This window comes from Raphanus sativus, chromosome 9 (genome assembly GCF_000801105.2).
Source record: "Raphanus sativus cultivar WK10039 chromosome 9, ASM80110v3, whole genome shotgun sequence".
In the NCBI taxonomy this organism is placed as follows: domain Eukaryota; kingdom Viridiplantae; phylum Streptophyta; class Magnoliopsida; order Brassicales; family Brassicaceae; genus Raphanus; species Raphanus sativus.
In genome coordinates this window covers 24,349,248-24,400,285 of record NC_079519.1, presented here as the reverse complement: position 1 = coordinate 24,400,285, position 51,038 = coordinate 24,349,248, and the positions used below count along the sequence as shown (strand labels likewise).

The 51,038-nt window shown below is 35.0% G+C and overlaps 6 protein-coding genes and 2 non-coding genes across 8 annotated transcripts; 5 read left to right on the top strand and 3 right to left on the bottom strand.

Moving 5' to 3' along the window:
• Positions 1-3,200: 3,200 nt before the first annotated feature.
• Positions 3,201-3,307, top strand: LOC130500505 (small nucleolar RNA R71). The gene has a single exon (XR_008939127.1). It is a non-coding gene; the product is annotated as a small nucleolar RNA R71 (small nucleolar RNA).
• Positions 3,308-8,082: 4,775 nt separating this feature from the next.
• Positions 8,083-10,463, top strand: LOC108826119 (LOB domain-containing protein 30). Its single transcript, XM_018599497.2, has 2 exons — positions 8,083-8,684; positions 9,910-10,463. Exons 1-2 carry the CDS (start codon positions 8,382-8,384, stop codon positions 10,279-10,281), a joined length of 675 nt encoding a protein of 224 aa, XP_018454999.1. The 5' UTR covers positions 8,083-8,381; the 3' UTR covers positions 10,282-10,463.
• Positions 10,464-10,795: 332 nt separating this feature from the next.
• On the bottom strand, positions 10,796-12,480 carry LOC108825075 (high mobility group B protein 3). The gene is made up of 8 exons (XM_018598416.2): positions 12,457-12,480; positions 12,203-12,339; positions 11,853-11,910; positions 11,684-11,728; positions 11,560-11,595; positions 11,334-11,422; positions 10,998-11,177; positions 10,796-10,916 (listed from the first exon to the last, which is right to left on the bottom strand). Exons 1-7 carry the CDS (start codon positions 12,478-12,480, stop codon positions 11,150-11,152), a joined length of 417 nt encoding a protein of 138 aa, XP_018453918.1. The 3' UTR covers positions 10,796-10,916; positions 10,998-11,149.
• A 337-nt stretch (positions 12,481-12,817) lies between these two features.
• LOC108824384 (CRS2-associated factor 1, mitochondrial) lies at positions 12,818-15,102 on the bottom strand. Its single transcript, XM_018597802.2, has 5 exons — positions 14,495-15,102; positions 14,277-14,404; positions 13,979-14,204; positions 13,755-13,882; positions 12,818-13,655 (listed from the first exon to the last, which is right to left on the bottom strand). Exons 1-5 carry the CDS (start codon positions 15,048-15,050, stop codon positions 13,491-13,493), a joined length of 1,203 nt encoding a protein of 400 aa, XP_018453304.1. The 5' UTR covers positions 15,051-15,102; the 3' UTR covers positions 12,818-13,490.
• A 556-nt stretch (positions 15,103-15,658) lies between these two features.
• Positions 15,659-19,338, top strand: LOC108823950 (subtilisin-like protease SBT4.14). Its single transcript, XM_018597267.2, has 11 exons — positions 15,659-15,954; positions 16,057-16,148; positions 16,235-16,332; positions 16,498-16,641; positions 16,785-16,890; positions 17,091-17,604; positions 17,687-17,784; positions 17,896-18,120; positions 18,206-18,314; positions 18,400-18,613; positions 18,692-19,338. Exons 1-11 carry the CDS (start codon positions 15,850-15,852, stop codon positions 19,234-19,236), a joined length of 2,250 nt encoding a protein of 749 aa, XP_018452769.1. The 5' UTR covers positions 15,659-15,849; the 3' UTR covers positions 19,237-19,338.
• Positions 19,339-22,450: 3,112 nt separating this feature from the next.
• Positions 22,451-24,113, top strand: LOC108824069 (uncharacterized). Its single transcript, XM_018597408.2, has 2 exons — positions 22,451-23,075; positions 23,149-24,113. Exons 1-2 carry the CDS (start codon positions 22,487-22,489, stop codon positions 23,982-23,984), a joined length of 1,425 nt encoding a protein of 474 aa, XP_018452910.2. The 5' UTR covers positions 22,451-22,486; the 3' UTR covers positions 23,985-24,113.
• Positions 24,114-32,896: 8,783 nt separating this feature from the next.
• LOC130500477 (small nucleolar RNA R71) lies at positions 32,897-33,003 on the top strand. The gene has a single exon (XR_008939102.1). It is a non-coding gene; the product is annotated as a small nucleolar RNA R71 (small nucleolar RNA).
• Positions 33,004-36,237: 3,234 nt separating this feature from the next.
• LOC108838999 (probable S-adenosylmethionine-dependent methyltransferase At5g38780) lies at positions 36,238-37,639 on the bottom strand. Its single transcript, XM_018611845.2, has 3 exons — positions 37,550-37,639; positions 36,776-37,456; positions 36,238-36,570 (listed from the first exon to the last, which is right to left on the bottom strand). The coding sequence occupies exons 1-3, from the start codon at positions 37,625-37,627 to the stop codon at positions 36,238-36,240; spliced, it is 1,092 nt and encodes a 363-aa protein (XP_018467347.1). The 5' UTR covers positions 37,628-37,639.
• Between the last annotated feature and the right edge of the window lie 13,399 nt (positions 37,640-51,038).

Below are 51,038 nucleotides of genomic sequence, written 5' to 3'. Positions count from 1 at the left end.
TGACTAGAGCTCCCTTGATCGTGTGGAAATGCGGCTAAGCAGTCACTGTCAAAGGGCAAACTGAGCTTCCTTGCAGAGCAGCCGAGTGAGTGGTCCTCGCGATCTTAGAGAAATCTTGGATGAACCTCCTGTAGAACCAGCGTGTCCCAGGAAACTCCTCGGATTCCCTTCACTGAAGTTGGTGGTTGCAGACTCATCATGACCTCGATCTTTGCCTTGTCCACCTCAATGCCTTTCTCGGATATCTTGTGTCCCAGAACAATCCCGTCCTCACCATGAAGTGGCATTTCCTCCCAGTTCAGCACTAAATGCTTCTCCTCGCATCGCTTCAGTACCCTGCACCAAATTGACAAACAGACATGAAAGGAGCTCCATAGACGCTGAAATCGTCCATGAAAACCTCCATTATGTCTTCGAATCAGATCAGTAAAAATCGACATCATGATGCATCGCTGGAAGGTCGGCTGGAGCATTGCACAAGCCGAAAAGGCATCCTCCTGTACGCATATGTTCCATAAGGGCATGTGAAACGTCGTCTTCTCCTGATAATCTTGGGTGGGATGGGGATCTGAAAGAAACCTAAATAACCATCAAAAAGCAATAGTAAGGGGTGGTTAGCCAATCTCTCAAGCATTTGGTCAATAAAAGGCAGTGGGAAGTGATCCTTACGAGTCGCAGCATCTCAATTTACGAAAATCAATGCACATGCGATGACCAGTACTGTTCTAGTGGGGACAATTCATTCTTTTCATTGTTATAACAGTGATCCCACTTTTCTTAGGTACTACATGCACAGGACTAAACCACTTACTATCAGAGATCGCATAGATCACACCTGCTTCTAGAAGTTTCATTATCTCTTCTTTACAACATCTTTTAGATTCGGGTTTAACCTCCCTCTGATGTTCTACAGAAGTCATCTATTCATCTTCCAGGTGTATTCTATGCATGCACAGATCAGGTGAAATGCCAGGTATGTCAGCTAGAGAATAACCTAAAGCCTTACGATATTTCCTCAGCTCACACAAAAGCAGAGCAGTCTCTGCATTGTTCAGGTCAGCGTTACAATGAACAGGATATGTGGAGTTGGGTCCAAGAAATGCATACCTGAGTCCCTTGGGAAGGGATTTGAGTTCTACCTTTGGAGCTTTCAACTCGCTCCATGAGTCATCGGGCTGAGCTGTCGGAACAGACGGGTTCTGGGGCGCGGTTGTTCCAGTCGCTGTGCTAGACTCACTGTTCTCCCCCAGACTTAGATTCGCCACAACCCTCTCCATACTCCTGGCTGAATCCAGGAATTTGGCATAGGCATCAGCATCAACATTCTCTAAGCTCTGCTCGGCTTCAGCTCTGACTAAGGCGAGTTCAAGTGGATCCTCGGTGAAATCTCCTCGATCATTCCTTCATGCGGCTCTAGTGGATCACCATTTTCTTGGACAGTGAAAGTTTGTCCATCCAGCATCGGCTTCTGAGCCTGCATCCATCTCTCAAACTTCATCACAATATCTCCAAGGTGGAGATCAATCTTCCTTGTCGGACATCAATGATAGCTCCAACAGTGCAGAGGAATGGTCTGCCTAGGATCAGGGGATCATTGGAATCTTCCTCAACTTCCAGAACAACGAAATCGGCCAGGAAAACAATTGTATCCCAACCAGAACTTGAAGATCTTCGAGGATTCCAACTGGAGACTTCACAGATCGATCAGCAAAACACTAGTGACATCCTGGTAGGCTTGAAATCCGTGTATCCAGGCGCTTAGCCACAGTATATGGCATGAGATTTATGCTTGACCCTAGATCGACGAGTGACATGAGAAGAGTGTTCTGCCAATCTGAACCGAGAGAACAAATTTCCCCGGATCACCCAACTTCTTAATCCTTCTGTTCTGGAGCACCGCAATGCACTCCTTAGAGACAATCATGAACTCGCTGTCATCAGATATCTTCCCAGAGATCAATCCCTTGACGAAGCTACGCATGGATGGTATCATTTGGATCGTACTCATCAGAGGGAGCTTGATAGTTAGGTCTTCCAGCATCTTCCTGCACTTCATCTCTCCTTATCCTGTGCGTGTAGCCTTAGCTGGAACAGGGTAGGGCACTTTCGGTACATACTGACGAGCAGGAGAAGGTGCTGCAGTCGGTGGAACCAACCCCAGTGGGTCGCTCTGCTTCAGGCGGAACAGTCTCAGTAGGTTGTTTCTGCGTCTTCCTCATCTGTGGGTACAGCTTTAGAAGGCTGATCCGACTCCTTCTGCTTCCCTTCTCAGCCGATGTGAATCTCCTGGGGTCTAGATCAGGCAGTTGCTTTCCACTCCTCAACCTACTGCATTGCACTCCTTGGGGTTTCTTGTCTGTTTTCCCAGGGAGAGTTCCTTGCTGTCTCTTCACGTTCTCAGCAGTCTGAGCAATCTGAATATCCATCTGTCTCATATGGCTTGAGACATTGTCATACTTCACACTCAGGTCATTGAACATATGATCATCCTGGTTGTTGATATCGTTTGTGACCTGGTTCAGTGCTTTCCCTTGGATATGCTGTCCTTGGAGCAGCTGGCTCATCATATTGGCGAGGCTCTTCATGTCATATGCGGAGCAGTCTGAGTCCGGTTGTGCAGCTTGCTGATTAACCGGCTGTTTTCTGGCTGTGGAACTGAGCATTCTGAGCTGGGTTAAGGACAAAAGGTTCTTCCCTGATTGCCATAAGGCCTTTGTATCCACTGTTCTGACCCTGGTTCCCTTGAGCCTTTATCGTCTGGTTTAGGGGCATTGAACAGGTGGGGATTGTTCCTCACGTTAGGGTTCGGGTGATAGTTCTTGAACTGCCATCCTTGCCCATTCACGTAGCTTACTTCATGCTGATCCTCAGCCGACTGATCCGCCTCTGATGTGCCTTCTGCGGTTGCTTTATCCTGTGGGGATTCTTCCATGATGAAGACCTGGTTCTGGTTACTCTTAATCAGCTGGTCGACCTTGGCAGAGAGCTCATCAATCTTGCTGTTGTCGATGCTCTTCACCTTCTGAGTGCGATCAGTCTCGCGGTTATTGTCAGCTGAGCTTGAGGCCATGTTCTCAATCAACTCGAATGCACCTTGAGTGGACTGAGTCATGAAATCTCCTTTACTGGCTGAGTTCAAAGCGTTCCTGTACTCCCAGCCTACTCCATCGTAGAACACTCCCAGCAGATAGTCTTCCTCAAAACCGTGATGTGGGCATTCTCTGCGGTAGACATTGAATCGCTCTCAAGCATCACAGAACGGCTCGTCCACCAATTGTTTGAAGGTCACGATCTTCTGTCTCAGAGCTGCTGTCTTCGATTTCGTGTAGAAGTGGCTTAAGAAAGCTTCTCGGACTTGTTCCCAAGTGGTGAGTGATCCGGTGGGTAGTGAATCAAGCCAGCGAGCAGCTTTCCCATCAAGAGAGAAAGGGAACAGAGTACACTTGATGTAATCGGGTGGTACTCCATTCGCTTTAGTGAAACCACACATCTTCTCAAAGTGCTCGATGTGGTCCATCGGTATCTCAGCAGGAAGCCCATTGAAGATCTTCCTTTGCACTAGACTTATCAAGGCTGGCTTGATCTCGAAGTCTTGCCTTGTGCACGGTGGAGGGGTTATGGCAGATCGCGTAGCGGGCAGATTACGCAGTAAGTTTCTCTGGCCGATCTGGACCACTCCCTCTTGTTGGTTCGCAGCATTCAGAGCAGCTTGCTCGGCAGCAGCTTGCTGCGCTTGGATCGTCTGCTGCATCTGCTGCATCTGCTGTTGCATGAGTGCAAACGCAGCAGTGAGATCATCTGGATGATCACCCATGTCGGTGTTCGTTGATCTCGGCTGTTGACGGTTCTGTCGTTCCAATCTCGCTAGTTCCTCGTTAGAAAGCTGATGCAATGGCCCTTGTGCGTTGCTCCGAGTATGTCTACTGGTCATGCACCTGGATCATCAGCTGAAACAAAGAAAATAACACGAGTTAGATATCTTAGACTAGGTATGAAACCGAAAATTAGAGGTAAAAAATCTGGTCCCCGTGGCAACGGCGCCAAAACTTGATACACTAAAAATGAATCCTTGCTACTGCCAAGTTAACAGTTGCAATTGTAGTACTTGAGATTCAAATCCAGAGGACCAGTCTACACTCTAGTTCTTTAAGTTTCAGAATCAAGCTAAGAAGAAGATATGATTTGGTTGAAATAGGCGATAGTAAACAAGCAAAATAAACACGAGATTAATTCAATTAAACAAGAGCTAGCCTAGGGTATTTCATTGGGTGATGAATTGGAGCCAAACAATTATTCAAGCGCGATGAAGTGCTTTCTAGAACTCGGATCACTCAGCTGGAACACTCCACTGTCGTGGTAGTGATCGCTTTGCAGATCGATCTCACCACCTAACTGTCGTTGGGATGAGAATCGATTGCAAGCTTTAGAGAACAGGTCCGATCAGTTCACTTACCACCCTAATATCTACTTTCGCTGATTAGGGATACTAAGCTCATTCAATACATGTCAAGTTATCATCCTAAGCGGTTAACTAGGTGATGAACTAGTGATCTAACATCAAGTGATCAGTTTAATGAAAGCAGTAAGAACAGTAAATGAATGAAGAACAGTTATGGATCGCTTATCTATGTTTAGCTCATGTCTCAACACCCTAAAAACCCTAGGCGAGCAAGGTCACTACTCGATCATGATGCACATAAACAAAGACATAAATCCTGAATAAAATTGCATAAGAACAGAGTAGAAAACAAAAGGGTTCAGATGATCTTCTCTATGAGAGGATGGATTCTTCTCCCTTACAAGTTGCAGATCGCAATACTCAGTGTTCTCTTCTAAAAAACTAGCGTAAGAAAATAGAAAATAGATAGATGGCGTTTTATATGGAGGCGCCAATCAGAAGAGAAAAAGATTAGGGCAACAAGGCTTTAATTCCCGAAATAGGAGTTTCCATATTCGTCTGGAACAATCTCCGGATCACTCCGTCTGCTTGTTCCGCTTGAGAGGGAACAGTCTCGGGACTGTTCTCTTGAGTGTTCTCCGCAGGAATGCTCCAAAAGGACATCTTTTCATCAGGCACCTTCTCTTCTTTCTTCTGCTAACTCCAGACCTGTAAAAGGTCAAAAGGGACTAGACTGACACGAATTAGTGACTTAAAACAAATGAAAACATATATACAATGATGTGAAAAACACCATATATCAAATACAAATTGCAATCCCGATCTCGCGGATATTTCTATTCCAGCAAATGATGACGCTATAGCTTCAATTCGATTCATTCTTAACAAATTAGTATTCACAATTTGTGAAGGTCGTTCTAGCTATATACAAAATTCTTAATTAATAATAAGATAAATATTTTTTTTGAGGGAGGGGCTCCTTGTATTTCGATTTATAAAATCGGTTACTATTCCTGAATCATACAAAAGAAAAAGAGATAAAAAAACCGGGGATATTGTGTGATTGTTTTAGTTGGTATCTAAAACTAAAATAGAAAATTAAAGTAAATAAGTAAAAAAAGGGGGGGGAGGTCTTGAAGAAAAATATAAAAAATTGGGTATATTTCCATCTTTTATAAACTAAATAAATAAATAAATTAAGTAAGAAAAATATTAATAAAACATCAGGTGTGTTGGTTTCTCTCTCCTTCTAACCTCTCAAGACTCAAGGACGCAATCACTTAGTTCCAGCGTCTGGTGGTGCGTAAACGCGAGACATAACAATTTTTTGGGTTCTCACCGGCAAATGTATTGGCGGTGTATGGTGGTGAGCTCTATCTTCATTTCTGTCATAGTTTCGCATTTGATCATCAACCACATCCCAGTGCCAAAAGACGATCATGTGATCAACTTTGGTAGTGTTTGTGACTATTTTTCTGTGCGGGTAGTAAAAGGGTTGTCTGGATAGAGACCTGTGGTTATTTCGATCCCATCTTGTGCATTTGCTTTTGGTGATAGAAGCGAGTCTTCAAATTCCTGAAACTCTTCATGTTCAAGCGATTTTGACCCTTCTCTCTTCTCATTCGTTGAGAACTTCATTGATGATAAAAAAATTACAAGTTTAAAACGTTCATCGAAAACCAGCGATATTAACATCGGTTCAAGTAGTCTCGGCAACCAAGATAACTATTAATTTTACTGATCACCGTTGTAAGTAAAAAGGATAATCGATTTTCAGAAGTTTTTGCATTGACTAGTAGATTCAGCCGAAGATATTAAAGTAGAAAGCTAACTATGTAATTTTGAATTGAATTATTTTGTTAAAATCAGCTTGTAATCGATACATTATCTCTGTTTTTCGGGTTTTAATAAGATTAAAATCTTTAAAAAAAAACAGAGTAGTTTATGAACTAAATAGATAATTAGATACAAAACAAATTGGAGCGTTACTTTCGTACATTGCATTACTCGCAAAGTGAAACTCACGCGTGATTGCTTGCGTCAACTAAAGTTTGCACAGAGCGGTTACGTTCATAAAAGTCATAATTGACACGCGGCAACGTGCCTGACTGCCTGTCGTCTTCCCTCTTCTTCCAAGTTCCGTTTTTTTTTAATATGGATCAACCGGTTGATCAAAAAAAAAATCAACCGGTTCTCCTTAACCAATTTATATTTGGTTAAGACCAAGACTTTTTCAAAAGAAAATCTCTCGCTTAGTCGGAAATGTGAGGATTTTAGCTGGACTAGCTTGCTACAACTGGTGATTCAACCTTCGTAATCTTCACACATGATATGAAATATACGCGCACAGACTAACTGGTTATTTTGGATGCCACTATATTTGACGTCAGCTTTTATCAACAGTTTCCATAAATTAAATCAAATTCGGTTAATAAAAGATTACTCGAATGAATGAACGATTTTTATTGATTCAGAGTGAATTACATTGAAAAAGATACAGTCCCTTGTTTTAGCAACTGAATCAACATAAACATTAAAGTACGAAAAATATATGCAAAATACCATTCTCAAATTGATTAGTATATTTGATTTAGAAATGATTGGTGAGGATATTCCATAGATCTTGCAAATTTACAAGTTCTTAAAGACACAATTAATGCACTTACGTTAATGGAATTTCCCTATTCTGTATCCTAATCGAATATCGAGTAACAAAAATATAGATTGGGTTTACCACGGATGTGGCAGCTCAGTTGGTTTAAGCGCAGCCATTGGTGGTGTTGTGCTCCTGGGTTCGATTCACCGTGGGAAGAGTGTCCAGGGCTTTAACAAATACAGACGCAGGCTGGCTCCGGGCCTAGGTAGGAGGATTAGGGCCGAAGGTCCGAACCTCCGACCTGGTTAATCAAAAAAAAAAATAATAAAAAAATAAATATAGATTGGGGGCACGCCAAGTTTATCCCGTTCATTGTATCTAATATTTAAGGTTGAGCATATCGGGATCGTATGTATATAAATCTAACTCTTTTGGAAAATACATACTCTCTCTTTCTCTAATTATTTTCACAAGTTTATATGTAATAGATTGGCTTTGTAATACTGGTTTTGGTTTGTAGTAGTATAGAACTCGTATTTATAGTGATGTGCATGTTTGAATGATAAACGATGAAATTAAGTAAATATTTGTATAAAAAAGAACTGTATTTTTCTAAGGATCTGACGAGGGGAAAAGTTGTCAAAACTTTTGAACACGTTGAGAAATATTAATAACATTTAACAACAAAAATCTAACGCGTAGCATCGAGCCGTTACATTTTTAAGATAAAAAATGTCGTATTAATATCATTGGAAAAATGTCATTAATTAGATGAACTTAAGCTTGGCTTTATATATATAATTTTTTTGGTAAAAGCTCGTTTTTATATTAATGCTTTGCAACCAATATCTAATTGTGTTCAATTGGATGTGCATCAATACATATATGTAAAGAATAAAATTAAACCATAAGTAGAAAAGGGAAGGGAATATTATAACAATGAGAGAAGTTGAGAGATATGGAATGTTTTGCTTCACGCAAAGAGCCTAACACGAGACAAGTACGCTACATCGCGTTGCTTTGAAGGATTTTGTTTTATAATCCTCTGTTTTTTTTTGTAATAACAAAACTAATTTGATGAATTTATCTTTTGACAGCATTTATTTTTTTATCTGCTAGATGCTACAATTAATGTATTAATGGGGAAATAATAATATTTCCAATTAGAACCAGCCAAACCCTAGTTTTGTTTACGTCCGACCTCTTCCTTCTCCCCCTTTCTTCTCTCCCAAACGTTTCCCCTTTTCTATTTCTCTGCTAATCACGAACCAAAAACACGTCCTAATCTGGATGAAATATAGCTCCATATATATCTCAAAACCCTAATCACGAATTAACTAGTAAAGAACCACCCTTAAAAACAAAAAGAGGGTAAGTGATTGGAAGATGAGCAGTAGCGGAAGCCCTAGCAGCAGCTGTGGAGGAGGACCGTGCGGTGCGTGCAAGTTCTTGAGACGTAAGTGCGTCGCCGGCTGCATATTCGCCCCCTATTTTGACTCCGAGCAAGGAGCGGCGCACTTCGCGGCGGTTCACAAGGTTTTCGGAGCAAGCAACGTTTCGAAACTCCTCCAGCATGTTCCCGAGCACAAACGAGCAGACGCAGTCGTTTCAATCTGTTTCGAGGCTCAGGCTCGTCTCCGAGATCCTATCTACGGCTGCGTCTCTCACATAGTCTCTCTTCAGCAACAGGTAACTCAATCCATTCATTAATATATACATTAAATTAATTAATACCTTATTATAATATCATGATCACAAGTATGGTGGGAAATCGCAGCAGTTTTAAGTCGATCTACTGTCTTTATGTCGTGGCGTTGATCAATTTCATTTTTAAAAAGTTTTAGTTGACAAAAAATTGTCTTCAAATTACAACATTCAGTCTGTTTTTTGTGGCTTTTTATCTACTTGTCGCTTCTGTTCAAGCCTCATGCAAATTAGTCTCTGTTAAGCATCTATGAACAAGTTGTCTTGTGTTTCAATTAAGAATTTTTCTTATTCTTGGATATGCTTTTTTGTTGTTATAAGGTTTTTCAGATGATCAACACTTCAGAAATAAAAATAAATTTATTTAGTTTTAATGATTTTTTTTAATTGGGCTCATAGAACTTTTACCTTTTGAGTAAAGTTATGTCTTTATTTCAAATGACGTGTCTATGAGTCCATATATGTGTTATATATGTAGATTGAACAAGTTTTTGATCTTTAACTATATATAATTCACAGTTTTAGTAACGGTGGTTTAGTAAGAAAGTATATATTCTTTGCAAAAAAAGTATTATATATATGCGCATAAATGTATCTGTGTGTATTTCACATGATCCAATGCGTTACATAACAGACAAAACCTTCTCTCTTTCCTTACTAAAACGTCTCAAGTCGTAGTAAATTAGCTAGGCCTCAGGAATCAGGAATCAGTGATCCCTGATCATATGTATTAGCTTCATTAATGTCTACAAAACGTTGTTGTACACTTGTGTCTAAGCATCATTTTAATATATATATTTTTTTCCAATTGCAGTAAACGTATAGGGGCTTTGATGCATACTTGCTCGAATAAGAAATATATGTACACGCATGCAATTGCCTTCTATAATTGATGTTAGCGAATGATATTTTCAGTGTCAGAAGCAAGTGCTTGTATATCTAAAAATAATGTGTTTTCCAGTATATTAATATATAGGATTGTTTAATTCCCTGTAATTTATCTAAATCGGTGGTCTTGATTTATCGACTAGCCCTGGGTGTGTTTTGGGCATAGGTGAATCAGCATTTTCTCTAATTCGGAAAATCTTATAATAATTAATTATTGCTGGAAATATCAATATTTAGATTCTTATATCTCTTTACTATTATTTTGTCATTATTATCTCTTTTAAACATATCTACATTTTTATGGAATTCGTTAAAAAAACAGGTGGTGAGTCTGCAAACTGAGCTTTCATATGTACAAGCACACTTAGCAACTCTAGAGCTGCCACAACCACCGCCGGCTCCAGTGACTTCTTCTGGATCTCCGCCGCCTCTTTCCATATCAGACCTCCCCACAATAACACCTTCGTTGTACGAGCTCTCTCCCATATTCGAACCGATGTCCTCCACGTGGACCATGCAGCAACAACCTCGACCGTTTGATCATATCTTCGGCGTCCCTTCATCATCCACTATCGGAGGAAGCGGCGAGCTGCAAGCTCTGGCACGCAATTTTCTTCACGGTGGGCAAATTCCAGCTGATCAGCCACCGCAGGGGACCTGTGGTTCCGCCCCAACTGTGGTAAAACGAGAATGATACTATTTTATATGTGTTGGTTAATGTTGGACCTATACTTAGCTATATGTTTCTCCTTGTTATATGTATTTATACTTGCTCAGAGTCGTATTTCAATAGTTGGCTGGAGTGTTAATATAAGAACAAATACTTGACTTATCTGGAGTTCCTTATTAATATACCAGTAGGTTTTTACAGCGTTAATATTTACTACTAACAATCACTTTTTACGAATTCTTAAAAAAAATCAATCAGTTTTTAAAATAAATATTTTTTAAATATATGATATAAAATATGTAATACGTACGTATAATAAGAGTAGTAGCTCAATATCGATATTATGATAACTCAGACAATAACAATCATAGTTTAATGTTAAAATTGACTAATTCATCTCACAGTAACTTGCAATATTTTGAAAACTTAGAGCATCCACAATGGTGGATTTGGTTAGGGGAATCCTTAGGATTATTAAAGTATTTTGTTTGTTTGTTTTTTTTTTTTAAATAGTTAAGGATTCTAATTAAAAAAAGTGTGTGCAATGGTGTACTTGATTAGGGGAGTCCTTAGGATTATCAAAACAAAGAGTATAAAACATAGGAAACTCAAAAAAATCAAAACACACAGGCCATCCTTAAGCTCTTTTCTCCATCCTCCTGCATTATGGTTCAACCAAACAAAAAGAGTGAGTTAAATACCAAAAAAAAGAGTTGAGAATCTATTCGTGGAAAACTTACAGATATTGTTGAAGGCAACAATGTCACAGCTTTGGACAAACTCATTGATGGGTTCGACGGTGAGCTGCTCTTCAATCCAAACAGGAAACGTTATGTTGGTAAATAAGAGAGAGAGATCCTTGCAGCGGCGTTCATATATAATGCTGCCAACTTCAACTTCTTAGTCTAATCGTCTTTCTCCTACACAAAAAACAGAGCCAGTACATAGGTTTTTAATATGATAGTGATGCTAATAAACCAAGAAGCAACCAAATCATGGTTATGGATATTACACTAACTAAACAGAGTCCAATACACACATATGTAAAACAAATGAAAAGAATGAAAGAAGGGAACCTCATCACTCTGATGTCGGCATCCTCCTCTTCGCTAACCTCAGACACTGACTTGTCATCAGATTCCTCGTCTTCCTTTGGACCTTCCTCCTGAAAACACCAACACACACATCAATGTTGTGTTGTCAATCAGTACTACTCTAGAATAAACAAAGAACATGCTCTGGTGAGATTACAAGACTAGTTTATGTTGTATACTTAAAGAAGAAAACAAAACAAGAGTATACCAGCTTATCAGCCTTAGCTACGTAGGGAGCCTTCTCCTACAATATTGAAAGGGTCAAGAGAAATACTCAAAGCATGTAACATTTTTTAAGATAACAAACAGAGAAATAGATTGAGAGAACGCACAGAGTCAGACAAGGATTTCCACTTCTCGCCACCAGATTTTCCAACCTATTAGCAATTGAAGTTGAGAGTCGTCAGTAGTTAGTAGATAGCTCAACAACCAAGCTCATGGCAACAACACAAAGACATTATATACAAAAGCAAAAAAAAAAAGGAAGAAGAAAACACTGACAGCAGCAACAGATTTGTTATTGGGGTGTTCCTTCTTGTAAGTCTGACGGAAGTCATCCCTTCACATAAACATAAACAAAGGCCAGAAACAACAACAACCTCAATTGATATGATTGTGACTCGATGATAAGAAAATATCGAAACGGAGATTCATTAAGACATTAGCTCAGAACAGGAAGAAGACAAGCACGACGCATTGATCTAGGTTTCGTAATTCAACAAGGTTATGTTTGATAGATAACATCAAATTTTGAATTTTTCAATCAGATACTAATACTTCGAGATCGAACGAATCTAATAATAATCGTGAGAACAACTATACCGATGGAAAACGAGGGAGAGGGAGCATACCTGGGTTGCAAAGGAGATGACTTGAAGAAGATGACGAGTGAGTGAGGCGGACAAGGGTTGCCGGAGAATGAAATTTTTTTTTTCTGCAACACAAAACACAAAACATCCGCCACACCAATCTCACCCTGCCAGCTGTCCTAAGGATCAAATCCTTAAATCCCTTCGCTACGGATTGATCCTTATGTTATTTAGTTTAAATAATATTATTCTAGTCTAATTTACCTAGGTTAAAACGCCAAGGACCCTCAATGTACTCCCGTTGCAGATGGTCTTAGCATATCAACTTGAAGAGGACAACACTTGTTAATTTACCAACTTTTACGATATACACTAGCAATTCTTTTTTTTTTACGATATAGTACTGTTCAAAGCTGATAAAGATATTATCTACTTTCTCAGTTTATCTAGATGAGTGTGAGAGATGTAAAAGAAAAGACTTGACGTATTCGCAATCTCATTTGGTTAAATTAATGGATCAGATATAGAATAAAATTTTGTTAAAAATAGAAAACCCATTCTAAAAAGTACTACGGCCCAAATCACTAATAAATTAATGGGCTGTCGCCGCCGTAGAAGCTCTCTCAATATCTCTCACATATAAATAGGAAAATTGAAAATTTTGTATGTTTAAGAGAGAGATTGTGTGAGTAAATAAAGATGAAACCTGAAAGCAAGAAGAAGAGAATTCCTATCAAGCAAGAGGAGGATGATGATGATTTTACTTTCAATCTAAGCGCTCTCAAGGAAGTTATAGAAGCCTGCACCAACAAAAAGAAGAAGACTAGTTCCACCAAAAATCCGTTGGATATGCCGTCATTGTCGCAGGCTCTGTGCCCGGTGAAGCGTAAGATAATTCGGAAGGAGAGACAGAGAAAAAGAGCAGTCTTAAAACTAGTGACTAAAGCAGACCCGGCCATTGACGCATTGTTACAACTCTTTGATACTGTGAAAATTCAACCCGAAGAAGAACTATTGAAGGACTTGAACTTACATTCAAAAGAACCCACGCGAGCCTGTACGGAGGAACCACAGCTTTGTACTCTTAACAAAGAGATGGATATTCTCGATCTTTTCAATTAGATTTTATTATGTATATCTCATTAGATTTTTGTTTCTTTTTTAAAAAAATCTATGTAGAGATTTTTGTTTTTAATATATCATCGGTCTTTCCTATTAAATATTTAATGAGAAACTAAAAGATGTTTTGATTTGTAGTTCTTTAATTTACCAAAAAACAATACCACAAACAATCTATACTATACCAAGTGGTAGGGGTCAGGAAGAGTGCTTAGATGCCGGCCAGTTTGGAGAATGAGAGTCCCTGTGCCTCAGCATGATGAACGAAGGAAGGAGGAAATTCACCTTCGTCCTCCTCGGCTGGCTTATAGTCTTTACCTCTCCAAATAACGACCTGCTCCTTGTCAAATGTCACCAGGATGCAAGGCACCAAATCCTTTATACAATAACACTTTGAGATGTTAGTGTCTTTTGCTCAATCGAACAGTAGCATGAAACAACAAACAAAGTGACAGAAAGAGAAACATCATCTCACCCTTAGCTTAGCTCCAATTTTCTTGTAATCCTTTTTCTCTAGTCCCAAGCAATCAATCCGTACTAATTCACTAACGAGGAACGCGTCTCTCACCATTGGAACAAGACTACCGTAATACCCATTCTTTGCTGAAACCCAAAAAAAAAACAATGAAGAGTTTCAGGCAAGCCACGCCACCAGCACTTAAAATAAAATAAAAAAAAGGCATGAAAAGGGTAATGGACCGAGTTTTGTGAGGGCAGGAACAGCAAGCCCTTTCTTTCTCATAGCTTTGGTCTCTTTGACGCTTAGACCATCGATAGTTGTTTTAATAAGCCTAGGGTAAACGGGTTCATGAGGTTTCCACAACATCAAAGGAATCTTGGGCCTTTTCTTAGGATCGTAGTTTCGCCCTCTATATAAGACAAGGGTGCCACAGTGCTTAGAAACCACCTGCCCATACGTTTTATCCTGTAACAGAAACCACGTTAAAAGATACATTAGGATAAATCATAAAACCAAATTAAAAAAAAAAAAAATTACCTCAAGGTGGAAGATAACGTTCTTCATATCGAGAGTTGGGACACCAAGACATTTGACACGAACAGCTTCAGCGTGTTTCCAGTGGTTATAGATATCATTCAGCATATTGTGAGTCAAACCATCTCTCCCTAAACCAAACCAAAACCAAACCAAACCAACCTTAAAGAATAATACAGAAGAAGCAATGAAATAAAAGAAGTGTTGAAGAAATTGGATACCGAGATTGATTTGCCTTTTGGTTTTGTTCCTCTGACAAAGCTCAACAAGAAACTTCCTCTCAGCTTCAGTGAGCGGTGGGCCCTGTATCTTCTCCCTCTCTCTCCTCCTCTTCTCCTCCAGCTTCGGATCCTCCACCCCATCCACCGTCTCCACCTTCGGGTCCACCGCCGGGGCACACACACCCGTCCACTCCCGGTTCAACCGATCCGGACCGAACGGAGAGTATTTCGGTTCTCTCAATCCGATCGGCCTCACGCTGGAGCTACTCTCCGTGTAACTGAACCTGAAATCGAACGGAAGGCTGGAGTGCATCTTCTTCACCCCTTCCAGAGACGACGGTGGTCGGTATTGCGGCTTCGGCGGCTTCTTCTTCTTCTTCAGGGGATCTTCAGAGGATGATGGGGACAGAGGCGGTGGTGGCTGGAAGTTGTAATGGTCTCGCAGCCGTGATGAAGAGGAGGAGGAGACTGTTTCGTCGGACGAAGCGCTGTGAAGGCTGCGCCTGAGGAGATTGAAGGATGATGAATTGTGGCGGGAGAGACGAATCAGTGACATTCCTGAAATTTAGGGTTTTTAGTCGGAAGAAGAAGGCTCCGGCGAGGTTTTCAAATGCTACTGGCGACTGATCAAAGTCAGTTTCGCCTTTTACCTTTCACCCCTTTATTTTAATGGGCCGTAAATGGGTACATCATACAGCCCAAGTTTGGATGCCCAAGTTTGGATGCTATAAATGTCTTGTGTATTCAAAAAAAAAACATAAGTTTTCCAACATATTCTTCATGTATTATAACAAAAGGGAACGTCGTTGTTATAATTCAGTGAATGACATAAAGAGTTGTTGAGTTAAGCGATGATGACATAAAATACGACCCAAATGTGAAATAATTTACAAGAGAAATTAGACATTCGAGAGTAGAGAGCCTTAAAAGACACAATATTACCAACATTGGAAAACTTTAAAGCTATCACTAGCTATAAAGAGTTTGTTTTTTCTAGTTAATTTCTTGAATTCGAATTCAAGTAAGCAAGAGGTCATTTTTGTTCTTACGACTATACGGATATAAGCATATACACACATACGTATCAACATACTTTTGAAAATTAGATATCGCAAGTGGCCACTCTTTTCCTTCTAAGTTACCATCAACAACAAAATCTGAAAATAATTTCTTTTTAACAATAATATCTATACAGTTTTGCATGTGTAGTCTAGCTCGGATTTATTTAAATTAAACATTTGTATCAGCTTTCTCATTATATCCACAATGTTTCTTATTGTCTATTAATAGAGGAGAGAACGTGTCATCTTCTCATAATCCAATAACCAAACTTATCATATACACAAATATTACATATGGGAAGGTCAAACCATTCATCCCATCCTCTTCTTGTTGTTATTCTTCTTCATGTTCTTTGGATATCACCAGGATATGCTTCAGCCGCAGACAAACATGCAAAGGTAATATACATAATTGATACTTGTCCTCGTTGTCATTGAGTTGAACAAATTAAAGGTCATGTTGCAAAGGAGAATAATGTATCTAGAAATTTTGTTTTAAAGGATTTCTATATTATTTATCTGGGAGATGGACCAGGAAATGGGGATGAAGCAATCAATACACACGTAAATCTCCTCTCGTCTTTAGATATAAGGTATGACATGCATTTTGCATAAGTTACATGTATAACATAAATCAAACTAAAGCCCGATATATAATCATTCTTGAAACATTAAACAGCCTAGAAGAAGCACAAGAAAGAATGGTATATAGTTACACTAAAGTCTTTAACGCGTTTGCTGCCAAGCTTTCTCCACATGAAGCTAAGAAGATGATGGGTATGTATATTGTATTTGCTTAGTACGTAGCCAGCCATCATAGCTAGTAACATCGTACTTTCCTTATTTCTTTGCTATTCTCAACATATTCAACATGCACCTAGTGAGATGCATAAGTTATCATGATATATCAAGTAACAAACTTAATTAAAAAAACTGGTGCAGAGATGGAAGAGGTTCTTGGGGTGTTCAAAAATCGGTATCGGCAACTTCACACAACAAAATCATGGGATTTCGTTGGACTTCCTCTGACAGCAAAAAGACATCTTAAAGCAGAGAGAGATGTCATTATTGGTGTTCTTGATACAGGTTTAGTCACATGTTACTCATACCTGCATACTAATGTTGGCAATATATAAGCTTGATTTATATTTATATCTAATATGTTATGTTTCTTCTTTATGCTTCTAAATTATAGTATTCTAATGAATATTACATGCAACGATAATCAGGAATAACTCCAGATTCAGAGAGTTTCCAGGACCATGGTCTAGGCCCTTCACCAGCGAAATGGAAAGGATCGTGTGGACCTTATAAAAATTTCACCGGATGCAACAAGTATTTCAATGATCTCATCCTATATAAGCAACAATGAATTCTTGAATCACTGATCAATTTTAAAGGATGTATGCACATCACCAGGGATTAGGAATAAAGACAAGGACTTGACTGATAAATTGAATAGTTTAAGTAGCTTATAAAACTTGTGCCTTAATACAAGGGTCTTTATTGATATTTTAATTTTTGAACTGAAACAGCAAACTAATCGGAGCCAAATTCTTCAAGGCCGACGGTAACCTGCCCAACGGCGAAGACCGGTCACCTCTCGACATCGACGGCCACGGGACGCACACATCTTCCACCGCAGCCGGCGTTTTAGTCGCGAACGCGAGTCTCTACGGCCTAGCAAGCGGAACCGCCCGCGGCGCGGTCCCGTCGGCGAGAGTGGCCATGTACAAGGTGTGCTGGGCGAAAGCCGGTTGCGCTGACATGGACATCCTCGCCGGATTCGAAGCGGCGATCCACGACGGCGTAGACATTATCTCCATCTCGATCGGCGGTCCGATCGCGGATTATTCTTCCGACTCGATATCCGTCGGGTCGTTTCACGCCGTGAGGAAAGGGATCCTCACGGTGGCGTCAGCCGGGAATGATGGACCGTCCTCCGGGAGCGTGACGAATCACGAGCCGTGGATTTTGACGGTTGCGGCGAGCGGCATTGATCGGACTTTCAAGAGCCAGATCGATCTCGGCAACGGCAAATCATTCTCTGTATGCATCTCCTAATTACCTTAAAATCAATTTATTTAGTTAAAAAAATAAATAAATAATAATAAAATTGGATGATCAAAAGGGGATGGGAATAAGCATGTTCAAACCAAAAGCCAAATCTTACCCGCTTGTAAGTGGCGTTGATGCTGCTAAGACCAAAGACGACCAGTACTTGGCCAGGTACTTACTTAACTTTTTTTTTTAATAAATGTTTTATATATATATATATATATTTTTTTTAAGAGTAAGACAGAAACCGAAACTCATGTTTTTACTGATGATGCAAAAAAGGTACTGTTTCTCTGATTACTTGGACCGGAAGAAAGTGAAGGGAAATGTGATGGTTTGTAAAATGGGAGGGGCTGGTGTGGAGTCCACTATTAAACGCTATGGTGGTGCTGGTGCCATCCTTGTTAGTGATCAGTATCTCGATAACGCTCAGATCTTCATGACTCCAGCCACTTCTGTTAATTCCTCCATTGGCGATGTCATTTACCGTTATGTCAACTCTTCAAGGTTCCATTTCTTGGATATAATTACCATACAAAAGAAAGAATGAACCTTTAGAGAACATTTGTCTTTTTGTCTGTGTTTGGTTCAGATCACCATCTGCTGTGATTCAGAAAACCAGAGAAGTGAGAATCCCTGCTCCTTTTGTTGCTTCTTTTTCATCAAGAGGTCCTAACCCTGGATCAATACGCCTTCTCAAGGTATAATATATTTAACTTGTCTCTTCAGTCACTGTCATCTGATTATTATGAGAAATAGCTCATGTTTTTGGGGATTGTAATGTAGCCTGACATTGCTGCACCCGGGATTGATATATTGGCGGCCTTCACTCTCAAGAGATCACTCACTGGTTTAGACGGTGACACCCAATTCTCAAAGTTCACCATTCTCTCTGGTACCTCCATGGCCTGCCCCCATGCTGCTGGTGTTGCTGCTTATGTCAAGTCTTTCCATCCCGATTGGTCTCCCGCCGCAATAAAGTCTGCCATCATAACCTCAGGTAATAGATCAAACCCATGCATGCAGCATAGGAAGTCTTTAACATTTATATACATATATATTTTTTTGGTTTTGGCAGCAAAACCGATAAGTCGAAGAGTAAACAAGGACGCTGAGTTCGCCTATGGAGGAGGCCAAGTAAACCCGAGACGAGCCGCGAGCCCTGGGTTAGTCTACGACATGGAAGACATCTCCTATGTCCAGTTCTTATGCGGGGAAGGCTACAACGCAACCACTCTGGCTCCATTAGTGGGGTCACGCTCCATAAACTGCTCCTCCATTGTCCCTGGAATCGGCCATGATTCTCTAAACTACCCAACCATACAACTGACGTTGAGAACTGCCAAAGCGTCGACCATGGCTGTGTTCAGGCGGAGAGTCACCAACGTGGGACCACCAGCGTCGGTGTATAACGCCACCGTTACAGCACCGAAGGGAGTAGAGATTACGGTGGAGCCAATGAGTTTGTCGTTTACAAAGGCTTCACAGAAGAGGAGCTTCAAAGTGGTGGTGAAGGCCAAGCAAATGACTCCAGGGAAGATTTTGTCTGGATTGCTCGTGTGGAAGAGCCAACGTCACTCTGTTCGAAGCCCCGTTGTAATCTATAGTCCTTCTTCGGATTGAGTTGCTTGTCTTAAAAAGTATTAATTCTTGATTAGCTCTTTCCTGTGTTTGGTCAAATATGTTAATTTCGTACAAGTCAAAAAAATAATATTATGTTTCTTATTAGTTGATGTTATAAGATTGTTTATACAAATTAAAAAACACATTTATTTTGAAAACTTTTCAAACAAATAAAATTATTAGTTATCTAAATACAATTTAACTAATAACAAAGTTACTTAAATATTTTATAGTAATTTTTTTACAAAAAATGATTGTAAGCTCAAGAATGATACACCACCATACTATTGCACATCTTAATAAACTTAAAAAAAATGTATGAAAACTATATGAAATATGTAATTTACATGACAACATACCTAAACTATCATGTGTTATTTTGCTAACCATTTATGTAACTAAAAACTGTTTTGGAATCGAAATCTATTAACATCAAATAGAAGTCTATCAACTAAACTTTTCTAAAAACCGACTATATACCTATTTAAAAATATTCTAAAATAAAATAAAACACATAGATTAAACATACAAATGTAATGTTATACCGTCGAAAACATTTCAAAATATATCAAAAACATTTTTAATCTGGCACACTTTTTACCTTTTAGAATGATACTGATGGTGTTAACAACATAACCATATAGTTCATGGAGGTTATCATATGAACATATAACTTATATAGTTTTTGATACATTATTTTTGTCCATATGTGTAATTATGTAGATATTGTTTGTATAGCTAATAATTATTTTTCTTTTTAAATATTTGATAAATCTCACATAAAATCTATGACTTAAAATCTTACTTTTCGTTCATTTTCTCATTTTTTCTTTCTATTATGTGATATTTATATACAACAAATATATATATGTATATATATATATATATATATATATATATATTACAACAATAAAAATAATATACTTATAAATCCTATTAAAATTTCTTATATCTATAATCCAACTAATTATTCACTAGACAAAATAAAAGAATTAACAACTATTTGAGTGAAACTATTTAATTTGAAACAAAAAATCATAAAATAGTGTATAAAAACGTAGTACCTCGTGATCATATACCTTATGATAAAAAAAATCCAGTAAATCTATGGTGTTTAGTAAATAAATTTCTACCAAAAATGGTATAAAAATATTTAGGAGCTGGCCACACATACACATACGAAGAATTTTAAAGGCGAAATAATTTCAATCTTACTTGTAGCCGTGGTAGTATGCATTAAGCGGTAGACATTTTATCTTTGATGTGAGTTACTCTTCCGGAAACCAGTAACACGTAAACCATGTCAAACTTTTTCATAATCCCATATGATGGAAATTTTATAAATTTCAACTGATTTTATATGCATATGTTAAATTTAATTAAACCAATTATTTTCTTCTTCTCTAGATTATATCATCTATCTTATTAAAACAGAAACATTTTGTTGGACCTAACATTTATTTTGTAAGTTTTTAAATTAAATACATCTTTATACTTTATATTTAGACCTACATTAAATCACTAATGTTCTTTTCTTTATACTACTATCCATGTTTCCAAACATCTATCTTATTTAAACAGAAACATTTTATTGGACCTAACATTTATTTTGTAAGTTTTTAAATTAAATACACATTTATACTTTATAGTTAGACCTACATTAAATCACTAATGTTCCTTTCTTTATATTACTATCCATGTTTCCAAACAATATACTTATTTTTTATACTACTATCAATGTTTCCAAACAATATATTTTTATACTACTATCAATGTTTCCAAACAATACAATAATTAATCTTAGTTATTTTATATATATCATTTTCTCTTTAAAATTTTGTAGAAACGTTATAATTTCATAAACTGCAAAATAATAAACTTTAAAATTTGGATTATAAGATTACAAATTATGAAACTATTACAATTTAAATCCAATTAGATTACATATCGGTCATCCATCAGTTCAATCGGTTAGTCTCGGGTTTTAATGATTTTTTTAATATGTATATTTTAAAAACCTAAATTGAATTGTTAGATCTCCGGATTAACCGGTATAATCACAATCGGGTTGAATTTAAAAACACTGATTTAAATGCAAAAATATTTTAAATACACACTCTTTTAAAATTACCAAAATATTTGTTAAATTATTAGTGAAATTTTTCATCGTAAAATATTCTGCGCTTCCAAAGCGCGGGTCAAAATCTAGTATAGATTAAAGAGGTTAATACAAACAAATATGTAATCGAACGAACGAGAAATAACATTTTTTCTAGTAACAAATCACTAAGATTTCGTACCAATGGACTTTTCTAACTACAAAAAATCTCTTGAAAGAAAATAAAATGTACAAAAAATGTTTACCTTTTCAATTTTTCTTTAATTTTGTTTGAAATCCACTGAGATTCAATCGATTCACACCAGATTCAATTACTATTAGGAGGATTTAGATGATTGAATGTAAAAGAATTGAAATGAATTCACAAGTTTGAGATTTTAAAGCATTTTATGATATTTTAATAAATCCTCTAAAAAAGAGTTAAAAACTTTAGGCGTTCAGAAATTTGCATTTGAATTCTATTAAATTCCATCGAAATTACAATACTATAGAAACTATTGTAAGATTGAATAATATTGGAATTTTGAAATCTGTAAATTAAATAATACTAAAATTTAAATAGAGTATATAAAATTCACAATAGAATAGTAGTGGGATTGTATCGAATTCTCTATTCTTTCAATTTGGATTGATAGTGTTTGTTATACAAATATAAACTATTTATTTTCATCCTTTCTATATATAAAAATTAATAAAAAAATTTCCATCCAAACAGCTGATCTATTACTCAAACTCAACAAAATTATTAGTTATAAATCTAAATGTAATTCAACTAATAATAAAATATAATTGCACAGTATAAAACAATGAACAAATATTTGAGTGAAAACTATCTAGTCTGAAACAAACAACAAAATTATAAACAGTCAAATATTAAAAATAGTGAAAAGAATAAAAAAAAAATGGTTGGTTAAGACATGAAAAAATACTTACTATAGTAGCCCATTAAGCTTTAAGCAAAAAGGTGAAATAAAGTTTCATGAACCCAAACTTTTGGTTTGTCTTTGAATAAGAACTTGATAAGCCTACCAGCCCATATTATAATAATCTACTGGCCCAGCAACCACCCAAACTCTTATTTACCGCATTACCTCCTCCACCTCCCCTGAGCTGTGAGCATAAGCCCTAACAATGGAAGCTTCTATACCCGAACAAGTGCTCCAGCCCCTGCTCCTTGCATCGAATTCATCATCATCACACTCTCTAGAAGAATGTTTGCAGTTTCTTATCGAAGCTTCAAAGACCGATTCCGGCCGCTCCGATCTCGCTTCCAAGTCCATCATCCCATCGATCCTCGCTCTCCCCCGCCTCCTCCCCTATCCGTCTTCCCGCCATCATCTGAACCTCTCTCTGAAAGTCCTCCGAAACCTATGCGCCGGAGAGACGAGTAACCAGGAGGCTTTCGTGGATCACGGCGGCTCTCTCGTCGTCTCCGAGCTCCTGGATTCGGCGATCGGAGATGCCGAGACCGTTAGGTTCGGGTTGCAGGTTCTGGCGAACGTCGTGGTGATGGGAGAGAAGAATCGCCAGAGAGATGTTTGGCTTCGGTTTTTCCCGGAGAGGTTCTTGGCGGTTTCTCGGGTAAGGAGGCGGGAAACTTGTGATCCTCTGTGTATGGTTTTGTATGTTTGCTTTGATGGAACTGGAAGCATAGCTTCACAACTTTGCAGCGATGAAGGACTCTACATCATTGCTGAGACTGTACGGACTTCATCTTCAGGTGAGTAACTCGCGGATACAGTTTGATTAGATTAGTTTAGGAACCAACTAAGTTGTTGTGATTTTGTATGTAGTTGGATCTGTAGAGGATTACTGGCTGAAGCTTCTGGTTTCGAGGCTCTGTGTTGAAGGAGATTGCTTCCCTGCCCTCTTCTCCAAGTTAGGCCACAAGGACTCCACGTTTACATTAGAACACGCTTTTCTTTTGAGGATGGTGTCTGACATTGCTAACGAGCGGTTGAAAGAAGTGTCTATCCCCGAGGATACAGCTGGTTTCGTTCTAGGGTTACTCAAGCAATCAGTTGAAGTTTTTGATTTTGTTTCGGGGGAGAGATCCGAGCTTCCAACTGGTTCTACCGTTGTCGACGTAATGGGCTACTCTCTTGTTATAATAAGGGACGCTTGCGCTGGAGGAACCCTTGAAGAACTTAAAAACGCCAACAGTGATGGTGGTAATGTCGAGATGCTCTTGTCAACTGGACTAATAGAGCTCCTTCTTGATTTGCTTAGGAGACTTGACCCTCCAACAACAATAAAGAAGGCTCTAAATCAGAGTCCTTCTTCTGGAAAGCCTTGTCCTTACAGAGGCTTCAGGAGAGATATTGTGGCTGTGATTGGGAACTGCGCGTACAGAAGGAAGGAGGTACAAGATGAGATAAGGGTGAGAGGTGGGCTGTTCGTGATGCTGCAGCAGTGCGTGACAGACGATGAAAACCCTTTCTTGAGAGAGTGGGGCTTGTGGTGCGTGAGAAACCTTCTGGAAGGGAACGAAGAGAACCAGAAAGTGGTGGCAGAGTTGGAGATGCAGGGTTCTGTCGATGTGCCTCAGCTTCGAGAAATTGGTCTCAGAGTTGAGATTGATCCTGTAACATCCAGGCCAAAGCTTGTCAATGATACCACCGGCACCTGATGTTTTAAGTTTAGTGTTTTTTTTGCCCACCAATGTATCATGATGCTCTGTTAAAGTAATAGCCAGGTTTGGGTTTTGGATCATCAAAACAATACACGATAAGTTGAAACAGCACCCACCTTAATTTTACTATAGTATTTTTACACAGCAAATGCTATATATGAGATTGTCCTCGCTCCCTGGAAGGTGGCACTACTTTGAGTTTCCGATCAACTTCCACCAGGATTATCTGAATGTACTGTATTTTTGTAAGAAAGGTTCCTCTTACAACGTATTGCATCAAAACAACAGAATTACTCTTTGATTTCCTTGTTTTAATATATGGTAAAAAAACCTCAAATCTCTCTCTTTGCAGATGTTCAAAAACAGGCGGATATGCTTCAACTACTAGTATTCAACAACATATTAGATTCAGATAAGTTTGACCAAAAAAAAAGAAATTAGATTCAGATAAGGTGCATTGTGCTTCTTAATAATCGATTCTAGAAGAACTTGTTGTTGTGTTTGCGTAAAGCGCATCCTTGCCCTTTACACCTATGATAACGATGCATGTAAATAAATTGCTTTTGAGAAAAATGTTGCAAATATTAAAGAAAGGAGCTTCTTCTTTCCCTAAATATTTTAACATTTTGATCCTATCTCCCCCATTGCATAGATAGACCACTCAACACATTACCGAGAATATCTCTTTGCGGCAAAAGCACTGTCCACTCCTTCAGGGGAAGATTAAAAAAAAACTGGTGAGTTAAAGAGAATATTTAAAATCAGTACAACATCATGTAATAAATGCAGGCTGGAAAAAGATGTTTGTGGTGTCCTTAAACGCGTAGCAGTTAATCACGTTAATCATAACAGGTTCGGCAAAACAAATAAATTTGAAACAGAGTGCAATACACACACACACACACACACACACTGTGACACTGACATTACTACATTACCAAACTCTTTTATTTCCTTGTTTTTAATAACATAACTACCCTCATTGAACACTCGATCAATATATCAACCAGCAAAAACTTGTCAAATTATATTATCTCTTTTCTAGTTTTCTTAAGAAAGTGAAATCGAAAGACAAATTAAACCTCTGAATACCCTCAGGTTGCTCATATCAAGGCCAAGATCAAATCAGTTATTGGGATATATAATAAACTAATATTATAAATACTCCTTATCAATTTTAAGGTTTTGTATATATAGTCATTAATCAAGGTGTCTTTTAATAAAGATTAACAAAAATAATTGAAAGAATTTTTCTAGATCTTTTTATGGTATCAGAGAAAGATTATAAATTGATTATTGTTCATTGTCATTACTTTTCATCGTGATTTCTTTTCTACTATGCCTACGGGGTATACAGGTGAATGGTTCATCTGCACCTCGATTACGCTTGTCTACAAGACATCTGTCTGGTTCTATGTTGGACCGAGGATTTTACATTTTAGAATATGTTGTGTTAAATTTGCTAGTAGTTATATTTACGAAATAATTTTGCCACATGTTCTCGTTACAATTAATTTTACCAAATAAATATGATATGGTTACTAAAATTGATGACATGGCTTGTGAGAAAATATGACATGAATAATTTTATTTAATATTGATTTATATTTTTGGAAAACTTATTAAAATATGGTAATAATTCATATATTACATTTAATATTGATATTTCTTTTTGATAAACTTTTTTAAAATATGGTAATAGCTTATACACCATCTATAAAATAAATATATTCATATATAAAATTTCAAATTTTGAAATATTATTATTTTGTATAATTAAACAATTTGTATTACTAAAACTTTCAAAATTTTTAACAATTTAAAAAAAAATTAAATATCTAATCATAAGATTATTAGTTTCTTATATATCAACAAATTTATAAATATTGTTTAGGATAAACTTTTTATAATTATACAATTTTATATCATTTTTATACAAATTTATTTAATATATATATAAAATATATATTAAATATTAGTCAGAAAATAGTAAACTCTATAATATTCAATAAAATTTATTTTTAAATATAAATTAGATTTAAAAAATTTCTTATTGCACATGGTGCAGAAAAACACCAAGTAATATCATAAAAGTGAACACAACTAAAATGAATATTATGTTTAAAAGTTATGCATCAAAGTAGTATTTCACAAACAACTTTTATATGATAATAATTGATTACAAAACAAATTTAATAAGATCTCTGAAGTATATTTGATTATTTATGATTTTGATGGCTTAAATGAAATATGTTAATGAAAAGTATTTTAATGATGTCTGCTAATAAAATGTATAAAAGATTAAATAATATTAATAAACGATTAAAATCATAAAAATGATATGAAATAAAAAGTCTAAAATCACATTTTTAGTATATTTATTTGAAATCTACTTAAAATGTATGATTTAGTAGCTTAAATTTTATACTAACATTGTCAGAAGTTTACGCTATCGGATATTTTCAGATCTGAAAATATGTACATTTAAAAACATGAAAATAGCTTCAAATCTAAAAAACTTCCAAAGATAATTTTTATATTAAAATAGTTGGAAAGGAAAAACATAGATTTTGAATTTGTAAATTTATTTGAATATAAACAAAATATACACTATAAATCTAAATCTTATATTTTGGGTGTGAAAGATGAAAGTCATGGAAGAGAACACCTGCATATACAATAAAATTGAGAGAAAGACATACAACAAAATAATTAAAACTATATTTTGGTAGATTTCTGATTAAGTCTATTTAAAAGTTAAGTTTTCTCACGAGGTTTGTTTCAAAGTTAAGTTTTTACACTTCATTCTAAAATCTTACAATTTTTGGTTGGAAAATGAAAACCATGGAAATAATATTTTCAAAATAAAATAAAATTATGAAAAAGACATAAAACAATATAAATTTAAAATCATATTTTTAGTAGAATTTAATGAAGTTTGCTTAAAATTTATAATTTAGTTTAGATCTAAAGATACGTACGTTTAGCAAACGTGACAATATATTCAAATCTAAAAATGTTTCAAAATCATTTTTAACCTAAAATGGTAGTAAATTAGAAACATAGTGTAGTAGATAACTATTACACTAATAATATAAAAAGACTAGATCTTGACCCGTGCGACTGCACGGGTATTAATTTTCAGTTTTTATTTATTTATACTAAATAGTATATTTGTAATATTTGATTGTTTTATATTGACTAAGCTAGGGGTGGATATTTGAATATCCACTCGAATTCGGTTAAAATCTATTTGAGTTTGAGATTTTGAGTTTAAAGATTCTAGCTCTATTCATGTATTTATAAACTTTGGTTCCGGTTTTATTCGGATCTTTGCGGGTTTGATAACCCGTTTAAATTATTTTTAAATTTATATATCTTTAAATATCCCTAAATCTTAAAAAAAATATAACATGTAAATTTGAGTAATGTGATATTCGTGTTCACGCACACCAATTAACCTAATGTGCACACTACCACAATCGAATGGTATGTCGATGTAGCACTTTAGGATCGAATCCACAGAGACCAACTCTTACACTTTATTTCTATAGGATCAATATTAAGCTAAAACAATATGGGGGGTTTTGAGTTTTGTAACGTGCAAAGCAAGTAAATAAATGCAAAAAGTAAATCTCTTTTTGTACTTGTAAAAAAAAAAAAAAAAAAAAAAAAAAAAAAAAAAAAAAAAAAAAAAATCTATCTTTCATTTTATTTAGCATATGGTGATGAAGAAGGAGAAGAATTCAGGATACATGAGCCATTGGGAAGGTCGAGCAGAAGAGTAGGTATCAATATGAAGGGATGAGGAGCAGACAGATGAGCGGAGCAGTCTGATGATTGTTCCCGAACGAGAAGAACAATCGCTCCTGAGATAGCAAACGAGTAAGGGACTGTGGACATCAATGGAGCCGTCCTCTCACGACTATTTTGCGCGATATCCTGCATCCACTACGAAAAGTTGGTAGCCCCTAAACACTCTTTAGCTCCACCATAAAATTAGCATGTTCCACACCTAGCCCGTCTACCCTGAATAGTGCCTGTGATGAGAAGCTCACGCTGCTCTTAAATGAATGTAAGGAGTTCTGTCTCGATAGTGTTGCTTTTTCAGGTTTGAGATGTAGAGTATGGAGCCGATTTTCGAACAGCAGTCAGTGGGGTTCTGGTAAGGGTGTGTTGTCATAGTTTTACTGCTTGTATGGTTCAGAGATTCGTGGTTAAGGTATGGTTGCTGAGAATAGGAGAGTTCCCACACTTTCAAACCTTTCTCCCTGTTCTTGATACTTGGCCTTGTTCGAGGACAAACAAGGATCTAAGTCTGGGGGAATTGATATATGGTGTTTTATACATCATTGTATATATGTTTTCTAATTGGTTTTCAAGTCTTTATCGAGTCTTTCTAGTCCTTTTCGAGTCATTACAGGTCTGGAGTTGCACTGGATGGGAGATGGACCTGCTGGAACAAAAGAAGCAGAAAACAGTGCAGTTTGGTGATTTTCACGCAGAACAGTCTGATGACTGTTCCCGATCAAGCGGAACAAGCAGACGGAGTGATCCCGTGGTTGTTCCGGACGAATAAGGAAAATACAACATCTCGGGATTTGCCCTAATTATCCTCTTTTTCTCTCTGGCCGCCTGTGGCTTTTGATATAACTTCTTTTTCTATTTTTCTACACTATTCTACGCTATTCTAGACACAAGAAACCATTGGAGACTTTTAGATTATTGGATTTGCTTATTGTAAAGGGAGAAGGCTCCATCTCTCTCTCCATAGAGAAGATTATCCTAAACCCTCTCTTTGTTTCTGTTATATTTATGCAGTATTATTCATCTATGAACTCTGTGTTTTCTCTGTTCATGGCTGAGTAGTCGGCTAGCTTGTCTAGGGTTCTAGGGTGTTGATTTCGTGAGCTAAACATAGATAAGTGAATCACTCGATTGTCTTCATTCATAACCATTCTTACTGCTTGCATTAAACTGGCCGCTTAATGTTAGATCATAGGTTAAATCTGATCATCAAAAGTGCTTAGGTTGCTAGATCTGTTTTGAATGAGCATTGCATCCCTAATCAGCGAAAGTAGATATTAGGGTGTTTTGTGAACCTATCGGACTTGATCTCTATTGCTTGCGATCGCCTCTCACCTCAACGACAGTTAGACGGTGAGATCGATCAGCATAGTGAGTAGTACCACGACAGTGGACTGTTCTACTTGAGTGATCCGAGTTCTAGACTGTTCTTATTAGCACTTGAATAATTGTTTAGCTCACAAGTTTTAGCACCCGATGAAGTAACCCTAGACTGGCTTCTCTTTAAATTGAATTTACTTTTTGCATTTATTTACTTGCTTTGCACGTTACAAAACTCAAAACCCCCCATATTGTTTTAGCTTAATATTGATCCTATAGAAATAAAGTGTAAGAGTTGGTCTCTGTGGATTCGATCCTAAAGTGCTACATCGACATACCATTCGATTGTGGTAGTGTGCACATTAGGTTAATTGGTGTGCGTGAACACGAATATCAATTCCCCCAGACTTAGATCCTTGTTTGTCCTCGAACAAGGCCAAGTATCAAGAACAGGGAGAAAGGTTTGAAAGTGTGGGAACTCTCCTATTCTCAGCAACCATACCTTAACCACGAATCTCTGAACCATACAAGCAGTAAAACTATGACAACACACCCTTACCAGAACCCCACTGACTGCTGTTCGAAAATCGGCTCCATACTCTACATCTCAAACCTGAAAAAGCAACACTATCGAGACAGAACTCCTTACATTCATTTAAGAGCAGCGTGAGCTTCTCATCACAGGCACTATTCAGGGTAGACGGGCTAGGTGTGGAACATGCTAATTTTATGGTGGAGCTAAAGAGTGTTTAGGGGCTACCAACTTTTCGTAGTGGATGCAGGATATCGCGCAAAATAGTCGTGAGAGGACGGCTCCATTGATGTCCACAGTCCCTTACTCGTTTTGCTATCTCAGGAGCGATTGTTCTTCTCGTTCGGGAACAATCATCAGACTGCTCCGCTCATCTGTCTGCTCCTCATCCCTTCATATTGATACCTACTCTTCTGCTCGACCTTCCCAATGGCTCATGTATCCTGAATTCTTCTCCTTCTTCATCACCATATGCTAAATAAAATGAAAGATAGATTTTTTTTTTTTTTTTTTTTTTACAAGTACAAAAAGAGATGGTGAGGTGACGAAGAAGGAGGTAACATGTGATGTCAAGGATGCCACTGGTGGTTTTGATTCAAATCATTCTGGTTCTCCACCCATGTTCTTGAACAGCTCGTTGGTTATGGAGCGGTTTGCTCCCTTAATCTGCTTGTTCTCCTTCTGACTGAATCTGCGCAGCAGTAACGAGTAAGAGGCTGCGTCGATCCTTTCCTCTCCGACCTTTTTGCACATATCTGCACATAGAACACTGAAAAAAAAATGCATGAAGGCGGAATAAAGGCTAAGGCGCAGGGTGGGAACTAGCTAAAGATGAGCTAGCCACTCAGGAACAACAAGATGGATAGAAAGAATAAGAAGTCCTGAGTGTAGTTCTCGTTTCCCTGATCTAGTGCCCATAACAAGAAGAATTTCAGTCCAGATTAGGTTCAAGTTATTTGGAGTTAAGTCTACCCAGTGTAACCTGATCGGCTGAGAACTTCTGGAGAATCAAGTGAGATATGTCAGGGTGTTCCGGGTCCACATGTGTGTCTTTCGCCACTGCTAAGGTCTCTGAATAAGACAACTAAAGCACGAGGTGGTTAGTGATCAACACAGAATAAGGTCCTAATTCCCACAAAACTTTGACTGACTCGATCCTAAAAACTGACTCAGACTGACTCAAAAGATAAACAAAAGAAAGAAACGAGTTAGTAAACGACGAAGACCCTCCCCCAGACTTACTTCACAATGTCTCGGTGTGAAAATAAATCAGAGAGAAGGTGAAAACCAGAATATACAAATTTTTTGGTCGAGATACTTACCTGGAGCGGGTGCTCCGAAAAATTCTGGGTGTTCTGTCGCCAGATTTTCACCTGGGCGGTTGTTCTTGGCTCCTGCAGAACAGGAAACTCCGTTTCTGCAACCCAGAATTTTTCGAAGTATCTCGAATTTTTCTGCTTTTTGACCTGAAACTCAATAAACTAAAACAAAAATAAGCAAACAAAAACAAAACCAAGTTATATTTACACTTACCAGTGGGTTGCCTCCCACCAAGCGCTTGGTTAAAGTCATTAGCTTGACTTGGTGACAGGGATCAGTCGGGTTGAGCATGAGGACTTGTTCCAAAACAAGCTCCACAATCTGACATGTTCAGCTTCAAAACTCTGCTCAACAACCCTTTCACAGCAGCTTCTCCTTTCTCTTTCAGCTCATCAGTGAGAATAACTCTGACTTTAGAGAAAGGTTTAGAGGTACCCTTGCACTTTACCTCATACTCAATGAATTTCTCATCACACCAGTGAGGTGTCAAAGTCATAGTAGGATCTCCTTTGACCCTTTTCTTCTGGACTTTCTCTTTCACCCTTGCATTCCCATTGAGTTTCTTGGTATCATTGTGAGGATCTCCATTCAGAACTTCCTTGAACTCACTGTTTTTACCAAGCTCCTTCCTTGGAACAACCTTCAGCTTTTCCCCACTGAACACTGAGATGCAAGAGGCGTGTAGTTTCTGAAATCTGGTGGGAACAGCCTGATAGAAGACATTCTTGTTGATGTGGGAGAAGGAGACTCTCTTATTAGGCAGATCAACGATTGCTCCCACTGTAGCCATAAATGTTCTTCCTAAGATCAAAGGCATCTCATGATCCTTGTTCATCTCAACAACCTGAAATTCAGTATGGAGAACACAGTCCCCAACTTGGACAGGAAGGTTGCGAATAGTGCCATAAGGAACTGCTCTGGAAGAGTTTGCAAAAGTCAGAGTCACCTGAGAAGGCTCAACATCAGCAATGCCTAACTTGTCTACAATCGCTTTTGAGACAAGATTCACACAAGATCCAGAGTCACAAAGAGCTTCCTCAAATTCTACTCCAGCAATAGAACATGGAAAAGCAAATTTTCCAGGGTCATCAACCTTAGGCAACACCTTCAGGTGTCTAGGTGGAATCGGATAGGGAACCTTAGGAACATAGACTCGCACTGGTGGAATATCAGTAGATCCGTCGGGAGCGGGAGCAGTCGCCGGAGCAGTCACTCTAGAGCTAGCATACTGCTCTGTTCTCTGTTCTGCGCCCAGAACAGTCTCAGCGAACAGTTGTTCCGCTTGTTTTTCCTCAGATTTCTCATGTCTCTGCTCGGTTGCATTACAGTGCTCAACCCTAGGATTCATCACACTTTTCCACGAATGATCTCTTGCTGTCTTTTAACAGTTTCAGCAGTTTGAGCAAGCTGAACATCAATCTTCTTTATGTGGTTGCTCACAGTATCATATTTTGAATTCAGCTCGGTGAACATGCTGTCCATCCTGGTGTTGATGTCTGTGGTAACCTGATTCAGTGCCTTGACCTGAAGTTGCTGGCTCTGGAGCATCTGCTGCATCATAATGTTCAGATTTTTCAGATCATCTGGCGGACTGTTCCCTGCAGTCGGAGCACTCGCGGCTGGAACAGCTTGCTGATTGCTCTGCGGGATGGTGTTCTGATACCCAGATCCTTGTGCCTGGTTGTTCTGCAGTAGCTGATCGACCTTAGCTGTCAGCTCATCAATTTTCTGGGTGTGTACACTGTTGACTTCCTTGGAGCGATCGCTCTCCTGGTTCTCATTGGTTGAGCTAGCTGCCATGTTCTCAATCAGCTTGAGCGCTCCATCAGTGGTCTGAGTCATGAAGTCTCCATTGCTCGAAGAGTTTAGAGCACCTTGGTATTTCCAGTCCACCCCATCATAGAAAATGCCCAGGAGGTAATCATCATCAAATCCATGGTGAGGACATTCTCTCTGGTAGTCATTGAAGCGCTCCCATGCGTCACAAAAAGGCTCATCATGGAGCTGTCTGAATGAGGTGATCTTGTTCCTCAATGTAGCTGTTCTCGCCTTAGAGTAGAAATGGTTGAGGAACGCTGATCGGACCTGTTCCCACGAAGTGAGAGAGCCGGTAGGGAGAGAGTTCAACCACCGTGCAGCTTTTCCATCAAGAGAGAATGGGAATAGCATGCACTTGATGTAGTCTGGTGGCACACCATTCGCACGAGTGAAACTGCAGACTTTTTCGAAATTCTCAATATGCTCCATTGGAATTTCTGCAGAGAGACCAGAGAACACTTTTCGCTGCACCAGATCAATCAGAGCAGGCTTGATCTCGAAGTCCTGCCTGGTGCAGAGTGGAGGAACAATGGCAGAGCGCGTAGTAGGAATGTTCCGCGGAAGGTTTCTCTCCCCGATTGGAACAGTCTGCGCTGCTTGTTCTTGCCGCGCGAGAGCAGCCTGTTGAGCATATTGTTCTGCAGCAGCTTGCTGAGCTTGGATGGTCTGCTGCATCTGAAGCATCTGCTGTTGCATCAGTTGCATTGCTGCAGCGAGATCATCCTGATGACCGTGATCACCCATGGTGGTGTCAGTAGGCCTTGGCTGTTGTCTGTTCTGATTTTCTAAACCTTGCGAACTCCTGCAACAAAGAGAAAAGAGCAAGTTAGAGGTCTTAGACTAAATAAATAACCGAAAAATAAAGGTAAAAAGATGTTCCCCGGCAACGGCGCCAAATTGATATTCGTGTTCACGCACACCAATTAACCTAATGTGCACACTACCACAATCGAATGGTATGTCGATGTAGCACTTTAGGATCGAATCCACAGAGACCAACTCTTACACTTTATTTCTATAGGATCAATATTAAGCTAAAACAATATGGGGGGTTTTGAGTTTTGTAACGTGCAAAGCAAGTAAATAAATGCAAAAAGTAAATTCAATTTAAAGAGAAGCCAGTCTAGGGTTACTTCATCGGGTGCTAAAACTTGTGAGCTAAACAATTATTCAAGTGCTAATAAGAACAGTCTAGAACTCGGATCACTCAAGTAGAACAGTCCACTGTCGTGGTACTACTCACTATGCTGATCGATCTCACCGTCTAACTGTCGTTGAGGTGAGAGGCGATCGCAAGCAATAGAGATCAAGTCCAATAGGTTCACAAAACACCCTAATATCTACTTTCGCTGATTAGGGATGCAATGCTCATTCAAAACAGATCTAGCAACCTAAGCACTTTTGATGATCAGATTTAACCTATGATCTAACATTAAGCGGCCAGTTTAATGCAAGCAGTAAGAATGGTTATGAATGAAGACAATCGAGTGATTCACTTATCTATGTTTAGCTCACGAAATCAACACCCTAGAACCCTAGACAAGCTAGCCGACTACTCAGCCATGAACAGAGAAAACACAGAGTTCATAGATGAATAATACTGCATAAATATAACAGAAACAAAGAGAGGGTTTAGGATAATCTTCTCTATGGAGAGAGAGATGGAGCCTTCTCCCTTTACAATAAGCAAATCCAATAATCTAAAAGTCTCCAATGGTTTCTTGTGTCTAGAATAGCGTAGAATAGTGTAGAAAAATAGAAAAAGAAGTTATATCAAAAGCCACAGGCGGCCAGAGAGAAAAAGAGGATAATTAGGGCAAATCCCGAGATGTTGTATTTTCCTTATTCGTCCGGAACAACCACGGGATCACTCCGTCTGCTTGTTCCGCTTGATCGGGAACAGTCATCAGACTGTTCTGCGTGAAAATCACCAAACTGCACTGTTTTCTGCTTCTTTTGTTCCAGCAGGTCCATCTCCCATCCAGTGCAACTCCAGACCTGTAATGACTCGAAAAGGACTAGAAAGACTCGATAAAGACTTGAAAACCAATTAGAAAACATATATACAATGATGTATCTTTTGTTCCAGCAGGTCCATCTCCCATCCAGTGCAACTCCAGACCTGTAATGACTCGAAAAGGACTAGAAAGACTCGATAAAGACTTGAAAACCAATTAGAAAACATATATACAATGATGTATAAAACACCATATATCATAATGTAAGCCAAAGTACCTAAATTAAAATTTTAAAATAGGTTTAACTTGAATATTTGGATGAAGAATAAATATATATATTAAGTATTTTGGTGTTTTGATTATTGTTTATCTACTTTAGATGTTTACTTTCGACTATTTTTTATATTTCAAATATTTTAAACAACTTAAAATAACTTATATCTTGGATATTAACTCGAAAAATAGCTAACATATTGAAGTATATAAATATGATTTAAATACATTCGAATATCTCAAATATTTCGTTCAGATAAGGTTTGGTTATGGTTCTCTAGATACCAAAATGGTAAATCCGTTTGGATAGTATCTAGTTTCGGTTCAAATTTGATAATATTCTTTTCGTTCAGATTTGTTAAATGAAGAGTTGATATTATAATTTTCATGAGTTGTTTGTCCAACAAAAATGTATTTTTTTAATTTGACATTGATTTAATTGAAAAGTTAATGAAGTATATTTAATTCAAATTTAATTTTAGAAAACACATTAATTTAAGTGGAAAAGATAAAACATTAAAATAGGAAGTATTATTTAATTGTGTATTTAACTCAAATTTAATTTTAGAAAACGCATTAATCAAAGTGGAAAAGATATCATTAAAATAGAAAGTATTATTTAATGTCAGTGGCATAGAAGTGTAAATAACATTGAAAACTAAAGGGCATTCTATATGTGTACTTCTCCTTTAATAATATAGATGTGCAAGCACCGTAGCTTACTGGTTAAAGTTCAAAGGTTTCTACATTTAAGTCTAGGGTTCGAATATAAGATTATGCAATTTTTTGCAGATTTCAGAAAATCCAGGTTTCAAGTCCCGAAGAAAACAATTTATTAATGCAGACTACAAAAGAAAGGCTTACAAGAAATCTTTAATATTGTGCAAGTAAATTTGGTCAGACATGAATTTTCCTAAAACGATTTAGATAGTTAAACATAGATACTCATAAGATAGATAGTATCGTCGTTGTGTCTCCTTATAAAATAATACAACGAGACAAAATGACTTTTTTTTCTTTGAACAATGAGACAAAATGACTAAAGACGGCAAGTTGTTCAATTATGTCACATGGCAAGATAATGCAGAAAATACTTTATCATGGAAAGATTAGAGAAAAATGTTTTTCCGAATTTTCGGAAGATACTGACCTAAAAAATAGTACATGAAAGAACATAGCAACGAAATGGAGTAATTATTTATTAATTTGAGTATATCATTCTTCATTTTCGTTTAAGCAATATAAAAAAGTTCATATCTTTCTCGCACTTTTTAATATCAATTGGGTACTTCACGAGTTGCGAAGCAACCCGATCAAATAGCTCATCTATTACACATTCTCCGAAATGTTCTTTTATGATCGTGCTGAGAATAGCTCTGAACATGGAAATCATGAAGTCGTGGGATAATGGAATATCCTCCAATGGATGACGTACATTCTCCATAGTCTCAATTGTAAAGCTTCTATTTTTCTCAATCTCTCTCCTCAATTCGCTAAATTGTGGAAAATACACAGGAATGTTGAACAGCCCGATCTTCTCCTCTGTCGTTAGTCCCTATAAAAGAAAAACATCTGATTGCTTGCAATTTCTGATGACTTATTCTTAACTATAACACTAAATAGCTGTTAACATTTAGAGAAAAAAAAATCCAAAGCATTAAGGATATAAGTATATAATAAAATATATGAATTACGCAAAAAAACAACTATGGCGATTTAATTTGAAAACGTTAAAAAGGTTTTGGAATTAAATGTTTTACCGATTTGGCCATATCCATAAGACAATCACCGATCGTATCCACCACAATACCCTGCCATGTCTTAAAAAAAGGGATACCATCGGGCAAACATTGTCCTAAAACGATCATCAATCCTCCTGGAACTATCTCTTCTGCTCTAGCTTCAAGAAAAACCTTCATGTCTTTTATGAACTGGACCTTGTAGGCATTGGTCACTTCTTCTATTGAATTATTGCAGATAATGTTATTCTTGTTCCAGGCTGGAGATTTCTTGTCACCTACGTGCTCAGGAATTTTGGAAAGCCAGTGAGTCGTGTAAGAAGTGTGTCCAATGTGGATGCTATTTCGTGGTAACACCCGGCCATAGAAGGAGCCTGGTACTCCAACCAAGAAATATTCACGTTCAGAGGAAGGAGGTTGGGTTTTAAAGAGTGTGTTGAAATCGTTGTTGGATTGATCATTGAAAAATACTTGGAACTCAAGAGGCATGAGGCTACTAACTTCATTGTTTTCCTTCACTTGTTTGTATTTCATTTTCACCGTATCAATGATAGCCTGAACAACATGAAACGTGTTCGGTCCAATAGAACAACCAAAATCCGCAATTGTAAAAGTACTCAGATCGGGATTCAGATTAAGGACATCGAGGTTTTCTAAGATGCATTGCCTTGTCTTTTCTTCAGCACCATCTATGGCTGCTTTCTGACTCACAAATGTAGAGACTACAATGTCTTAAAATTTCAAATCATATATCAATACGTAGTAAAGGAGACTATTAAATTTAGGATTGCATACTTGGTACGAAGAATGATGAATGTAGCTGTGTTGACCGTCACCGCCGCTCATGGGATAGGATTGAGAAGATTTTGTCATTGATCTATGTATTTGCACGTCAACAAAATTAACTTCCCAACTGTAGGCAATATTAGTTCCAATATACTCCCTCTGTTTCATAATACTTGATGTTTTGCCTTCTTGCACAAAAATTAAGAAAACTAGATTTTTCTAAAAAAAATATTTTAAAAATATTACTTTAGAATCAATTAACCAATAATAAAAAAGACAGTGAAATCTAATTGGTTGAACAGTTTCCAATAAAGTTAAAGTTAACCTTAAAATCTCAAAACTTCATCTAATTTGAAACAAAATTATCCTTCTAAAACATCAACTATATTGAAACGGAGGGAGTATAACCAAAGAGATGAAGCCAGATCTTTAGACCTTCAACATAACTGTGCGAAAAGAAATAAATTAAAGTTGTAGTTTATATTCCCGATGCTGGTGACAGCAACGTGCTGAGCGTTTCTTCTGTGGGGGCCACGATTGTGAAAAAATTGTGCCTTTAGTTAGTTGCAGAATAAGAAACGTTTGTTGTACTGTTTTGCAGATTCCACGACATGATTCAGAATTGGTTCTATTTTTTTTTAATAAAAAATAATAAAATAATAAAAACACAAGTGGGTTTTTGGGATATTGATATTCTGCTAAATAAAGTAAGATCATCAAGCCGCGAAATAAAACAAGGGAAAATTGGAAAAATCTGCCTTTAATTACAGAATAAGAAAAAGTTTGTTGGGTGTATCTTGTACTGTTTTGCGGACTGCACAACACGTGACAATTCGCAATTAGTTCTGTTTTTTTTTAAATAATAATAAGAATCCAAGTGGGTTTTGGGATATTGTTACTCTAAGATTAAATAAAGCAAGATCAACAAACCGCAAAAAAAATGAAAATTGGAATATTTTGAACTTTGGTTTGCCTGAATAAGATTTTTAGTAATTTTTTTAGGAAACTAAGATTTTAATTCCTGTAAATATCAGAATATCCTTAAAAATAAATTAACATGAATTAGAATCTATTCTATTAATTCTTCAACATGTCCAATTGATAGTAAGTTATGTCCAATTTAAAATAAAAATGGCATCTAAAAATAACTGCATAATGATAATATAACTGCATCTTAAAAGAAGAAGTGCTACAAATATAACTGCATCCAAACGACATCACCCTTCGAATATAAATGATAAAATAGGGAACATTTATAACTGCACCCACTATTTAAGAATTTCAGTTACAAACCATAAATGTAATCTTTACAACACTTTTGAAAATATGATAATTTTCAAATGAAATACTTCTACAACAACAAAAATTGATAAAACAAGAGTATACTGCCCATGTAAATTATTTTTTACTTGATAAAATTATCTATATATTACTATTTCAAGTGTTCAATAATATCTTAAAATTATCATAAAATAAATTTTAAATATAAAATAAAAACGTATAGACTTATACTAGGTTATTAATATTTCATATCAATTAATTTAAATATATTACCATTATTTATTTTTTGAATGACATCATATTAACCCATTTATATATATATATATATATATATATATATATATATATATATATATATATTTAACAGAATATACTAAAATTAATTTTTAAACAGTTTTTAAAAATTTTGCTCAGTTTTTAGTTCCGATTGGACTTTATATTGGTTTTCGGATATAACACTTTAAGAACCATTCAAATATACGGACCAGGTCTATAGAGTATGAGAATTTGATTTTTGGGTTGATTTCGAGTCAGTTTTTTTTGTACTAATATTCTTGACGAATTATGTTAGATAACTATTAAGAAAATATGGCACAAGTGTATGCAGCCATTGAAATACTTAATATAGTTACCAAAAATTATATTACATTAAAATAATATTAAAAATATATATAAATTCTCAAAAAAATAAAACAAAAAATATGCCCGCCCTTTAAAGAGTTTTAAATAGGTTACTAGATTCTGACCCACCTTTAAAAGGGCGGATATATTTTTTGTTTTATATTTTATGAGAAATTTAAATTTTATATTTATGTTTTTAGTCATATTTATGTTTTTAATTATATAATATCGATACTATTAAAACAAGAATATAACCTATTGATAAATATGTGGTCTAACTATTTTAATATAATTATTAAAACTTATTATTAATTATTTAAAAGGAATATTATACAAAGGAAAACATAGATATGATTAAAATATAAAAATAAAATTTTGAAATATGTAAAACAAAAAATATACCCACCTTTTTAAGGACATGTATTTAATGAAACATGAAAAATAAAATATTTAATCATTATTGTAATTTAATTATATATTTGTGTGTTTGTATAATCATATTTATGTATGATATGAATTTAATGGAATAGATAATTTAATGTAATTATATTAAATAAATCAAGTTTCATAAGTATGTACCTATGTTATATAATGGTAAGGCTTGCTCCTTTTGTCAATATTCAACCCAAATTATTATAATTTTTTAACTGAATTCAGTCCAAAATGATTTGGTGTGGTATTCAATAGTTTCAACCTTTAGTTGATAAATATAACCTTTAGGCGTCCCACCCATATCGTTGTTTCCTATGAAAATAAAGAAAGTTACGAACGGTTATCAATATTGTATATAGAATTATATTTTAGATGTAGTTATATTTTAATTTAGACCTAACCTTTTATCAATTGTCATGATCCAATTTTAATAGTATTAATTCGATTAAAAATATTTATTAAATGTAATTTCACTTAAAGTTAATGAAGACCATATTAACCCATTTACAAATATATATATATATATATATATATATATATATATAATGGAATATGTTAGATATTAAATTTTAAAATATTTTCAGAACATTTTGTTTGCTTTTAGATGCCGGTTAAATTTGATATTAGTTATGTTAGGTAACTACTAAGTAAATATAATATGTTGCAAATTTTAGGAATAAATTTTTAAAATAGTTTCTGAAATACATATGACATAAATGTATAGTTATGTAACTTGACATATTGAATATAGTCACCAAAAATATATTAAATTGAATTAATATTAAAAATGATTATGAAAAAACACAAAAACTAAATTAAATTATTTTTTAAAAAAATAAAACAAAACATATACCCGCCCTTCAAAGGGCGGGTCAAAATCTAGTAATACATTATAGTTTTCGAAATTGATTTAAATTAGGGGCTTATTTAGGGAATAACCAAAAAAAAATTAGATTTTTAGAGAGAGAGAAGAGAGAGATAGGAAGAGAAAAGAGGAGAGAGAGTGAGAATTTAGGGGGGTGTATTGGACTGTGGATTTTAAGGAGTTGTGGTGTGTTTTAATTTTGGTGGGATTTAGGTAAATTTTGAAGTTATTTGAGTGATTTTAGTTAAAGTTTTAAAATTAAAACAAAATCTATAGGTGATTTGATAAACTATTTTCTAAAAGTTTCAGAGTTATTTAGGTGATTTGCTTACTAGTCTCACTATCAATGCATTATTTTTGCCACATATATCATGTAATTAAACTCGTAACTCATATATATCACATGACTCATATTGCAAGATTTTAGTTACTTGTAAAAGCTTAAAATCCTAAACAACTAACTTCAAAATCCTCATGACACTTTGACTCTGCAACTGAGATCTTTTTCATCACCGGTCGTTTCATTGCGTCCCCCAAGAAGCTATCGCAGAAGTTCTCCAAAACATTTCTTTTATGTGAACAAACTTCAGCCTTTTGTTGATGTCTGATATGATGGAAGTGAACAACTCAACCTTCGGAAGGTATTCTTTCATAACCCAAACATGTTAACCATTTTTGGTGTTCTCATTAAACATTGCTTGGCCTCGATCCCACTGAACATGTTTAGCCATTACTACTCCATACTCCATAACACGTAGGGCTTGAACTCGTTACAAACTCCAGCTGAGAGATTAGTGGTATAACCAAAGCTCCTAAGAGAATTCACCAACTCAGAATCTATCACATGGTACTTTTCACTTTGAAACACCCATTCTTTGTTACCATTTTCCTCTGTGACTTGAATCTCAGAGATGAGGCAAGCCGCAATTCTCTTAGTTGCACCCAACCAAATATTTTGTTGTGTCTGATCATCTCTAAGCTGATCCTTCCTTCGAAATTTCCCGGAATCTGAAAAACGTTTCATGTATGGCTCGAGTCTTGCGCTTACTTAAACTACTTTTCCATCAAGTCTCCATAAGCATTGATGGTTTATAACCAAACGTACCACTTCCAGCACATAAGTTGTTGTTTATCTACTTCTCCACTGCAGTTTTGGATCGCTTACAGTCTCTTTTTACCTTCACATGGTGAAGAGCTCTTGATGGAACATGAGATGGAGATTCATCTACTAAGAAAAGGGGTCCAAGTTCCTATCTCTCCAATTTTATCTCAGATGTTATACCATGAATCACAGGACAATTCGATTCCTTTGGTCTCCATTCATCATCAACCTAAGAACCTTCTGAATCTTTCTGAACATGCACGTTCAGCATCTCCACACTCTCAGCAGTGATTCCCAAATAAGAATCTGGTTTCCTCATCTGCTCAAGCAGAAGCTCATGACGTAGTTCTTGAGAGCCTAAACAAAAACAAGCTGAGTGGCTTTATTCTCCATCATGTAACAGACTTTGCTATCAAACTCCTCTTCTGAGAAATTTCACAGCCCTTCAAATCAAACATGACCGAAAGTATGAGATCCTTTTATCGAGTGCTATCAAGTTGTTGATAGAGGTATGGGTTAACTAATAATTAATAAAGGAAGAAGCTTTATGGGGGTTGAGCCGATCTCCATATTGATGAAGTGTTCAGAGGTTTGAATTTTTTTTGTATCTTCCAATGGAGCAGAGAGACAGAGCTGCAAGCCTGCAAGTCATACGTTGAACTGTCGTCTCGAGCGTTACATAGATACAATCATACAAAGTAGCCGTCAGTTGTCTTTTGTATTTCTTATTCATCCCTAGATACATGTCCTTTTATTTTTATTTTGAAGTCTCTCCAAATAACACATGTAAAGGTAAAAATTTCAGAGCGACACTTTTTAACTAAATGAATACAAAGTATTCCAAAATCACATTCTTAGCTTTTTCTTTCAAAATAATATTTACCTTCCAATAACAGTAGATTTGATATAAGTTTTGTAAATGATTGATTGAATAACGGGAGATTTGCAAGTGTTTATAATGATTTTATATAAATTACATGTTCAATAACAGGTGATTTGAAAAGAAATTTTGAAATCCTTAGTTGAATAACATAGGATTTTAAAACAACTCCAAAACCTTTTAAAATCATAGTTTTAAAAGAGAAGGAAAAAAAATAAACATGGTTATAGGTTAATTATCGGGTTCACTTTTATCCTCTTCTACCTAGGCTCTCACTGGTAACCACAAAAGGAATAAAAAGAATAAGAAAAAAGGAATGAAAAGGAATAAAATTAAAGGAAAATCAATTCTTCTTCTAATTTGATAAAGAATAATTGTAGGGTCTAACTGGTGACCATCTCGGGAATAGTAGGAACAAAAAGGAAAAGAATTGATGGGAATAAAATTATGGGAATGATGAGGAACGGTTATTCCATATCAAATTTGGTGAGGAATAAATTTGTTCTTTAATTCTCTACAATAAAAGGAATGAGAAAGAATGAAAAGGAATGACTATTCCTAATGAATGGTAAAATTTGTTAGGAACATTAAAGAATTCATTATTCCTCTTCATTCCTTGGTCACCAGTTAGACCCGTAGTCTTTTGTTCCTTAAATCTTAAGGAATGTTGAGGAATCATAGGTAACAAATATTCCTTGTAAATGGTGTAAATTGTAAGGAATGTTAAGGAATTAGCTATTCCCACACATTCCCTTTGTCACCATTTGGAGCCCTAGTCTTCTCTGCCGATAAACTTCCACTCCATCAATGACGATTTAGGGTTCTTGGAGTAAATCCTTGTTCTTCATTGGTTTCGTCGGATCTCTCTTCTCTAACGAGAGACTTTGCCCTAATTTTTTTTTATCTTCTCCACCTAAGCTTTTCAACCCATCAATGAGTTTTAAAGTTCTAGAGAATCTTTTCTTTTCATAGGTGTTTTTCCACTTTATCTTGTTTCTAATCTCTTTGTTTTCAGACACAAATCAACGAAATCGATTTGTTCTTCCTCTAAGGGTTTCATCATACGATTCCTTCACACTCGGTATCATCAATTTCATCAAAAAGAACAACGTTCCTTTACACTCAGTATGCAATTAATTCTCTAGATTCTTAGAACCCTATATTTTTTCTTGAGAAACAAATTGTTATCCTTTTCAACTAAAATTAGTTTTATGGGTTGATATTAGAACAGAATGCGATCAGTATTTGGGATTCTTTATGATCCAACCCTTGTATCATGTTTTATGTCTAGATTATTGAAAGGTATCTTGTGTTACTGCAAGTTAATGAGTTATGAACCATTCTTGTTTTTTTTTTTTGTAACATCTTGTTTTTTTCATTTATATATTATTGTATTTAGATTTTGATATGTTGGATTTATGAATCATTCTTTTTTTTTTTTTTTTTTTGGTGAATGATGAATCAGTCTCTTTCCCTCGTCGGTGAATTGGGTAATTTCTCACCCAAAGTAAACATTCCTGCAACCACACCTGTTATAATTGATGTCACAGCAGTGCAAGTGGATATTACAATAAATTATATATCTACTGTGTTTTAGACCTCGAATCTGATAAAATAAAAGGTAAAAAAAAGACAAAATTTAGAATTATAATGAATATCAAACTACAGGAAGATATATGTTATGTTATACAAGATAGTGCGCTCATATGCAGATGAAGACTATTAGCAAGTAGAAAGGGACTAGGACAGACAAGTATCTGGTAGAAAAATCATGTTCCACTACATCATATACTAATGGAGATGCACACAGTGGCGGAGCCACATGCACTAAGATGGAATCATTGAACGTAACAAAATTTTAAACATTAGTGTAATTACTAAATTCTTGTCTATATGCCTCCATTCTAAAATAACTTTTGCCCCCATTGATTTGCTTAAACTCTCTAAAATACATATAACAATATCATATATAAGAACATTTAATACTTGTACCCCCGATAAAAATATTTCTTACCTCCACCACTGTCACGCATCTCTTTTTCTGTATCCGTTTTTTTTTTTAACACTAAAGATCTTTTCATTGATGAACAAGAGAAAATACAGGGTAGGATACGGGGATGATATGCAAAACCGGCGAGTATTAGATACTCCCAGAGACAAGAGCCAGCATTAAACTACACTGGAGCCAAAAAACAGCAGAATCAACTGATTCTCTGTAACCAAAAACAGCCTATATTACAAACGACTAAAGAGATAAAAGCAGCTAGACTAAGAACATAAACACAAGACACTCTAGTAATAGAGACCGTCAGAGCAAGGAGGAGAGAGGATAACGCATTGAGGCCGAACTTTATTGGGGAGAACTAGAGACCAATCCTCAATTTACTGCTTCGGAAACACACCAGAAGCTACGAGGAGACTCGACACCATCCCCGGGAGAAGAAGAAGAACCATTAAACTTCAAACACCCACGGCACAAAGTAGAACAGGGCCGAAGCCCCTCTTCCTTGAAATCGAGCCGGAGAAACCAACCCGAACCACAAGAGAACCAAAAGACCAACGCATCTATTCCGTTGCTAACAAACTCAAGGAAGAGCGTACCCTCCAAACCCGACGAAAACCCCACCAGAAACAAACAGCGAACGCACAAGCAGACCAGAGACATGGCCACCAGAAGGAGCAAAACGGATGTCCATAGACCCGGCAAGGAACCATCACCGACAAGGAGATAAACGCACCTTGCTGAAAGAAGGACGAACCGCTATCAAAGCTCCACGGCCAAGATTCCGGATCTGAAAATCTAGATCTAGATCTAGAACTGCTTTCAAATCTTATTTAATCGAAGCAAAGGCTAACCTAACAGAAAGGAAAAGAAGACAAAATGAAACAAACGGACCGGACCGACGGCCAAGCCGTCGGCCGGAGACAACGAACTCGTGAAGTCTAGTGAAAAGGCAGAGAAAGTATTCTAGAGAGAAGGCAGAGAAACTATATCCGTTATATATTTTCTTTATTTCTTTGATTGTTAAAATGATTTGTGCTTTAGTTTATAGAGTACTAGATCATGACCCGCGCACCTGCGCGGATTTATCTTTTGATTTACATACTTTATATACATGTTGTATATTATTTAAGATTTATAATATAAAAAAAGTTAGAATGATCCGGAACCAAAAAAAATCGACCCGGATAAAAAAAATAAATACCTACTTAGATTCAAATGTTGAGAACTCGAAGAACTCATACCTGAAATGAACAGATTTATACCCGACTCAGTGAGCTAACTTTCAAATATAATATCTTTTGTTATATTTTTAATTCATTTTTTTGGGTTGGTGAGATTTACTATTTATTCGGGAGATTTTTGGCTAACTTAATGGTATATATTCGTAGGTTTCTTTTTTTATGAACAGAAAAAAAAAGATTTGGGTTTTGATTAAATTTATCTTATATAACAAATTGCTGCTATAAATATTTTTTTATAAAAACTAATTTGTAACAGTAATATCATTTTTGTTATAAATTAGTATATCATGGTTTATAGGTTCAAAGTATAGAGTTAGTCGTCTTCATAGTATTGCTAATATTGATAGATGCAAGTTAACGAATACATATAATATATTGTATTATTAGTAATCTGTCGTATAGTATTATATGTTAGTAGATGTATTATTAATAATCTATCTTATATTATAATATGCTAGCGGATGTATCTAGTTTATAGTAAAATATACGCAATATAAGGAAACATGTGTAGTGAATATAATAATAAGGTAAGAAGTGAAAAACTATGGTAATGGTTGATATAACATTAATTACATAAGGTCCAACTTTAAAATCCACCTAGAAGAAGTTGTAATGTTTCTGTTTTAATAAGATAGACTAGATCATGACCCGCGCGCTTACGCGGGTTTATCTTTTGATTCACATATTTTATATATATGTTGTATATTATTTAAGATTTATAATATAAAAAATTAGAATGATTCGGAACTAAAAAAAATTGACCCAGACAAAAAAAAATTAAATACCTACTTAGATCCAAATGTTGAGAACTCGAAGAACTCATACCTAAAATGAATAGATTTATATCCAGCGAGCTAAATTTCAAACATAATATCTTTTGTTATATTTTTAATTCATTTTTTGGGTTGGGGAGATTTACTATTTATACGGAAGATTTTTGGCTAACTTAATGGTATATATTAATAGGTTTTTTTTTAACATGAAAAAAAAAATTTGGGTCTTGATTAAATTTATTTTATATAACAAATTGCTGATATAAATAATTTTTATAAAAATTAATTTGTAACAGTAATATCATTTTTGTTATAAATTAGTATATCATGGTTTATAGGTTCAAAGTATAGAGTTAGTTATCTTCATAGTATTGTTAATATTGATAGATGCAAGTTAATGAATACATATAATATATTGTATTATTAGTAATCTGTCGTATAGTATTATATGTTAGTAGATGTATTATTAATAATTTATCTTATAGTATAATATGCTAGTGGATGTATATATATGCAATATAAGGAAACATGCGTAGTGGATATAATAATAAGGTAAGAAGTGAAAAACTATGGTAATGGTTGATATTAGTTATTTATAAAAAACATGTCTAATAATAAATAGATTAATATAGCACTAGATTTTGACCCGCGCTTTGGAAGCGCGGAATATTTTACGATGAAAAATTTCACTAATAATTTAACAAATATTTTGGTAATTTTTAAAGAGTGTGTATTTAAAATATTTTTGCATTTAAATCAGTGTTTTTAAATTCAACCCGATTGTGATTATACCGGTTAATCCGGAGATCTGACAATTCAATTTAGGTTTTTAAAATATACATATTAAAAAAAAATCACTAAAACCCGAGACTAACCGATTGAACTGATGGATGACCGATATGTAATCTAATTGGATTTAAATTGTAATAGTTTCATAATTTGTAATCTTATAATCCAAATTTTAAAGTTTATTATTTTGCAATTTATGAAATTATAACGTTTCTACAAAATTTTAAAAAGAAAATGATATATATAAAATAACTAAGATTAATTATTGTATTGTTTGGAAACATTGATAGTAGTATAAAAATATATTGTTTGGAAACATTGATAGTAGTATAAAGAAATAAATACATTGTTTAGAAACATGGATAGTAGTATAAAGAAAGGAACATTAGTGATTTAATGTAGGTTTAACTATAAAGTATAAATGTGTTTTAATTTAAAAACTTACAAAATAAATGTTAGGTCCAACAGAATGTTTCTGTTTTAATAAGATATGTAATCTAATTGGATTTAAATTGTAATAGTTTCATAATTTGTAATCTTATAATCCAAATTTTAAAGTTTATTATTTTGCAATTTATGAAATTATAACGTTTCTACAAAATTTTAAAAAGAAAATGATATATATAAAATAACTAAGATTAATTATTGTATTGTTTGGAAACATTGATAGTAGTATAAAAATATATTGTTTGGAAACATTGATAGTAGTATAAAGAAATAAATACATTGTTTAGAAACATGGATAGTAGTATAAAGAAAGGAACATTAGTGATTTAATGTAGGTTTAACTATAAAGTATAAATGTGTTTTAATTTAAAAACTTACAAAATAAATGTTAGGTCCAACAGAATGTTTCTGTTTTAATAAGATAGATTAATTACATAAGGTCCAACTTTAAAATCTACCTAGAAGAAGTTGTAATGTTTCTGTTTTAATAAGATAGATGTCCATCTCTCATAATGAATTTTGTTACTGTAAACGTGTCTATGATGGAACGTCTACACGTCACGATGTTTTTTAATTGCAGCAAATACGTGCCATCCTTGCTCGTTTCACGAAATTTATACTATACTTATGACTAATGATCAAGATCTACATGATTACAGTTTTACATATATAAAAGTTCTTGCTTTTTAATATATAAAAATTCTAATAACATAAATTAAGTATATATTATATTATTTATAAAATTTGTTGTATAATATTATACTAGATGATTTTCCGTGCACGAATATTTATAAAATAAATATATTATAATAATTGATTGCTGTTTACTTTTAATTTTACTAATTTATAACTATATGCATAATTTATATTAATTTAATTACACATATGATTTTAGATGTGTTATATCTAATTGTTTTTACAGTATATTTAGTTATTATTTGGATATATTGAAATGCATCTATTTCTCTAAGTTCAACTATAATATTTTTTTTTCTAAATATATTAACATTTTGATTAGTTTTTTTATTTGTATTTAGGTTGGTTGTTGTCTTAGATATATAAATATATTTTGGAATATAATGTATAATTTAAGATATATTATGCTTAGATTAAAATAAAAAAATAAACTAAAATATCTGATTCCAAATTACATAAATTAGTATAATGATAGTATTCTGAAATCTCGTGCATATATATAAACTTTTACAAAAGAACTAAATTGTAACAGTTCGTTAATATTTTATATGTTTTGAGTTATCATATAATTTATATTAAAAAAATAAATGATTATTATTATAAAACTATACATTTTACTGCAGCTAATTTATGATTTTAGATATAATTTGGATTAATCGAGTCATTCATATTGTGAATATATTGAATTACATATATTCTTTCAAATTCATACTAAAGTATAATTATTTTTATTATATTTAAGTCAATAAAATTAATTTTATTTACCGTTTAAGTGTGCATGTATTTTTATAATATTTATCAAATTATATATTGATTGTAAAGAAAATATTAGAAAATAAGAGATCATTAATAGAAAATTACAGCATAAGTAACTGATATATTTTGAGAAGCTCATGAAGACATATCAATAATTATAACAAAAATATTTTATAAATTTTTAAAAAATTTAAGTCTTAGATTTATTGAATTTAAACTGAAATTTATTTTAAATAATCTTAAAATGAGTATTCAGATTGCTTTGATGTTTTGATTATGTTTATATTAAGTTCCACAAACATTAAAATTTGAAATTTAAAAAGCAGATTTAATATTAACAAAACAAATAATTTTAATAATGAATGATAAAATATAATATATCTACCTCGTTAAAGTATAAAGTGTTATGTTTTTAAAAAATATTTTGTAATTATTGAAATATGCTTATTGTTAAAATTAATTAGTTTTTAATATCTCTTAAAAATAAGCAGTAAACAAATGTTGTGATTGTATCTGAGAAATCATATTATATAAGTAAAATATAGTGGGATATTTGTAAATATGACCTAAAAATAAAAGTCAAACAATAACTAACCCATGATTTATTTAGAATTTTCATTTGCCATATTCAATCCAAAATTTTGGATTATTCACAAAAATGTCATTACTTAATTGAAATAATAATATATGAAAATATTACAGTCATAATATAAGAAATCATATTTTTGCTGTAATTGAAAGATATTATAGTCAATTAAATATATGAAAAATAGAACATTTCAATACTGATTATAAACTATTTTTAGTCAACTAAACTTATATCAGTTTATATTACTTAATTATTTTATGTAATCATCTAAGAAAAAGATAGATATATAAAAATTATTCTATTACCTTGAAAATATATCTTTTGTATTGTTTAAAATTATGTTTTAAAATAAATAATATTTTTTCTAATATCAAGATTATGTGTGTGGAATTTTTTTATGAAATCACATTGTATACAAATATAAAATTTTCATCTAAGAAAATATTTTATTACTTGAAAAGTATGTTTATGTTATTTAAAATATTTGTTAAATGGAATATTACTATTTTGTGAACTTTCCTTTTTAAATGAAAGAATATTATATACATATATTTTTCGTTTTTAATTTCGTTTTCTTTAACTTAATAAATATTTTATTTTTATCATACATGTTATTTATAAATTTTTAAAAATAAAACTAAATATAATATCAATAATAATATTAAATATAATATTTTTAACTCATTAGTGGTATCAGTATGATCAATCATCGTGAGAGTAAACGTGAGCACAATACGTACAAAATGGACTTCTTATATTTTACATTTTTTCCTTTATAATTATTAATTTTATTGTATATTTGTGACACATGTTAAGATAACGCGTATCACATTAATTTAGAGAATTAAAAATTACTACATAGAATAATACATTTACTAGTCAACTAACTTGGCATGTAATCACGATTAATTATACTATACAATTTATTTACAGTTACCCTTTTAAAATTAGGCACATATATATGGTATTAGTACTATAAATTTGATTTTGTGCCAAATTGCAAGTGAATATTACATTAATT

Coding starts and splice junctions, on each gene's coding strand:
- LOC108824384 (XM_018597802.2), bottom strand. CDS start 15,050: ATGTCACTGATTCGTCTCTCCCGCCACAATTCATCATCCTTCAATCTC. Junction 14,205..14,276: donor ACGTTATCTTCCACCTTGAG/GTAATTTTTTTT, acceptor TTTCTGTTACAG/GATAAAACGTATGGGCAGGT. Junction 13,883..13,978: donor TCCTGCCCTCACAAAACTCG/GTCCATTACCCT, acceptor TTTGGGTTTCAG/CAAAGAATGGGTATTACGGT.
- LOC108824069 (XM_018597408.2), top strand. CDS start 22,487: ATGGAAGCTTCTATACCCGAACAAGTGCTCCAGCCCCTGCTCCTTGCA. Junction 23,076..23,148: donor TGTACGGACTTCATCTTCAG/GTGAGTAACTCG, acceptor TTTTGTATGTAG/TTGGATCTGTAGAGGATTAC.
- LOC108823950 (XM_018597267.2), top strand. CDS start 15,850: ATGGGAAGGTCAAACCATTCATCCCATCCTCTTCTTGTTGTTATTCTT. Junction 16,642..16,784: donor TATTGGTGTTCTTGATACAG/GTTTAGTCACAT, acceptor AACGATAATCAG/GAATAACTCCAGATTCAGAG. Junction 16,891..17,090: donor AATTTCACCGGATGCAACAA/GTATTTCAATGA, acceptor GAACTGAAACAG/CAAACTAATCGGAGCCAAAT.
- LOC108838999 (XM_018611845.2), bottom strand. CDS start 37,627: ATGACAAAATCTTCTCAATCCTATCCCATGAGCGGCGGTGACGGTCAA. Junction 37,457..37,549: donor TTCATCATTCTTCGTACCAA/GTATGCAATCCT, acceptor TTTGTGAGTCAG/AAAGCAGCCATAGATGGTGC. Junction 36,571..36,775: donor TTATGGATATGGCCAAATCG/GTAAAACATTTA, acceptor TTTCTTTTATAG/GGACTAACGACAGAGGAGAA.
- LOC108826119 (XM_018599497.2), top strand. CDS start 8,382: ATGAGCAGTAGCGGAAGCCCTAGCAGCAGCTGTGGAGGAGGACCGTGC. Junction 8,685..9,909: donor TAGTCTCTCTTCAGCAACAG/GTAACTCAATCC, acceptor TTAAAAAAACAG/GTGGTGAGTCTGCAAACTGA.
- LOC108825075 (XM_018598416.2), bottom strand. CDS start 12,480: ATGCTAAGACCATCTGCAACGGGA. Junction 11,729..11,852: donor ATAACAAATCTGTTGCTGCT/GTCAGTGTTTTC, acceptor AATTGCTAATAG/GTTGGAAAATCTGGTGGCGA. Junction 11,423..11,559: donor TAGCTAAGGCTGATAAGCTG/GTATACTCTTGT, acceptor TGGTGTTTTCAG/GAGGAAGGTCCAAAGGAAGA.